Source organism: Echiichthys vipera, assembly GCF_963691815.1.
Source record: "Echiichthys vipera genome assembly, chromosome: 3".
NCBI lineage: Eukaryota > Metazoa > Chordata > Actinopteri > Perciformes > Trachinidae > Echiichthys > Echiichthys vipera.
Window position 1 is genome coordinate 21,162,580 of NC_139828.1, and position 65,342 is coordinate 21,227,921.

The 65,342-nt window shown below is 39.5% G+C and overlaps 3 protein-coding genes across 3 annotated transcripts; 1 reads left to right on the forward strand and 2 right to left on the reverse strand.

Moving 5' to 3' along the window:
* Positions 1-6,158: 6,158 nt before the first annotated feature.
* On the forward strand, positions 6,159-14,247 carry prg4b (proteoglycan 4b). Its single transcript, XM_083911322.1, has 14 exons — positions 6,159-6,233; positions 6,586-6,702; positions 6,905-7,027; positions 7,362-7,442; positions 7,557-7,613; positions 8,288-8,347; positions 8,463-8,756; positions 9,766-10,674; positions 11,182-11,268; positions 12,058-12,194; positions 12,347-12,503; positions 12,691-12,798; positions 13,217-13,348; positions 14,120-14,247. The coding sequence occupies exons 1-14, from the start codon at positions 6,167-6,169 to the stop codon at positions 14,233-14,235; spliced, it is 2,445 nt and encodes an 814-aa protein (XP_083767448.1). The 5' UTR covers positions 6,159-6,166; the 3' UTR covers positions 14,236-14,247.
* On the reverse strand, positions 14,236-39,882 carry tprb (translocated promoter region b, nuclear basket protein; the record flags this gene model as incomplete). The annotated part of the gene is made up of 51 exons (XM_083911321.1): positions 14,236-14,533; positions 15,253-15,357; positions 15,471-15,592; positions 15,864-16,014; positions 16,172-16,270; positions 16,397-16,506; positions 17,206-17,297; positions 17,426-17,494; positions 17,614-17,768; positions 18,737-18,830; positions 20,349-20,510; positions 20,621-20,809; positions 22,089-22,169; positions 22,278-22,432; positions 22,573-22,863; positions 23,045-23,238; positions 23,418-23,491; positions 23,898-24,091; positions 24,239-24,437; positions 24,671-24,817; positions 24,975-25,185; positions 25,322-25,452; positions 25,601-25,732; positions 25,988-26,125; positions 26,411-26,558; positions 26,759-26,946; positions 27,165-27,368; positions 28,634-28,750; positions 28,861-29,013; positions 29,579-29,745; positions 30,353-30,521; positions 30,778-30,918; positions 31,000-31,134; positions 31,316-31,478; positions 31,583-31,731; positions 32,350-32,492; positions 34,071-34,234; positions 34,512-34,738; positions 34,858-34,965; positions 35,567-35,764; positions 36,025-36,128; positions 36,315-36,455; positions 36,607-36,694; positions 37,001-37,081; positions 37,255-37,347; positions 37,650-37,814; positions 37,968-38,071; positions 38,178-38,274; positions 39,085-39,158; positions 39,267-39,371; positions 39,732-39,882. The coding sequence occupies 51 exons, from the start codon at positions 39,880-39,882 to the stop codon at positions 14,484-14,486; spliced, it is 7,122 nt and encodes a 2,373-aa protein (XP_083767447.1). The 3' UTR covers positions 14,236-14,483.
* A 6,532-nt stretch (positions 39,883-46,414) lies between these two features.
* pdcb (phosducin b) lies at positions 46,415-49,316 on the reverse strand (the record flags this gene model as incomplete). Its single annotated transcript, XM_083911372.1, has 4 exons — positions 49,217-49,316; positions 48,012-48,073; positions 47,114-47,262; positions 46,415-46,930 (listed from the first exon to the last, which is right to left on the reverse strand). The coding sequence occupies exons 2-4, from the start codon at positions 48,055-48,057 to the stop codon at positions 46,415-46,417; spliced, it is 711 nt and encodes a 236-aa protein (XP_083767498.1). The 5' UTR covers positions 48,058-48,073; positions 49,217-49,316.
* Between the last annotated feature and the right edge of the window lie 16,026 nt (positions 49,317-65,342).

Consider the following 65,342-nt stretch of genomic DNA (forward strand, 5'->3'; position numbering starts at 1 on the left):
ACATGGCTTATGTATCATGCTTTTCTGAAACAATATTAAACAAAGAAAGAGCAATATTTACTCATTTAATGACTAGTGTAACCGATATTTAACTTCACACTGTCTGACAGTATTATTTACTGTATACCATGTATCACAACAACAACAACACATACGCATATACACACAGACAGTCTGTTTTATCTGCGTTGTCGTTTTTATCCTGAAACTGTTTTACCAAGTTTTTTTTATCTGAATCCAAAATCCTAAGCAGGGAGAATTGATGGTTCAGTGAGGGTTTAGGGGTAAAAAGGCAGCTTTGTATCCTACTCAATAAATGCTCATCCATTGTACTGACTTCTGTATATCCATGCAGACAGGCCTCTTGAGACACGATATAGACCCTGTTATTTACCACCAATACAGAAACGCATGCACATACCTGTCCTTTTGCATATAGTCACTACAGGTGTAATTTGTAACCAAAACACAATCTCTTTGTTATTGTTTTGTGTCTTTGGGATATAATTGGCCTTTAGTCACTCTTAGCTTTAGGTATAACTAAGAAAGGTGCTATCACCTTGTTTCAAAGTTATAAAGGATACTGTAGCTGCAGTATTGTCTGTTTGTTTTTTATTATCATCAGTCTGAATAATCTTAGTTATAGTAGGCTCCTACAGCTAATGATTTGTGTGTGTAATGATTTTTAGGTCAAAAAGGAATAACATACCTTTTTTTTCTGACTCAGAAATAAGCATCTGCCTTGCTGGCTATAAGGAAATGCATGAATGACCAGCCATGCATTGTACAAACAGAAAGCAGAAAAAAGCCTGCCATTTACACACATCCCAGTGAGTTCATTTCTGTGTTTTGATTCTGCCAAGACTTATTAGGAACCACATATTGAAATCCACTTATTTGATTGTTGTTGAAAAATGGTTCTGACCTGCAAACCACCAAATGTCTGCATGTGGTAGAATTGCAGCTAGAAGGATGAGACAGCATGTCCATCATACTTGCACAGGATATTTTAGGGGGTGAGTGACAGGAAAATATGTACCTCCAAGTAAACCCCCTTATCAAAATCAGATAAGAAGGTAGGGATGCTGACTGTAGTCCTGGAGGAGGCTATGGCAGCAGAACTGCTAAGGCACATATTGATTGATAGTGAGGAGGTAATGAGTTTTCTCCATCAGTGCCTCAATAAGGCCTGTAACATATGGTGCAGTTATTATTTACTCTGTGAAACCCAGTAAAGTTACTCTGCTGTGAGAGATTGGAGGCAGACGTTCAGATCCTCTTGAGTGTTGGACGCATATTTTTGCAAAGAGGTGTGTTAATACCATGAGTCAGGACACAGAGCAATGTTCTCCTCATAACCCTACTGCAGATCTGATAGGGTGGATTTTAGAAACTCCCAGTGCTGTGACTATCGATTATGGGTCTGAATGAGAAAACTGGTCAGAAAAGTGGAAGCATCCGCTGATTAACAAGTGCTGTAAAAAGGCATCAAGATTGGATTAGGAATAATTGACAAATGCACTATTAAATAAAGGAAAGCCTCTGAACTTGTTCAGCTGTTTTTTTTTTTTTTTTGCTATTTTTTTTATTATTACAAAGACAAATAGCTCAATTTGTACAAAGGCATAGACATTTTCAACAGAATTCCATTGCTAGGCAACAGCCTAGTTCACTTCCTGTCAGTTGAAGTCATTCACATTTACCGCAACAGGAATCACACTTTTCGAATGTTTATGTTTACATCTTTGAAAAGGTCCAGGGACTGAATATTTGTGCAATCTCAGAATAAGTCTCTTCAGACTGAGGCTGCAGCTCATTTTATGAGTATTTTCTGATGATATTTGAAATGTATAAATGTGTCTATTTTCTATCTAAAGTAGACGCAACCGGTGTCTTTGTAGACACAGAGAGCCCTGCCGGTTGCACAGCTGTTATGACTCACTGCTTCAATTTCACAAGTCGTTTCAGGTGCTCTTTAACATCAAAGACGTGAGCAGGGGGAGGCCTCTGCTGGAGGTGTTGATGCTGGACGCTTATAGTGATGCAATATTAAAAACAAGACACAGTGCAGCAGATCATAATGTCAGACAGTGAGGTTTCAAAGCACAGGTTTATAGTTAGAATATATTTCCTGTGAGATGGTTAGATTAGATTATCATCACTTCCAGCTTCAGACTTGCATTAAGTTGCAGCCAGTAAGAAAGCAATTTCAAAGTCCCAGGGCAAGATATGTGTGAGGGTTTGTATCAACACAAGACAAATCAAATCAAAACAAGATCATGTAGGGTTACTCATCCATACGTTAAGTGTAAGATAACATACAGGAGGGGGAAATATAAGCTGTGTAGTTATGTATATGTACAAGCTCTGTTAACAGCCTGTTGGGCGCATTCCTCGCTTCCATCTGCTGCTTATACAAATGAGACAGCAGATAAGCCTTTAATCCATGGTAAAATCTTCCAAAGAAAATGAAATGAGCGGTCGAATTTAATTATTTAATTACGTATCATCAGTGCCTATCACCTGTTGGTGTTCCTATTCTTATCCTGCGTGAGTGTGGCGTCATACACCAGCTGATACACTCTCATTTGTCTCCCTCTAAAGGTCCTTTGTGATCACGTACAATTCATCATGTCAATACACTGTAAACAATCTCTTTTGACAAGCATTTTTCTTATTTCATCCAGATTTTGCAGATGCCAAATGAAGGGCTTTCAATGGCTAGGTCATTCCATAGCTGTGTGATCACTATTTTATATTCTTTTGACTGCCTAATTAAGCATAGAAATTCACATAAAATTGAATTGGCATCAGACTGAAGCCGATGAGAATTTGACAAGACTGAGTGCTGTGCTGGTCCTCTGTCGATAGCAAGCTAGGATTTCTGCGTTATTTCCTGTTTTGAACTTCAGTATGTTCATTTTTGCAGAAAGTTGCTCAACCTCGATTCAACTTGGAAGACGGCAAGAGCAAAATGTATCTGCTGAATGAGGCCCAATGTGCACACCCACATGCTCTGCATCACCTCTCCTGTGTGTCTCTGTGTTTCTGCCACTCATCGAGCTCTCTGAACAGGCTGGCTGATTAAAGCTGCCAAGACAAAAGATGGCCTCCACCGCTGACAAAGCACAGACACAGTTTTGGATCCAAAAGAAGCTGACTCCCCCCCGGGGCTCTTCTCATCTCCCCAGGAGATCCTGCATGTACGACATCCATCTGTGATAATAAGTGCTTTGTACCTTGTCTCAGGGATTACTGCATTTTGCTGGCTGTCCCTCTGTGTCAGGTGCCTCTGCCTCTCTGTGGGCTTATTGGCCGACAGGGAGCTGAACACGGACACATGGACCATCAAGACTTTTTAAGTAGGAACTCCATGAGGATCAAATTTAACCCATGCTCAATGATAATTTTGTATTTCTTGTATGATTGTCAAGAATATATAACCTTCCATATCTTACTTACAGTATGCATTACTTATGGTATGCCTTGTCTAGCATCCGTAAAAAAGCAGAACACTTGTTCTTTTTTCTTCATTAGATTGCTATCCTCCATGGCCTCAATGAAGTGCAAACCATCTATAACTGTCCAGTTCTGTTTTTATTAACTCAAAGCATAATGTAGACATTTCATTTTAGTTTACTTTAATTTGCACATATAAAACGGCAAAGTACAAGTACAAGAGATGTCATGATCAAGAAGACATGTTTCCCCCTAATTAAGAATAAAATAAAAAAACATGATGGGCATGAATTGGCAAATTGATAATAATAAAAATAATAATAATAATAATAATAATAATAATAATAATACAACTACAAAACATTTAAGCATGACTTCAGTTGAATGTTTTACACCAATTTTAGCAGTTTCACTACTCTGTTTAGGAAGAACACTGTTGTTCATTTGTTCACCCTATCACAAGTACCACAAGTGTGTTTCTCTTGTCTTCAGCCTGTCATGTCATCCTCTGGGATATATCACAGCAGGTGCAGTTTCTAGATTGTCTGAACTAGAGATTGTTTTGTGCACACTCAAGGGCCTAACAGGAGCAGGATGCCAAAGAGACAATAACCTAGAAAGAGAGGACAGCTTCCACACACAAAACTTTTAATGATCAAACTTTAATTAGAACGTTTGCAATGAGATCTTGTACAGACTCTATTCTCTTGAGCTGTAGGATCCAGAAATGAAACTCAGACAACCTTGTTAACACAGGGGGGCGCACTGAGTCCACTTTCTAAACTTTCAACATGACCTAGACAACTTCTCAGTGTGGCATTACTTATCTCTGGGTCAGTGTTTTTCAAAATAAAAAGTCAAGGGCTTGATACATCCTCTTTTCATAGTGCTGTAGTTAGTGTCTGTGTTTACCAGACTGTTTGGTAGGCCGAGTCATTTTAACCAGATCCTGTTATCATTATTGCCTTGACACAAGTGCACTAATGAGCACTGACATGATGGGAAAATACCACAGGCATGATATAGTCCATCAGCACTTCCAACCACAAAATACTCCCAGCGCAGCCCTAAATTATAAAAATACATCAATACAGTGTGCAGAATTGTGCAGTAAGTAATGGAAAATGCCCTACGATAGACAGATAGATCGATAGATCGATAGATCGATAGATCGATAGACAGATAGATAGACAGATCGATAGATCGATAGATCGATAGACAGATAGATAGACAGATCGATAGATCGATAGATCGATATATCGATAGATAGATATATAGATAGATCTTTATTTATTGTGTACATTAATGCTGTATGTTCATATACATAATAAAGGTCAGGACCCACCCAAGGGGTGGATAGAAAAATCTGAGGGGTTGTGAGATGGTAAAAAATGAGAGAAAAGCATGATGGACATATTTGCTTTGCTTTTAATATAAATGTAGAATTAAGTTGGTATCCACAGCAAACTCCTTATCCTTAAAACAGAATAAAAGAGGCCACTGTACTGAAGGGTTACTGCATTAAGCCAACAGTTATCAGGTAACTTAAGTGCATAGAAACTCATTGACTATACACCATAACAGAAAATATTTGTTCATCAATGACAGAAACCTCAAATATGGCAAAAAGCCCAAGTTTGTCCTTTATTACATAGAATGCACCTTTGGAACGTATATTTACTCAAGTCCTGTGTTTGAATACAATCTTGAATAGTTGTACTTTACTTGAGTATTTTCTTTTTATGCTACTCTAAACTTCTACCCCACTTCACATTTCAGGGGCTTTTTTCTACATTAATTTAACAACTATACTATTCAGATTAAGATATTAATATTTTACAAAAAAACATATTATCACAAATTATTATTGATAAAACTGCTCAAAAGAACATCAAATAGTAAAAATGAGTACTGCTTTCATGTTCATGGATCAATGATATTACAATATATTGACAGGGCTCACTGTGCCGAATGAAGTACATTTCCCTGATAAAAATAACAATGTATTTTTACTTGGGTAAAAGTTTGAATGTAAGACGCTCATAATTAAGTATATTTATAGTGTGGTATTGCTACTTTCACTTAAGAAAATCATTGGAATACTTCTTCCACCACTGATCCCTCAAAAAGGATTATTTTTGCACCTTTTTTTCTGTTTAAGACTGAACAATAAAACCCTGCTGACTGCTGAAGGTGAAAGAAATGACCCGACTGTCCATATGGTATTGATTTGACAAACCAAGTCTGTGAGGATGTGATGGTGTCCACTTCACCTATTTGTGACTGAAAAGCAAGTCACAACCACTTTTTTCCCCCTGTGGCTCAGAAGTGTGTGAAGTCAGCCGTCTGTCTGGCACAGCTGTGTGTTGATGTGCTTCCAGCTGTTTGCGGGGGAATCATGATGTCTGAACCTATGGTCTGGTCTGGTCTGGACTGGAGGATCCTCCCTACAGCCTGTGAGATCATCAAACTTTTAATTAGACCGGATCTGCCAATTAACGGGAAGTCAGCCGATCTCTCTCTGCCTCTTAAAAGCAGCCGAGTCAAACCTCCAAAAGAATTCTGACAGAGGCTCAACAAGGTAGGTCACCTTTTATTCCCTCTGTTATATCTCAGGATTTTCAGTCATGAATATAAATGCAATCCGGACACAAAGGAAATCTGATTTATTTATTCTTTGTGTGTCTCGTTTCAGATTAACAGAAGGATGTCTTCGACGGTACTTTGTTCTGTTATTTTGCTGGCGTGTGCCTTGACGTTTAGTGCTGCTCAGTGTGAGTATCATTTCTGTGACATTTCATTTCCATACAGAAACATTTAACTGTTACCTATTATTCAGCATTCTGACTGCCAGATTTATTTTTTAATGAAGGGCTTTCCTGGAATGTCTCATGTGTTGTCTGTTCTTGTACTCTTTCATGTTTACTCTGTTCATAATCATTAACCAGTGAGGGAATGTATGTCTATGTATTTGTCAGAACTTAATTGTTGTATTATATACACACTGTGTCCTCAGGTAGACAATGTTATTGGACATAAGATGGTGCCAATTTCAAAGGCACAAATGCCGTTATGTCCCTCTCTGACATTGTTTTTCTGTTTCCATGTGCCCTTTCGCATAAAAAGCAAGCTGTAAAGGTCGATGTGGCGCTGAGTACTACAGGGGCTACATGTGCCAGTGTGATTACACCTGCCTGGCTTATGGAGAGTGCTGCACAGACTATGAATCCCAGTGCACCACAAGTGGGTTTTTTTACAAATCAAATGTGGTTTTCATGTTATTAATTTTCTAAATTTGGACTGACATTTACTAAACCCTATCCCTGAAGAAAGACATTTCATATACCTATACCTTCCATATAAATAACAAAATAATTATATTAGTCTAGTATAATCAGTGCTGTGTAGTATTATCATACAAGTCTGTTGTGTCTGTGTGAATCAGCAAACTCCTGTAAAGGACGGTGTGGAGAAAACTTCAAAAGAGGCCGGCTGTGTAGCTGTGACCCTGATTGTGTTAAGTACAAACAGTGTTGTCCAGATCACAAGGTCCACTGTGATGCAGAAGGTAAGCTTTCTGTACGAGCTTGATATTGTGTGTGTGTGTGTTTTATATCTTCGGTGTCTTCTTTTGACGTTTGGTGGCCGTTTGGTACGTGATCAGTAAATACAGTGATGGTCGTGTGACAGCATGGCTGCATGTTCAAGTCAGACCTCGTCTTTCTCAGCTGCACTGTCATGCAACAGTTATCATTTCAGATTGGTATGCGTGCATGTTGTAAAGCAGCTGGGATTAATCTGATATGCGCATGTCCACCAGCATGTGGAGTAGCGATGCATGCAGTAATCTGCACCGATGCATTCAAATTGACGATATTTTCTGTGTTGGTTAATTACCACAGAAGAAATCAGTGGAGCAGCCAGTGCAACAGCACCAGTGAAGACTAATTCATGTGATAATGTAAATGATAACACACCCAAAGGTATATGTGACTTGACAAAAGGTTGATTTTTTTCTACATTTCCAGTCATTTAGGAGTTGAGGCAAATTGTTTTACAGGGTTAAGTCTCTAACCTACTCATGAATATTCCCACAGAGCCAACTCCGAATGAAGCAACAGAGCCTTCGTCATTCGGCGAGGGAAATGATGCAGGTCACTATGCTTTTTGAAATGTACTCAAGAAAGTTAGAAAAAACTTCATTTTACATCTGAAATAAGTGCTGCTCCAAATGACAGAAACCAATGATCATAAAGTCCGTTGTCTAAGATTACTTAAAAGATAATTATGAGCTGAACACAGTGGATTAAATAAGGCCGTCAGGAAGACGGCCGGAAGATGTTTACGGTCGACTGTCACACTGTGGCTTTAGTGCTGTGGTTTGCTTTGGGGCCCAAGTTTCACCAGAACAAGCCAAGAGCACAAGCCCCACTGGCCAAAAGAAACACAAGGAAGCAGTGTTGTCATGAGTGTGTAGGAGTGTCATGGGCATAGGCTCAATCACAAGAGGGGAAAGCACAAAATGAAGCCAAGAAAGGATGACAGAACATTTTCTTGGAGGTTTTAATTTGGTAGTTGGCTTTGAATAGTTTTGTGGGTGGAGATACTCTTGCACCCGTGTTACTTTCTTTCTCTCAAGAGGAAGACATGTTGTGACATTTCCGTCTGGAATGTCAAGACATTCAGAGTCAGCGATGTGCATGCTCAAGAAAAAAAAAGTGCAGAGATAGTTCATTCATTCATTCATCTTCAACTGCTTATAGTATTGATTCAAAATTGTGTTAACAATGGCAACATTAATATTTGATTTTGCCATATCTGCCCATAGATGACAATATGATCCCACCGGTCAGTCCAACATTATATCCACAAGATGATCTCACTGATGGTGAGCAATGATGTATATAGATAATAAATCTATCTAAATGTTTTTTTCCGCCAGTAAAGTTTCATGAGTGTGATATCCAGGTGTGCACTTTTTCTCACATGTCACATTCCTCTAGATGTGTACAGCCAGACTTTTCCCACTGATGAGTTTTCCAACAATGGAGTGCAGGACCCAGAAGCAAGTCCAGCCCCAGAGAGCACCAGCGGCTACGGTTCATCTACAGTTAACATGCTGGATCAAATTTCTACTGAACCCACCCAGGATCCAGATACTCTGGAGTTCAGTACAGAGACGTTAACAGTCTCCTCTCAGACTCAGACAACTCCCTCAGATAATAGAGCGACACAGGCTACAGACAGCCCCTCCACCCTTTACCCCCCAATTCGAGAAGCCCCAACTGAGAGCACAGGTATGTGATGTTCAGGGGTTACCTAACAGTAACACGTAAAATGTTGCTCCACTACCAGCTGCCAAAAAAGCTTCAAAGCTCTTTAGCATAAATTCTCCAAGTCTATTTACTCTACTGGAAGATGAACGCCATTCTTCCAAAAGATATTCCGTACTGTGGCACTTTAATGATGGCGGCAGAGAGCCTGTCTCTAATTTTGATACAAGGTTGTAACATTTGATTTACATCAGATTTTAGAAAAAGAAAAGGCCCAGAGTGCTCGGTAGTTCAAACAAGTGTAATGAAATTTCTCTTTGGAGTGGAACACAAAAGAGCAAAAAAGAAGAAATGCCCAAGACACTCTCCTGGCAAAAAGTTTAAAAGACTTTATTAAGATCGCAAATTATCCCAGGAATATTTTAACTTGTACAAGAATTGTCGATGCATTTAGAATTTCGACATGAAATATCCATCGAAAAAAAGCATTTTATACTTTTCACTAGATGAGACTTAGGACTTTCTTCTTTTTTGTACCTTAAGTTGTTATTGCAGTCATTGTTTTTGAAAATGTCTCTTTCCTTCCTCTTATTACTCTAACATAGAAACATTAAAGTAATTAAAATGGAATGCTTCAGCAAAAAGAAGAAAAGAAGAGCAAGCCTCCATAAAGTAGTCTACATTTAAGAAGGTCAATTATTTCAGTTTCTAGTGGCTAATGTTTTATACTACTGATATGTTTCCTTCCACTGCACAATGCTGTTTTATGACAGGTTTCAATCATTTTTTAAAGGTATTTGCCAAAAATAGATATTTTACATCATTTACATGCTTATCGAACCATTGAGTGTGTAAATTAAAGCCTGTCCATTTGTTACATGTATGTTTTTGTACTCATTTAGTTTTTTCTTTACTCTACCATCCATATGTATAGCTGTCACTAATTTGATCATTTATAAACGTGCATCTTACTACCGTTTAAGTACATTTGACTTAAATGTAAGAGATCAAAATTGTGTTTGTCCTCCTCCAGATGCCAGTGATCCTACCAGCTCATCCAACACAGGAACAACTCTCCCTCAGCTCACAACAGCAGCTGACCAAGTCTCCAGCCATCCTCCTCCAACCTCAGTGCCCCAAACTCCTATAGCCAACACCCCAGAGACAAAAGAGGTACAGCCAGAGGATGACATTCTTCCTGAGGATCCAACTGTAGCCTCCTCTATTGAGCCAGAGGTTACAACCCGACCCAACACGGCCTCCTACACACCTGTGGCCCCAGTGACCGCAGTACCCACACAGGGCTCCTCCACAGTCCTGGAAAACTCCCAGGTCACAATCATCCCTGCCTCAATGCTGGACCAGACACCCATCCCAGAGGCTACCGCCTCAAACCCAGAGCCAGATGATACTGAGAGCAACACAGAGAGTGTCCCAACAGGCCCTCAATCTGAAGATCCTTCCACCAGCGTTTCTGCAGCGGGGTCTGGGGACCTGCCAGAGCTTGACGCCCTGACGACCATCATCCCCTCATCCACAGATGCAATGCAGGATGATGTTACACCAGGAGCAACCACTGCTGATCCAGTAAATGTCACCCCAGACCTAACCAAACCCACACCATCTGTAGTCACCCCAAAACTCCAGGCCATACCTGACCCAGACAAGCCATCGCCAGCTAAACCGACTCCGGCTAAACCGACTCCGGCTAAACCGACTCTGGCTAAACCGACTCCGGCTAAACCAACTCCAGCTAAACCGACCCCGGCTAAACCGACTCCAGCTAAACCGACTCCAGCTAAAGCAACTCCAGCTAAACCGACCCCGGCTAAACCGACTCCGGCTAAACCGACTCCGGCGAAACCCAGCTCCAAACCTGAGACTAAGCCTCTGGACACTGCACAAACTCTGAACACAGACAATCCTAGAGACTACCAAGCAGGTAAGAAAATATTCTTTTCAATGGTCCTCAACACAACATCCACAGAAAACAAATTAAATCAAAGATGAATTCTATGACTTTTAAAGTGGAAATTTACAGTGATAGTCTCAAAATGATATTCCTATGGGCTCTGTTGATATCTAATCTATTTTACATACGTCTAACACTTCTGCAGAAATGGAGGCCTCTGGTGTCTGGTACACATTTATTACTGCCCTCAGCCTGCTTTTATGAGCCTGGTTGTTTTGTCATCATGCGTTTGAGTGAACAGAGCTTCCTTCAAAGCGTAGCTATATTAAGTGAGAGATGTGGCTGTTTTCCCAAACTGTAAATTAATCCAAAACTCTTTTGAAATTGGAAATAAAACTCAGATACTTTAAAAAGTTGGAACATTACATTTAACACCCAGTAACCGACTCTGTGATTTTATGGTTTCTTTGTCTTACTGCTTGTTTATCCAAACAACAGATGATTTTTTTCCCTCACAAATTGTGTCCTTTTTCTCAGATGATAGCAACGATACAAATCTGTGTAGTGGGCGGCCGGTCAGTGCAGTCACCACGCTGAGGAACGGCACAATGGTGGTTTTCAGAGGTTAGTGCCAGGCAGAGGATCATTAGAGCCAAGAACGGAATCATGCATTAAACTAAATACCAGATAATTAGCATACAAGGTAACAGTGGTGGAAAGTAACTTAATATATTTAATCAAGAACTCTTCATAAGAACAGTGAGGTACATGGCTTTTGTTGCTACTTCATAAATCTACTACACAACTTTTTAAAAAGGGAAATCTTCACCTTTTTACTTTACTACATTTAATAGAGAGTACAATATAGATACGTTTAGTTACTATTTACTTTGGAAATTAAGATTTTACATCGAAATTCAATATATTGTGTATGAGTTGTTAGCAGTTCCATCAAAGAATAATTTACTTTTAAAGGCTTGAAGAGCTGATATTATACATTTTTCCTTTTATATCTCATTACTCATGACCCCTCAGATTTATCTTGTGATCCTATAAATATATATAAAGTATATAAAAAGAAGGTAAAATTAGCTGCTCCTGGACCAGCTTAAAAAGTACAGTATAAGTGTCAATCACGGGGATCTTTTTAAGGCATGAGTACTTTTACCTTGATGATACTACTTAGTACTGCTGTACTTTTACAATTTTATATCAGTAATTTTGCTGAAGCAAAGCATCTGAATACTTCATATCAGGTACAGGCAGTACAGGCCTTTAGTGTCCAAGGAGCAGAAATCAAATATGTGTATAACTGTCAGTAAAATACACAAGTTCAAGTCAAGTTCAAGTTAAAATGGAATAGTTACTCTGATGCTGTATATTGGACCACACTTATTATGTCATTGTTTTCAGGGCACTACTTCTGGTCTCTGGACAGATACATGGTACCTGGTCCGGCCCGTGGCATCACTGCAGTGTGGGGCGTCCCTTCCCCCATCGACACTGCGTTCACCCGCTGCAACTGCCACGGCAAAACATACATTTTCAAGGTTAATTTACTCATCTGATCTGAAACCAATAGTGCTAATAACACAATATTGCTTTTTGATTTCCTCTTGGCCCATTCTCCACCTCCATAAACTGCTGTATTGGTTTATCTTAGTTGTCTGAGGGTAAATGCTTTGGGTTGTAATCTTTGCAGGGATCCCAGTACTGGAGATATGAAAATGACGTGTTGGATCCCAACTATCCAAAGGCCATTGAAACAGGCTTTGACGGGCTCAGGGGCCACATCACAGCTGCTCTGTCTGTGCCTCAGTACCAGAGGAGGAGAGAGTCAGTTTACTTCTTCAAGAGAGGTGATTAAGTGCTGTTACAGGGTCCAGATACTAAATATCTTATTTGTTTCTTCATTGCTTTTGCGTTATTGTATTTTTTTCCACAGTTAAACTAAATTTAGATTAAAAAAAAACACCTTTGTACATCGTAAAAAAATGTTCTGACTGAAAACATAGTTTGAAATTAATTCTCGACTGGTTCTTACAGGGGGAACTGTGCAGAAATATTCATACCAGTTTGGCACCAGTCCTACATGTGGCAGAAAAGTCCATTACGTCGTTCACACAGTCCGCAACCGAATGGCTCGACAAGCAGGTACTCCAAGAATACAAAATTCAATTCATTCATTCATTCAATTTAACTAATTTAACTTGCGCTGAATTAATCTCAATAACAGAGACTGTTTATTTCCCCTTATTTGTGTGGTCCTGTATAAATATTTCTGCGTGGAGTCTACTGGGTGTCTGCTGAGCCTTTTAACACATAAACATGTTTTATTTGGGTTACAACACGTGCAGTTGTAAGAAAAAGTGAGTCATGCTTTTGTGGAGGTGATGGGCAGCGAGGTCCATCTTGTAAATAATTGCCAATTGGAAATAAGTGGATTGTGTAACATTTATGGCACTGCAATTGTTGAAGGGATATTAAACAGAAAAATTTCAAAGATAAAAAAACAACATACATACACATTAACTATTATAGAAATTGACTCATTTTAAACACTTGTTTCCAGTGTCTGTCTCTCTAGGGCCAGCCATCAACATCCGGACATCTTGGAGAGGTTTCCCCTCCACCATCACAGCTGCTGTGTCTGTCCCGAGCAACAGAGAGCCAGAGGGATACAAATACTACGTCTTCTCAAGATGTAAGTCACACCTGTGCTGTATTCATACCTGCCCGTTTTTAGCGAGTGGATTTGAATACAATTAGTTGAAAAACAAAATATAGTTCCACAATAAGGCCAAATTTAGTCAAAAAAAGAAAGAAACTCCTTACCTTATTTGGATTAGCACACCCAGGTTACTGAAATAAAACTCTAGTTTAAGTAGTGTATTGTGGTTTATTGGTTAAATATATCTTCCTTCACAATAATATTTAATTGTTAATCTTCAAAAGAACAAAACGTCCTTCACTTGTCTGTCTGCACTAAGACTTTTGTTAGCCTCATTCACATCATGTCTGACATGCCTAATGAGGACCATGTGTGTCTGGGTGTGTGCGTGGGTGGGGTGGTGTATTAGGCAGATGTGAAGGTCATTGAGGGTGGTGACCATTCACCTACAGCTCAAATGGAGCAACCACAGTAACAGACACAATTTTAATGAGTATACCTACAGTTTAAAAAATACTGTCTGAGTAAAACATTTCACTTTAATCATCAGAAGGGGTTTAGTGTCTAATTGCTTGTCATTTAAGAAACAGCCAAGCTTTTAAAATTCATGTTCTGCTGTAACCAAAAGCTGCCCAAGTCAAAATCCTGAAAACTCTTGCACAGTAAGAAAAAAATGCACAGTATTCTGTTTATGCCAATTTATGTTCACTAAAATGGAAACTGGCATGTGGATTAAAACTACACCCTGAATACCAGGCATTATTGGTCTAGAAAGCTTAAAGAACCATTTTGTTTCTTTTGCAGCTAAATCCTACAACGTGAGGATGGATAGTGAACGTCCCGTCGTTCAGCCACCCCCTCCCGCAGCCAACCCGTCACCTCAGAGCAACAACTTCTTCAAATGCCCAAAGAAAGTCTGATGAAAGAAAGTTTTAAAGTTTATTGCAGTCTTCATCAAACACATCGCTTCAGCATAGACTGATTACAAAAAGGTACTTAACAAGTACATTAAAAAAATAAAAGCAAAACTGAAAACAACAGACGCACAAGGGGACATTAAAGAGGCCGAAAACAGAATCTGAACACGCCAATTGGAAAATATGTAATTTGTTTCTGGCAAGAATGACAAGTTCTTCAGTCATTGTCGTCAAGATTTCTGACGAGTGCTTCATCTTGCAAATCGTCTCCCAGGTACACCGCGAGAAGGGAATCCCGGACCTGTTGAGATATAAAATATTTTTGTTTAAGTCAAAGCCTGCTTTACTGATGTAAAAACGATTTACAGTGGCTGTATAAAGTGTGTATGAAATGTAAAAGAATGATAGTGTTTCCTCTGTTATTCTCGTCAACATTAAACTGAATTCTAACTCACCAAAATGGTTTGACTGGTAACTCAAATGAAACAAATGCTTTGAGAACTCTGTGAATTTATTATGTATAGCTGCCAAAACAACATGTTGCACTGCAAAATTTACACTGGAGATCAAATTTAGAGAACAAAATATAAATAACTGATTTATTCTAAAATACTGTTATTTTTTAGTGTTTATAATTTGGCTATACCACTGCTGTACTAGCATGTTTTTTTTTTAATAACCAAGGCAATTCAGCAAAAACTTTAATTCTGTGGAAAAATAAACAGTGAGCAAAATTAGAGAACAGTAACCACTGACTGTGTCAGAAGAGAAGACAACACTGTTTTCTCAGGACTAGTGTAGAGGCCCTTGCTTTGAATGACTTCAGCACATCTGCGCCCACAGGACATCACTAGTTTCTCACACTGCTCTGGTTTGATCTTGGTCCATTCTTCTTGCAGTTTCTTTCACAGTAACTGTAGTGGGTTTCTTAGCCATTCAAAGTATTGGGCCTCATTTTGTTCAACTATGAGAAATATTATAACTCCATCACAACCCAATTTGTGTGCTTTCATATTTTACCTCCCCTCTTCATGCGGCCGCCGCGACCGCCGCGGTGTTCTGGCCAACGCTGCAGCTGTCTGCTGGGTCCAGGTCGAGAGGGTTTAAGTGGAGCACTGCTCGTATCTAGAAAACAAAACAAAAACACAGAAGTCAGAACTGAACACTAATTTAAATACATAAGGAGATAAATTGCCATTACAGTCAGGTATCTGCACAGACTATTGGCTCCACTTTACCTGCAGAGCTGGAGGAAGGCTCCTGGCTGGTGGAGGGGAGGTTGGCTTTGTCAGATTGCTGGCCTGGCTCCTCTATATCTCCCTGGGAGATTACTGGATCTACAGACACTTCTCCACTGGGCCTGGAATAAACAGACCAACACAAAACATGCAGGGGATTTTATAAAATGATACAGTCATGCAGTCTTTAAATCACCGGTGAAAACATGGATACAAGAATCTACTATCGATAACAACAGTAGCAAAAGATTTTCAGTGAATAAAGAAAAGGGCTCATATTTTGACATGAAAACAAATAATGAATGTTGCAGTTAAAGGGCAGGGGGAAGCTCGCTGACTGCCAGACAATTCACATGAAAAGATTGACACACAGCTGCAGGGAGTGAGCCTCACCTATCAGTGTCAGGCTCCAGGAAGACGTCGTCTCTGTCCTCCCCTGTGCCGGCTGCTCCTGCCAGCCCTGGTGTGGACGTGCTCACCATTGAAACCGACTGGGAGGCGTGCTCAGTGGTATCAGACTGGGCCACTTCTGAGAAGATAGTAACTGGAAGAGAAGAACATAACAACAAGATACAGTGACTGATTTAGTTGTAGCTTAGGATCAAACTCCCAAAACTGTGTGTAAACTGAGTATGTTGATGAAAAGGGTTGGTCTACAGATAAAAAGAAGAGATCCGACAGAGACAAACAGAGGCAGAGACCTGGTGATGCAACTTGTGACGGTGCGGTGGGAACGCTTTGTCCACTAGACTGCTCTTCATGAGTTGCAAGGAACAAGGGGCTTTCATACATCCCAAGACCTGAAGACAAGTCAAAAATATTACACCTTCTTTGGAAAAGAAAATTCTTTCTGTTGCAGTTTGCTGGTGGGGTTTTTAACGCTGCTTTACATTAACTGGAATACTGCACATGTGGTGTTGGAGTACCTCCTTGTGACGCAAGTTGTCCCAGGTCAGAATGTGAGGAGGAGCTGGTCTGTGGCATGTCGTCTGAAGGGCCAAACCTGAAGCGAGGTACACCAGCAACTTGGGGAGAACTGACAAACAACAGTCATTCAGTGCCATAAGCCTCAGAGCCACCACAGAGCGGTGGTCGTTTCAGTGTTTGGCTGCATAGGTTTCTTTAAGTTTGTCTCTTAGTGCAAAGGTTCATTTAGTAGCATTATATAATGTCTATTAGGTTGTCTAAGGTAACCCAAGTGTTTAGACAGAGGCTTTCAGAGTAGTTACTGTTATAATACAGCACAAATACACTTCAGTCACCATGGTTACGCTTCACTCATAGTACACAACAGCATTGTCGTTGTGAGCTTCAGCGATTGGACAAATATGTATCTGTGATTGCAGTGTGTTTTTTTTGGGGCCAATCTTTGTCATTTTATTTTGACAAATTATATTTTAAGGATTTATTTTGACCAAACCAGAGTGGCTTATTGTTGGAACAGTGAAAAGACTAACGCTAAACAAGACGGGTTTGGTGAGTTTTATTTTGCTTCTGTCCAGTTTGAGTAAAGTGTGTTTTACGATGACTCAATGAGGCAATTAAGCTAGGGTTAGTAGGTGAAATAGACATCTCCCACAACAGACTGGAAAGTACAAATAAAAAAACCTCAAGGCAAAAAAACTTGCAGGACCACTGGCAATGCCCAGTAATTTTGTTACTGATCAAAAGGAAAGTTCAAATGTTTCCCGGGCATTCTGACTTCTTGTTCTGTGCACATGTGCGTGAGACTTACTGGATGGCCTGGTCAAAACCATCGGAGCGGTGAGGCACCACCAGAGTGGGAGTACTGGGAACCATCCTGTCATCATCATCAAAGAAGTGCTGCTGCAGAGTGAGAGATGGCAGGAAGTGTTGGATACAAACATGCACAACAACAGAAAGACAGTTTCACACTAACATTTGCATAAATAATGTAATGACTGTAAATTCTCTGATGTTATAAAAGGACTTACAGAACTGCCCTGCACCCCAGGAGTGAGCTGAGGCACTCTGCCCACTGACTGACGACGAACAGGCATACGCTATGAAGTAGCATTACACAAAATTGATTAGCAAGGTGATCTACACATAAAAACAATGCTCTATTTAAATTTAGGTCTTATCTTTTCCTTACTAAGGACAGATTACCCTTTCTTCATACCTGAACCTGAGCAGGTGGTCCCAGTTCTGACGTCGGGGCAATGTTCAGGCGAGAGGGCAGCTGATGCGTTGGTCTCCGTGGAGACTGGGGCATCCTTGTACCAGAGCTTGTGATAGGTTGTTCTGTAGAGAAGGCCTCCATTGAACCGCCCTCGACTGAAACAGTAGAAAACACAAGTTATCAAAAGCCAACTAACTTACTCTATATGAAATTATTTATAGGCTCTAAAATTCAGAAACTGATTTCCAAAGAGAACAGAAATTAAAACAGATATAATTAATGGCTTTTGTAGAAGAATTACATTCTTATTTTAGTAAAGTAAGTTACCTATTATGTAAAATGAAAATAGAGAGACAACTGAGTGTGCTCCTACACCTCTGATAGTGTGAGACTTTAAATAATGACCAATGGCAAACATTTTATTTATGTATTATACTGTATGTTATCTATTAAAGCTTCAAGGATGCCAATACATTGGTATTTAAATAAAAAGCACAAATTAAATTAGAAACTGTAAACAGTTCTACAAGTTTGTTAGGAACATATTGATAGACAAAGTACTGAAAAACTGGAATGATTGACTAAAGCACCTGTGAGATACGAGGAACGAATATGCCTGGGGTCGGTGGGTAGCTCAGTTGACAAGATGAGGGTTAAAGTGAATGAATGGTGAATTTATGTACCAGTTGTAGAGAGCAACTGAAAATGTGTGGCACCTTTTATTCAAGTTTTAAAACTCTAACAACATTTGAGAATGTGGCTGGTTCCCTAATGGAACCAGTATTGTATGTTATTGTTATCATGGGCCCCTCACTGGTCTAGTGTACTCAAGTTTTACATCGACCTCCAGTGATACAGAAACACAAAATAACTTGAATCATTAGATTCATTGTCAAAGTGAAGCAATCTTCATGTGCTCTTGTTGGAAGTTACATTTATTTTGGCTAGCGCATGCACTACTCTTCCCTTCAGACAGACAACAACATATTACATACTTCCTCAGTCATCGTCAAGAGTCAGATAACTAATTGGATGGCGGGAAATTTTGTGAGCACATGTGGAGAGTCTGAGGTGGCTGTACGTGTACGTGTGTGTGCGTTTGACAGGGTTTCCTGGATCTTACAGCTGGGTGTCTGGGAATCTGCGGGCCTCTGGGTGGAGTCAGACGCCCCCAAACTCTCCTCTGTCTCCGTGCCCGGGTCTGTTATATCAGCTCCCTGAGAAAGGAAAAGACAAAAGGATATATATATAAAAAAAGAGCAGATAGAAAGGTGGTAAGAGAAAAATAATTTTAAAAAGTTACACAGGAGCAAAATAAAAAATGAAAGTGAGAAGAAAAAGAGGAAACGTGAAGATGAGTAGAAAAGAAATACACGAGTCGGGTCGAATTGGAGGAAGCAGGTTATGGGACATTCCACACACTATAGATGCCAGGATATACTGGCAGAGCTCCACATACACTGTGTGATTCATTTTCTCCCTATAAGATGCCCTTTAGAAAAGGGTAAAAACACTCATACTTCCATATGCATTCGTTTAAAATTGTTGAGGACCCGTTAAGAAACAGACAAACCTATATATGCTATTTTAAATCAGACAAAGCCCTTACTTACTATCTATTCTTATGTTTGTTTGACTCCGTTTGTATTAAACACTGGGCTCAGTATGACTTGTAGTTTTTCTTGTTTACAGTTTTAGTGACCTGGGCTACTGTTTCTAAAAAGAAATTAACCTTTTAAAGCTACCGGACAGACCCAATATAGGGAATCATTAACTGTAAACCACAAAGATAAGATATTAAAAATGTATTTAAAATGCTCTTCTACTTTATTTCTTAGGATTGGAAATGCATTTTCCAACCTGACTGTATACATGAGAAAAACAAGTAAAGCAGAAAACCATTTATTCTTAAAACCAACATGCAGGTAGATATGTTAACATGATCACGATGACACTCATGTCACACATGTTCTAATAAAGGCTTCATGCAACAAATCGAGTGTTGAATATAAATAAAATTAATCAGAAAAAGATCAACACATTAGGTGATTCTGAAGCCAAATAATGTACATTTAATTAAGTCAGCATACTGTATGTGCTAATTGCTTGATTTCATTCTAATAAATGTTTTATTAAAAATATACAAAAGTTGTATGTCATTTTATTATTAGTGATCATATCTGATGTAAATTGTTAAAACTTTTTTTAGTATAAACAACTTAAACTGTCTCTTAATGATACCTACTGCTTATATTTGAATTGTTTTGTAATAAACTTGGATCATTGTGACAGCTGGTCTTGTTTTTCAGACAAATGCCTTCAAAAGTAATCACTTCATAATTAATGTCCCGCCCACCCAACCACTGAAAAAGTTATTAACCGACTCCCCACATGGAGATTACAAGTGAAAAAATGTTAACTGTCCCTTTGCAGACACTGACTCATCCTGCTGTACATGCACAACCAAGTCCAGAGCAAAAAGGTAAACAACTAAAGTCAACACACGCAGAGCTTTCACGCAGACAGAACGTTATGACACAGGGGCAAAATGCAAGTCACAGTGAAATGAGACTGTGGAAAAGCTGAGTGTGTGAGCTGGAAACGGTACCTAAGTCCCCTACTGGAAGCATGGGAAGGGTTAACGTGTTGTTCTGGATGTAAAAAGTATGTGTGCAGATTTATGAAAAGATCAAAGTTGTATCTGTTAGTATATTATGTGTCAGAGGACATCGAACCTCTGTGTCGTCTCCTTCATATGCGTCGTTGCCGTCTCCACTCCCATCGTTACTGTCCTCTCCTTCCTCCCCCATCTCTCCGTCGTCTTCCTCATCATCTTCTTCATCTTCCTCCTCCTCCTCTTCTTCTTCCTCTTCCTCTTCTTCCTCCTCATCGTAGTCCTACAGTGAGCAGTGGTCAAATCATTAGTGGTAGGAACTTAAGTATTTTATATATATATATATTTTTTTAAGAGAAATTCTTTGAATTATATAATGCTTGAACTCCATACCTGCTCTTCTTCTTCTTCATCCTCCTCTTCCTGGTCATCCTCACTCTCTGTGTCTGTTACTATGACGATTACTTCCTGCTGCAGCTGTTCAGGGGTGTCACTTTGGGTCAGGCTAACCTCTTGGTCCATCATGACAGACTGGGAGGCTGCACCATCGTCTCCTTCCTCCAGTACTGGAAACTCCTCTGTCTGCAGGGTGGAACAATGGACACTTAGAACAACATGCAGTCTGGACTAGTCGCCAGTCCCACATTAACCCACTTCTTGCCTCCCTTCATTGGCTTCCTATAAAATACAGAATTGATTTTAAAATTTAACTAATTACATACAAGGTCTTGAATAGCCTGGCTCCGCATATATAGCAGAGTTTTTGAGCCCCTACTCTAGCAGCCTACATCATATGTGTTTGTTTATTTATATGTAAATTCTACCCTTCTGCTGCTTAAACGGCCTAGGCCTGTGTGACCGCCTGTGAGTGTGAGTGATCGTGACGGGGTGAGAAGCTCCGCAGCTGCCGCTGCTTGTTGGGGAAAGAAACCGCAGAGTGACAGAACAGAGTTGCCATACACAACACTAGTCGTTTTTTAACAAAGACAAAGTCGCTGGGGATCAGTAAAGCAAAAACCAAGATCAGTTGGAAAATGCTCTGTTGGAGGTTTATTCTTCAAGATCGCTGATTCGCTCATTTAGCTGTCAATCAAAAAAGGATTCTGCCTCAGACAGCTCATCCAATCATCATGCAGAAGCCGAGCGTCCGGGGCAGCCCACTGTCCCGGAGACCCCCAGAGATGCGGAGCGTCCGATGGGTGGGACAAAGCCCAGCATTTATCCAATGACCTTCTAGTTTTGCTGCAGTGGAACAACCCGCTCTACGCTTCCCCATTGAAGTCCGTAGAAGCTGAGCGTCCGACTCTCTAAAGCGCTGTGTGGAAGAATGAGAGGGAAGTTGTGCCTGTTACCTGTGATAAGTAGCTGATTCTGAACAAAAGATGAAGGCTTTCTAGCGCTTTCTAGCGCTTTCTAGCGCATATTTGCATGCATGGATGGATGTCCTATACGTATAGGCTACTTGTATTTGTATGCATTGTATCATATATGTCAGGCACTTTGTAACTGTGTATAAAATAATTGCTATATAAATAAAATTATTATTATATTATCATTTACACTCTAAAAAAAATATCTCATTTAAAAATGTTTGATACATGTAGTTACCAGCAAGTTATTACTACATCCTTTTAGTCTGAACTACTCCTGCTGTTGCACTGTATTAACCAGCACATAATTTCCCATGAGACGTTTTTTTTTTTTGGCAAAGCAGGAGATTTAAAACCCTTGCAGCATATTTTTCCTCACCGACAATGTGGTCTACCGCAAAAATAAACAATATGTCGAGAAATGCCAACAGTATTGTTACTGTAATGAGGTCTTTGGAATTTATTATTATTTATATTTGGAGACGGCCTACCTGGCTTGCTTCTGCACCATCTTGACTGTCTGTTGGCACCACCCCCTCAGCCTCAGCACTGTCCTCCAGCACCACCTCCTCCTGAGCAGAACATATAACACGAACATGACAGCCATGACATAACTGTTCCAGTTTTCGGATCATTAAAAACAATGAAAATTCCTAATAAGATTTCTATATAACCCTCACCTCTGGACCCACTCTTTGAATGATGCGCAGCTTCTTAGGTATGGGAGCCCTGGAGGTATCCTCCTGGGTGGACTCTGTGTCAGTGACCATGGTGGAGCTCTCCTCCTCCTCACGAGGCCTCTTGGACATGGAGGAGGTGCCTGGCGTGGCTGAAACTAAAGATAAGGCATGGGTATTGTTGAAACTTCTCCCTACTGAGGGTAACACGATACTTTGAAACCCGCACCATGTGTTGCTCACACAGGAAGTTTGTACCAGCAAGTAGTCTCAATTTTAAAAAAGTTCAAATTCTCACCAGTCCCAAACACAGAGGAGGTGGAGGACGTTGAAGGCCATTCCACCTGCGAGCTAGGTGTTGCCTCAATGACGACGGATGGCGGCTCCTGATTGGCTGGCTCTGCATGGGTCATGCTTTGTTGCTGAGTTGGTTGGACAAATGCTGTGGCCTGTGTCTGGGTCTGCTGCACAGTCAGCATGGGGCTAGCTAACGTGGTCTGGACATTGGGGCTGGCGGAGCGCACCGAGCCGCTGGCACTGCCGTACACGGTCACATGCTCCACTGGTGGACCTTCAGTAGACTGCATGGCTGTAGAGGGGGTCAAGTTAGTGGAAAAAAAACTATTTTTGCATTGTATCATGACTGTGGCTGCATTAATTAGACTTAATTACTCCTTTGTAAAGGCATCCTGTTACTAGATTAACTTCGGACAGCATACTCATGTGGCTGGTTTCCTATATTGGAGGCTCATTTCGGAAGCTATACTTACCTTCCTGGGTCTCCACCTGTGTGGTGGGCATGACAGTAGCTGTGGGTGTCGGGGTGGGTACAGTGGCTGGGGTAATCATGGGCCTGATGCTTGCTCTCGGTGTGGGTTTGTTCCCTGGATTGACAGGCTGCTTGCTGGTTGAAGCCACAGGTGTGGGCTTAATGTTGGCAGTTGGAGGCTCGGATGTGCTGGCACTGACAGAGACAAAGATCAAGACATGAATGATGACCCTGCTCAAGTACATCAAATATCAGAAGGAAATAAATGACTCAAATCAAGTGTGAAGAGCATCCCAGAATTGCAGGAAATAATAATATGTTGCATTGCAGTGGGAACTCAAACAATAAGCAGTTTTGGTGGTTGTGTATCATACCTGCCCCTGTCTGCAGCAGGGGTTGTCTTCAGACTGATCTGCCTCTGTTCTGTGCTCCTCTGCTGCTCCTGGGTCTGAAAATCAGGACAGAAAGACAAAAGCTGTCATTAAAATGTTTCACCAAACTTTCAACAATGTCACGTAATGTGTTTTTCAGAGATAAGATTTTCCATTCTCTGAGTCTATCTAATTTACTTCAATCAATGATCTGTTCAAGGCATTGCCCATGATGGAAAAGTTGTCCCATACGATAATGTAGAAGTAGCAAACTCTTCACAATTTATCTCTGACTCCAAAAGTTACATTTAATTTTATAGTGAATAAGGAGGATCCCAACAAAACTAACATCTACAGATGATTTCACGTGTCAACAATAACACTGCTGATATGACCCGATATTCACCTCTGATCTTGACACTTTTTTTTTTCTTACAAAATGTTGAATATCTGGCTTGTGAAAACTTTACAGCAGACTCTCACCTTGCTGGGGCCTGCCTCAGGTGGCTCGTCTCTCTGCTCTTGTCTCTCCTGTTGGCCTCGCAGGTCTCTCAATTCTCTCTCCTGTCGACTCAGGCGGCCCTCGAATTGAGACTTGAGTGCGCTCACTCGCACCTCCAGCTCCTCACGCTGTTGCTTTAGCTCATCGTTTTCCTTTTGCAGCTGGTCTTTGGAGTCTGGACAAAAATAATTTAAAGTCAGAAATCAAAATAAAAACAGAAAAAAAACAAGCAACACTGCAATGGGGCAAATAGAAGAGGAATGTATAAAATGAGGAATTCGTCATAGGTCCATTGGTTGTAAAATGAAGGACATGCTCTTACTCGTGAGCTGGTTGATCTTCTGCTTGGCATAAACAATGGCCTTCCTGGTCTTCTCCTCCTTGTCAGTCATCTGTTGTCTCAGTGTGTCCTCCTGAGAAGCTTTATCCTGCAGCTCCTGCCTCAGCCTGGTCAGCTCCGTCTGCAGCCTGGACGACTGTTCCTGGGCATTACGCCCTTCAGTCTCACGCTCTGTAACCACCTGTCGCAGGCCAGGAAGAAATTATATTAATAAATTAATGAATATAAAAGACGAAGGTAACTGTGGCAGCATTTCGTTTTTACTGCCTGTAAACTGTTAACTACGCAAGCTATATGATCTTGCAAACTGTTTACAGTTTAAGACAAGCATGGCCTTCTTGCCTGATAGAAGAATACTAGTTTATCTGCAAAGTGGACAGTTCAAAGGTTTCTGGCTGAAACTTGTGGTTTAACCTTGTTGATGTTCTCCAGCTGTCCTTCCAGCTCTCTGGCCTTTTCTTCGGCCTGCTTCAAAGAATCTCTGAGGCTCTGCAGCTCCTGAACCGAGGCTTGACGAGCCTCCTCTTCTTGGGATGGACCTGCTGCAGCCTCTGCTACCAACTAGAAGAAATGTAGTATGAAAGATTAATTATGCTCAAACAAGCACAACAGGGTGGCTTTAGGCAGCTGTCCAAAATGGATTGAAACCAACAATACAACCATGAACTTTCTGTTTCAAGCTTTGGATTAAACACTAAGGCAGCTACTGAGCTCTCACCTTGTCATGTTCCACCTTGAGTTCATCATACTGAGTCTTGTAGCGGCGTCCAATCTTCTTGACCTGGGTGATAGTTCGCAACTTCTCCTGGAGTTCCTGGTTCTGGGTCTCCTTTTCAATCTTCAGTTTATTCCTCTCATCAGTTATCTTACTCAAATTGTCACGCAAGTTCTGTATCTGACTTTGCAGAGTTGTCGTTAGATTATTGGTCCTAAAGAGGGGGATTAAGATATTGTGAAATGTATGCTTAAGTGACAGAAAAAGAAGCGGTAGGATTGAATAAGGGAGAAAAGTAAACACTTAATTTCCTGGTCAATTCAATAGTTACACCATTCCTAATTAATCACCTGGAAACCTCTGCTTTAAGTCTGGTGTTTTCCTCATTGAGCTGTAGGATGCGTTTGAGATGTGCCTCCTTCTCAGAGTGCAGACGCTTGTACTCTTCCGGATCTGAATCTTTTTGCTGGCTCACCAAATGCTAAAAGAACACGAGAAAAGGCTGTGCATTAGTGGTGTGAAATGATAAAACATTAGGAATAAAATAGTAAAAAAAGGCAACATATGTACTCTCCCCTTCTTACATGCAACATTATTAATTTGTTTCCCTTTCTACTCTTTTCACTGACCTGGGTCCGAGCTTTCCACCGTTTGATCTCTTCTTCCAGTAACTTTTTCTCCGCCTGCAGCATGCCGCTCTTCTCACTCAGCTCAGAGTTGGCCTGCTGCAGTGGCATGATGTCTGACTCCAGCTTCTGTACCTGAAACACACAGAAGATGAGCTGAAAACATCTGGATTTGGAGGCTCTTGCAGGAACACTTCTTGAAAATGTAACAGCTTGACATACCAAGATAATGGAGTGTAGTGGTTAAGAGTGTACATTAACCAGCGATATATCATTTCACTGAATTTGGCAACATAGTGTTGAGTATATTATCAGAGTATAGCATATTAGAAGAGGGAAGATCACATTCACATACAACCACTACATTTTCCTATAAAACGCAACTGATACCTTAGCTTGAGTTTGCTGGAGTTCTTGCTCCATCTTGTCCTTCTCCTCTCTCAGCATCTTGTTGGTCTCCATCAGGATGCTCATAGTTTGCGTCTTCTTCATCAGCTCATCATGTTGCTCCAGGGTCCTCGCTGTCACCTGAAGATTGGGGCATTGGGGGATTTTTTTTTTACATATAGTATCTCTAGGTTCTAGATCTTGTGTACTTTATGAAGTTAAGTGTCCTTGACCTCACTTTGACCTCACTTTGACCTCATTAAGGAAAGTGAGCAAATAGAGATTTTCTTTACACAGATAAATGAAAAGTCCAGGAAAACGATATTTAATTTTCTGAATAACAATCAACTCAATTTACTGATAAAGAAACATGCATAGAGTTTATTAGAAAACAGAAGTTAAATAATTGTGCATATTAAAACATACCTGCATCCTCTCCTTTGCAGCACTCAAGCTATCCTGCAACTCCTTCAGCTCCCGTTCCAGGTGCTCCACCCTGACACGGTAACGCAAACTCTCCCCTTGAGCAACCTCAAAACGAGACTCAGCAATCTCCTTCTCCCGACGCACAAACCTGTGATGGAGAACGGAGAAGTATCAATATTAAAAAATGAACATGGAAGGACTTAAACAAGAACATTGGTAGGCAGACTCAGAGATTGTGACAGTGGACATTTTTGCTAAATTTTTTTCCAAATGACGAACATACATTTTATTTGCAAGGCTCCTCAAGTACACTTAAGAATGATGTAATTTGAGATATACATGCATTACCTTAGAATCTCAAGGACTTGGTCTTGAGATTTGCCCTCCTCAGTCAGGGAGATGTTCATGGGCCTCTCACTAGCAGCACGTTGCAACTTTTCGGCCATCTTGCTGCTCATCGTCTGGATCTGCTCATGCAGGAGGGTATTCTGCCTCTGCAACTCCTCATGTCGGCTCTCCATCTTTGACATCTCCTCCTGTAATATGAGCAAAGAAATTTAGATTGAAAATGTATTTGCCCATTTCTATCAACAATAAAGTTGGTGGACAAAATAATATTAGAATATAACATGTGATCAAATTATAAGCACCTGAAATAAATGTCTTTGTTGGGCTTACAGTCACCTTGTGACTTAAACCCCATGTTATTACATCTAATCCTGGCTAGTCACCACCTATACATCTATCAAATCACCTTAAGGATCTTTTCCTGCTCTCCCCAGGAGACCCTGGCCTCTAGAAGCTCAGCGCTGACCCTCTGGACTCTCTCATCCAGCTGGTGTCTGAGCCCGACGGCCTGCAGGGCCTGAGCCTTTGCAGCCTGCAGGGCTTCCACGTCTGCTGCATGCAGTAACATCTCCCGCTCATACTTATCTTGTGCTTCAGCTGCCAGCTTAGCCTAGGAAATGGGAAAGACGATTTGACATAATCATTTCACGATAAAGTAATATCTAAGGGCGCACTCACACTATCCTTCCGCACCGGGCCAACCGGTTTTTCAGCTAAAGCCTAGTGCGTTTGAGCAGTGTGAGTGCACCCGCTCCGCGCATAACTGCGGACACCTGAGAGAGGTGGGCTTTTGTAGAGCCCGTTTGCACATGCACGAGCACGAGCGTGCGCACGTGTGCGAGCACGAGGCCTACGGCGGTTCTGACGTCCTTTATGTGCGCCTGTTCGGACACAGAAAATACGGACCATGCGTGGACATTTAACAACAACAACAACATCAACAATGGCGGCCAAAGGTTCGCGTTGGTGTGATGCGGAGGTGGAGTGTTTACTGCAGATTTTGGTCGGATGAAAATATTAAAAAACAGTCGACAAGACGCAAAAAAACTCTAAGGTCTATGGAAAGATTTGTAAACAAAGCGACGCGTCGCGATGACGTCAATCAATGCGTGTGACGTATTACGGCTTGATGACGTATGGACAGGCAAGAAGCATTTGCGCGAGGCCCAGGCAGTGTGAGTACAAACGGGCCTGGGGCGCGGGGGGAGAGGGAGGGGGAACAAGTACCCTAAAGCCCAGGGCGCGGTGCGGAAGGACAGTGTGAGTGCGCCCTAATTGCAGTTGCCATTATTGTTGAATGCCATATTCATTACTCGTGATGCATCCCATTCATTGGAATAAGCTGATGGGAAAAACCTGATAAATAATTTGTCAATAAAAATAAATCTTTTCACTGACTGATCCATCATGACGTCTGATTGGCAGTTTTTTGACATGTGTAAGAGATTTACAAATGGTAGTTTTTCCTTGATCGTTCAAGTGGTATGTAGAGAAGGGAGACCTATACAGACTTCAGACAGGTTAACAGATTATATAAGATATAATGGATCTCTGCTCCCGATAAAATAGCCGATTATTTTTTAAATAATTATATATAACTAGTTGTACAGAGAGACATTTTATGACATCCATGTCATGTAAGATATAATGGATAAAACCTGGACATGAGTAACTGTGGTGGCTTTTGAACAGGCTCTTCTTTGGGAGCTTTCTCTAAAGATATGTGAGAAAAGGAACCCCATGGTGATCAGCATCAGATCAATTGATTTTAATTACAATAACTGGTGTATCAGCCTTAACTGGAAAATTTCCCAATAAATAAGAACTGGTCATAATAATATTCCTCTATATTAAATCTCATATTAGCCAGCTTACCTGCTCCTGGCTGTCTTGCAGAGCTTGCTGCTGCTGGGCTTCAGCTACTGACACACGCTGCAGCACCGCCTGGTGATCTGCCTGGGAACTGCTGAGACTTCTCCTTAGACTGTTCATCTAACAGAAAACAAAAAAATTAACAGTTTTCTTAATACTTGTACAATGTTGAATAGAACTGAATACCATACACTGGTCAGAAGCTGAGGAAAATCAGCATTGTGATATACCTGCTCCTCCAGAGAGGCGAGGGCTCTCCTCTGTTGCTCCTTTGAATTGCATTTCTCTTTTTCCGCTTCCTCAAGTTTCTCCTCGAGCCTGCGGTGCTGCTTCTCTGCCTCCTTCATACGTGCTTCAATGGATGAGCGTGCCTGCTCTGTTACCTAGTCATTAGGGATTTATACAACAATCTTCTTCAGCAAACATTGAAAAAAAAGATCCAATGTTTGATTTGCATGTTTTAAATAAAAAATACAAATGCATGTACTTGGGGAAATCAGGATTCAAGCAGTGCTATTATAATTAATCACTTCAATTTCACTTCCATCAACAGACAATAAAATGTGAACATTAATAAATCCAAATAATAATTTTTAAATCAATAAGGAGAAAAGAGAAAAGTAATTATCAGTTCTTCAAAAAGATATGGTTGTTATATTTATTTCAAATTTTAATTATTTGTACATTGTGTCCAACAAAAACATAGTTCACATGGATGGAATTTGAATGTATTAAAAAAAGAGTTCATATCTAATGGTAGGCAGGTACATAGGAAAATTAAACTATGCAATCAAGATTAATGTAATTTAGCACTGCACTGGGGTGTATAAATAGGTTTATGGTTTACGACTATATTTTTTCTTCTTCAAATGTTCAACGTTTTGTGGTTGTAGTCAATGATTTTATGAGAGGAAAAACACTGACATGCAGTTTGGGCTTATTTTGTACCTGTTTCTCTTTATTGAGGGACTCCTCAAGGCTTTGAGCCATGACTCTGTACTGCTCCATGCTAGAGGTGACTGCCCTGAGGCTCTCTGCCAGCTCCTCTGCCCGGGTTTCAGCCAGCCGCAGGCGACTCTGTAGGTCCTCTCTGTCTTGATCTGAACCTGGCAGGCCTGGCAGGAAATCCAAGCGATGAAATTTGACAACAGTACAATTGCTTTGTGCCATTAGGAAGGGAGGATGTATTTGGGACGAATTAACATTGTTAGGAGTCTGTGATTAAAACCCACAAACGTTTGAAAGAGTGTGGCTCAGACATTTCATAATGTCTTTAAAAAAGTGGCTCTTTTACAGCTTCAGCTCTTATACAAACTCTAGAACAACATGAGCTAGTGAGACCAACATTTTTTTTGTTTGCTGTCGACTACAAAAATCAACAGAATGCAAAATGTGTTTAGATCCTTAGTTACTTACTAAAAATGAAAACTAGCATGTAAATGGTGCAATGACGTTAACCTAGAAATGATTTAGCTTACATTTTTGGGCATGGTCTTGAAAGTCTCGCATTGCCAGACCATACTCCCTGTTGCAGTGTGGTCTAGCTGCACAAGATAACGTTCTGGTGTAGGCTGTAGTTTGTATTTCTTTAAACCAATCACAATAATCTTGGGCGGCAATGAGCCAGTGAAAATGCTATACATTTAGGTGTGTAATGTATTCCTCTGTGTACTGTGCTGTTGTCATGTGCACATCTGCATGTATGTGTGTGCTTGTGCCAACCTCTGAGAATGGGCGTGGTTGGGGAGCTCAGGGTGTGGCGTGCTTCGCTGCTGCCTAGCTGCAGCCTGAGGGTGTTGAGCTCCAACTCAGCAGCATTTAGCAGCTCCTTGGTCTTCTGGTGTAATGGTATCTGTAGCTCCAGCTGCCTCTTTGCCTCCATCAACTGGATCTGTGCATGAAGAAAGAGTGACAGTGAGAAGTAAGCAAACTATTAAATACACTATAATTTCTGTGTCGGGCTTTGAATTCCAAGTCTTTTTTTAGATTAAACCAGGTTTTAACTTGTTCTTGAAACACAGTAAACAGTACTGCTTTATTCGTATACCACAACACATTCTATCGTAACTAAGCGAACATAATTGAGGTAGAACAATCTTGTACACAAGTGAAAAAAAATATGGCCAATCATCTAATATTATACTTACTTCCTGGTTTCTGCTGAGCAGGTGGCGCTGTTCCACCTCATGCTCCAGCCTCTTCTGTAGCTGGGAGATCTCTCGTTCCTGCTTCTCCAACTGGCCATTTAGAAGCTGACGAGTATCAGTCTCTGAACGCTCAAGAGTGGCCTAAAGGAACACAGCAGTTATAATTATGAACTGTGTGTAAGTGTGAGAAAATGGGTGACAAATTTCACATTAATAGTTTACCTGAATTGTCTGGAGGTTGGTGAGCAGCAGGTTCTGGCTCTGTTGTTGGCTCACAATTGACTCTTTCTCCTGATTCAGCCTGGACTCCACCAGCTTCAGCATGTCTCTCTCTTTACGGATGCTCTCAGCACGGCTCTAAGAGACAGGAGGAAATGGGTCTAAATGACTCTGCCGTCCCTCAATCAATCGAATATACAAATCAAGTCCTGCACCCCCCCCCCCCCCCAAACATGATGATAAAAAGTCAAAGAAAACAATGTTTAGAAAAAAAAACATCACCATGAAAAGGGAAAACGTTGCTGGAATGAAGACAAACCTCAGCCATGGTGAGTTTCTCTTTGGCAGCTTTCAGATCCTCATTCAAAGTGTGGATGGTCTGCTCATGCTTCTGTGTGGCAGCGGCCATCTTCTGTCCTTTCTCTCTGAGGGAAGCAATCTCTTTCCTGTAACGCTCAACATTATCCTGCAGCATCTCATACCTGAGTTTGTTGAGACAGACATTCTGTTAGTGGCATACGTGCTCTCGTCTGTTTTCTTTAAAGACATTAGGTGCTGTGTAAACTAGAAGGTTTTTCAAAGTCACCTCTTGGAGGCAAACTCAAGCTGGGTGGATATCTTTGCATTCTGGGAATGGAGGTCAGAGATCTGCTCCTGGAGCTTCTCGTTCTGCTCCGTCATTGCCTTGTCACTTGCCATACGGTCCTTCTTATAGGTGGAGAACACCTCCTGCAACTGTAGATGTAACCACACTTTTTTATTTTATAATCAACAGAGTTTTTGTTTAGGGTCAACCAGCTTTTGACCCATTCATATGAGACTGCTGTGAAATATTAATCCCTGGTCTTAAGTGAAAGCTGGGTCTGCAACTGTGGTTTCAAACAGATCACTGTACCACTGAATAACATTTTCTGACATTTTTTCAATAAAATAAAAACCTAATGATCCTAATCCATTTCAGTTAAGTTGCCTTCTTGTTTACCCCTTTGAAATTGTTGCATGTTTTCTTCACTTCAATTAATTCTCTAACATTATTAGCATATACCACATTAATCTTTGGGGCACAGCATTTAAGGAATTGAACAGTATATCTGTCAATAAAGACACATTGCCATCTAGTGGAAGACATGGGAAACAAGTGAGGCAAACTCATCAATGCAGTGGATGACAATGCCCAGAACTACAAATCCACAGATAGCCTTGCAATGTTCAGTGATAAAAAGAAATATTAACATGCCTGGAACAAAAAGAGAAGTCATTCCCATTGGATATGTGTTGGGCACTGTCTGACATGCACAGACTGTCTAGTCGCTGAGAATAATACACTTGAAGGTGCCATCACTGTTTGCTCACCTGTCGCAAAGCTGCCTTGGCCTCCAAGGCTTCAGTAGACTCTGTTGCTATGGAGACAAGTGCAGTTGGAGTTCCTGGGGTGGGAATGGCTGCAGGTGAGCGTCGGGGGGTGGAGGTCAGGGAGAATTCCTCGGGTTGTGTACCTTATAGAAAACATCCAGAAGCTCAGCCACTTAGGAAAAATCATCACAACACAGTAGATTGGTGAGGAAAATGCTAGGTAGTTATAGACGATGAGGTGTTAACTTTAGCCTAGCCCTTAGCCCTCCTCTCTTCCCTGTTTGTTTACAGTCTCAACCCGGAAACTAGGGATGGGCCATTTAAGTAATTTCAATATACGAATACTCGCATTACCTGACGAACGGGTATTCAGTCAGTTTTTCTTTACTCGCATGGTTCACAAAAATGTCAGGATTACGTCACTTTCTGAATAAAATGGCGTCATGGAAATGATATATCTATATTCTTGATATCAAAAAACAAACAAAATTCTCTAAAGCAAGTCATTTGATGCATTTAATGTCCAGATAAACATTTAAGACAGGTTTGTGTTAATGTGAGTCACCTGCAGACAGAAGCACCTCACACTCTTTCTCTTTTCCTTCTCCTCCGTTGAGCGGTTATTATAACAACTCTCATCTACCCGCTGAACTTTTAGATTGGCTCGGTGTTTCCAGTTATGCATCAATTCAGTTTTGTGCTTTTAAAGTGATTTAAAGAGTGTTGCGGGGAGCGAGCAGAGGGGAGCAACACAGTCTCTCAGCGCGGAGATGACAGAGGACACCGTCTGCCTCTACAGCCACAAATTAACCTCCTGTTTTTGCTGCTGTTAAGTTTTGTGGAAGGCGAAGGCGAGCGGATTACTTTTATCGAGCCCGAGTACAAGCCACTGTCACGGCAAACAACGGCAACAAGGGAGGAGAAAATGTATTATGACAGATCGGCAACACTGAGAGCTGATTTGGAACATGTCGGAAAAAAGGCAACAGCAGGTCCTCACCGCTGTGTAGGGAATGATTTCAAACAATTGAAAGGTTTTCCTGCGTATCATGTCAAATATGTAAACATAAACATTCCAAAACAGTCCTAGTTTATTTCCTGGTGCAGTGTATGTAGATGACATAAGCTGACATGAAGTTACCAAGGACTAAGGCTGCCTAGAAATGGAATATCGTTGAAAGGGGGCCTCCCTCTATTATAGCCTACGCAGCGCGAATAGTGAACCATTACCCGAATAGTGAACCATTACCCGCATAGCGACTTAACTGTGCTCACCGCTACTGTTAATACCTCCAGTGGCTGGTGTTGTCTTGGCGAGAAATAATCGATAATGTTCAAAGGATTACAAAATCTAATGTCTAAAAGTTTTTGTCAGTTGTATAGTGTATAATGACTAAATAAATATATAAATGTATGCAAGACTTTTCTGAGTGACAACACTTGAAACAAATAAGCACATATACACATTTTCAAAGATTGTTAAAATCCTATTTATGTGCAGCCTGGTTTGAATAAATACTATTTTGTTAATTTTAAACTTGGCTGTTATTTACCCCTTTTTGCATGCAAGTTTAGAATGGTTCCAATAGAAAACACTAATAAATAAAAACAAGAATGTTTTAATGCAGACATATGTTGCAGGGGCTACTAGAATCATCACGCTGGTGTGATTGCTTGCATAAAAGGTTTAAACTGAGCATTCATTTGTCTGTTACATGTACCTTGCTGAGGAAAGCTGACACCTGTTGCCTGAGCCAGCAGCATGCGGTACATGTCCCTCTGCCTCACAATGGACTCGGCCATCTTAACTTGTTGGCTGCGTTGCTCTTTCAGGGACTCCAGCTCAGTCTGGGCTTTCTCCAAACTCTGCTCCAGTTCACCTCGCCTGTAACAAATCATGTTTCTTAGCCTCAGCCCAGTTTGACATCTTTGGTTACTTTTAATAATGGATTTATGAATATAAAATGTAGGTTAAGATGATGTTTTACTGTTCTTTTATGCACGTTCTTCAGCATTCTTTACACATTTTTTTTACCAATTACTGAATTTGGAAAGTGCGACATCACAAAAAAGCAAGTTAACTGACTTACAGTTGTTTGTTAAATGCAAAAAAAACAACAACAAAGAAGAAACAAAAGGAATGAGCACACATTCTAACGTACCTTGTGCCAGTGGCCTCAAACTCCTCTTGCTCCTGGGCATCACTGAGCTCCCTGAGGGCCACCAAAAGACGCTGGTTCTGCTTGTGTAGCTCTTCTACACTGCGGAAGGTCACCAAGTGTTGGCTGATCACCTCTGATGTGCTGCTGATGTTTGCTGAGCTCACCTCTTCCTCATTGACCACATGGTTTCCACGGGCCTCTTCCAGCTCGATCAGCAACACACGCACCTGGCAGGAAAAACCAAGAATGTCACGGTAAATAGGAATAACGAGAAAACTGATTATTTATACTTTCTAAAGATAACCAGAATTATCTTTTAAACTAAAATAAGTGAGTGAGCCTCAACCTGCTGAGCCATGTCTCCCAGCTGCAGTTCACACCTCTGGCTTTCCCTTTCCAGAACAGAGGAGCGCTTGTTAGCTTCATCAGCCTCCTTCTGCAGACGGTGCACCTCCTGAAGTAAAAAACAACAAAACAAAACAGTAGTTGCAGATTAAGTTTGTAAGCAAAAATACCATTCAATATTCACTGGGAACTATTCCAACTCTCTCTGTCTCCAAGTATCAGCTCCTCCCCTCAGTCCCTCTGTCCATTAAACCCCTGAATGCCACCTAGGCTGAAAGGTATATTTGTGCGTTTGTATATGCCATAGCTATCCGTCTTTTTGTTGATCACCATTATAAATTGCACTGTGTGTGTTTTTTCTGATGTATATAGACATGGGAAATTGATCGATGAATGTATTTGTTGTCTGTTTCTTTTACTGTGATGTTATACTGCAGACACTGTGAAGGTTAAAGCAAATTTCCCAATGGGACAATAAAGAAATTACATTTTTTTTAATATCATGCAATGACTTCTGCAACATTGAAAAATCGTTACTCATCCCTAATCATTTTACCCATTCTCTCCACTGGGAAGTCTTTTTATTTGTTGTACAAAACATAGTATTTCATACATGCTATGTCCAACATAATACAAACAAATAATGAAATTTAATCCAATGGAAAAGTCCAATCAACTGAACATACATACACTATGTCTGCATTACTAACCTTAACAGCTTGCTCTAGCTTGGCAGAAAGACTGGCCACTGATTTCTGCATGCGCTCATGTTCGTCCCTCTGCCGTTTGAGGATAGGGGCTTTTGCTTCCACTTCCTGCACAATGTCATCCAGATACTTGTTGACGCGCTTGTTCTCCAATCGCTCCAACTGCAGCTGCTCTTGGCTCTCCACATATGCTGAATACAACTGGACATACAGACAAAATCATTTATCAAAAGATGATAGTCCAAAAGGGAGACACGAGCAGTGTGGTGTAGTGTTTTCATTATTATTATAATAATGTTTACTTAGCACAAGTAAGTCAAATACAGCCATCCAACACAGAAGTATTTCGAAGATAAGACCAAGCGTGAGATTCCCCTTAAAATGGTCTCTAGACTGCATTATAATATCATTCTGAATTCTACTTATGAAGTGATTTGAGTGTTGAAATCCCATGCACATACCGCTGTAAGCTTCATGCCGGGCTTTATCTTGGATACAGCAGCTGCCGTTGGAGACATTGTTGTCATTTGCTCTTCAGTGAGCACAGATGTTGAGCCAATAGGACCTGAACATTCAGAAAGTAGAGGAGGTGATCACGGGTCATAGTTTGTCATTTCAAGAAAACACAAGGCATGGCGTTGGCTTATTTTAAATTCAAGAAAGATTTGGCATGAGTTTACTCTAAAATGTCCACACCATGTAAACCCTTGCAGTGAAGACAAAAAAAAGTGACAGAAACAGACCAACAGACCTCTAAGTTTAGAACTTGAGAGCAGCTCATTGGCATTGTCCAGCTCTTTCTCCAGACCCTGGATCCTCTCCTTCAGCTCAGCAACACTTTTGTCTGTGGCACCATTCATCTCCTGCAACTTCTCCTCGAGGGCCTTATTGGCTGTGACGGAAAGAGTAAACCGAGAAAACGTCAGGGAATACCAACAACTGGAAATTGAAATAAGCATATGTAAATGTTCTCCCTCCAAGAAGAAGTCAAAGTACTAAGTAATGCAAAAGAAAGTTGTGGCCATTCTTTTAAAGCCTCGCACCTTCTCCAGCATCCTTCAGCAGCTTATGCAGCTCCTCCACTGCCTGACTCAGCTCCTCACTTTTTGTCTCAGAATCCGCAGCTGCTCCCTGCCACCATCACAACAACAACAACAACAACAACAACAACAACAACAACACCAGAGTTAGAGTTGGCAAAATAATGGCATGGCATATTATGATATAACACAGAGTGAATCATTTCAATCATGATAAATATAAAGCCTACTAATAAAACCACAGATGAAAGAAGTATGCAGCATATATTTTGTCTTCAAGACTTTATAAAAGGAAAAAGAAAATCTCATTTAAACAAATGATATGAGGATGGATGGATGTAAACTGAAATGACTCCCTGGGAGTAAATGCTTGGCTTTCAGTCATTCATATACATACCTTGTACAGGTTGGAAAGCTTAATGTTGGCATTCAGCTCGTTTCTGAACTTTTCCTCCATGACGACTTGTTGTTCCTTGGCCTAGAAAGAGTTAAAGATCCAGTCATACACTTCAATGATCAAACATCACACTGAGCCCTACAATACTGATCAGTGTCTTGCAGAACAGTACGTGACAGAAATGGATTGTTGTTTCTGTGTAAAGAGAAAAAAAAAAGAGAGACTTGGGATAGGCTATAAGAATTACCACTTACTTCTTTCAGTTTGGTGATCATGTCTTCATTCTGTTTATGAAGGTTCTCATTTGAAGTCTTCAAACTGGCCACTTGGTCTTGGAGTCTGTTCAACTGAAAGTCACAAGAAAAGAACAAATTCAGTAACGCCCATAGGAGATTATGGTTATCATTCATAACTGAAAAGTTGCATAAATTAACTCAATACATTGAGAAACTGTTGACAGCCATGGTAAGAGCAGAGCATGGAATCATGATATCCACCGTGTGCCATGTCTATTTACTGAAGATACACAACTACTGGTCTATGGTTGGTCACACGCAGATGTGTCTTGCTATGATTATTACATTATTGCTTTTTTCTACATGTCATTCAGCTTTACAAACATCGTTATGTAAATAAAAAAGAGACATGCCTCATCTTCCTTGTTCTCCAGGTTGCACTTCAGTTCCAGGATCTCGTTTCCCTTCTGTCGGGACAGGGACAGCAGTTCCTCACTCTTAGCATTCAACTCCTCATTCAGCCAAGATGTTTGGTTACTCAGCAGCTCCTTCTCTTGCTCCATACGCTTCTCCTTGTACTGTAACGGCAAATCAACACAACTTTATCCAGCTACTTGTTTATAAGGGAACATGTGCAGCATAGTAAAAAATGGTAAAAGAGGTTTAAAAGGGCATTTCCTCTACAGACAGATAAAATATTCAATCAATGAAAAAATACCAATAACACTCACTTTTATGTTGACTTCAGCTGATTCCAGTTCATCCAGCTTCATCTGCAGGGACATCTTAGAGGTGTTGACCTCCACCAACTTATCATTGAGTTGCCTGAAATCATCTGGAACAGAAATAACACAAGTGCCATGACCGAGTGATGGTTAGTATCTACGAAGAGTGACAAAATGTTTTGACAAATGTCTCGTGACTAATTCATCTGTCCATACCATTTAAATGCTCCACTTCTAAGGATCTCCTCTCCAGTGTTCGCACAAGTTCTCGCTTTTCAGCCTCCAGTTCTTCTTTGGCTTTTGACAGCAAAGTCTAAAAGAGAAAAAAAAAATCACATTATTATAACCATACGAAATGCTGGTATCACAAACACATTAAGCACTACTTGAAGACCCCATAGAGAATATCTGGAAAATCCTTAGCAACAAAGTAATGGCTAAGAAACCCACTACAGTTACTAAGCTGTGAAAGAGACTGAAGAAGAATGGACCAAGACCAAACCAGAGCAGTGTGAGAAACTAGTGATGTCCTGTTGGCGCAAGGGCCTCTACACTTTCTGTTCATTTTTTAATCCTATAACCCTAAGAAATAATTGTTGAAATGTCTTCTGACACAGTGGTTACTGTTCTCTAATTTTGTTCGCTGCTTTTAAATTTTTTTTTTAAAACAAAATAAAGGTTGTTGTTGAATCGCCTTGGTTATTTAAAAACAAACATTCTAGACAGCAGTGGTACAGCCACGGCGGATATTCTACAAAATTCTGATCAGTAAAAAAATGACAGTTTTTAAGAATAAATCAAGTATTAATTATTTGTTCTCCAATGTAATATGTAATAATAATTACATATTCTCTTGCAAACTACTGACATGGTATCACACTTTCATGTTGAAAAAAACAACAATACATGGTTTCTATAGACTATAGGTTATAGTTTGAGTCAAGTGCAGACATCTCCCATTACTTTGACTTTTACAACAGCAATATTGACAAGTGGGTTTGTGTTAATTATCACAAAATCCATACAACGTAGAGAACACAGACTCTTACTGAGAATGGCCAAACCGAAATATGCTTGAAACACGCTGTTTTATTATGAACCTGGCTGGTTTTGTTTGCCTCACCTGCTCGGATGACAGCCTGTCTTGTGCGGATTCATATTCCCTGCTCTTCTCACGCACACTTACAAGTTCCGTCTCTAAAGGGGGAGATTTGAAGAGAGGTCGTGAAATATTACAAGCCAGAGGACGTACTAGTTAAATCCGTACATAATATTGCATTAAACACCCGTATGGCTCACTCTTACCTTGCTTGGCAAACTCCTCTTTGAGTTTCAGATGTTCTTGAGTCTGGGACAGAAACTCTTCCTGACACTGAGCAAGTTGTTTCACTTTCTCAAAGAAGTGTTGCTCTGTAAGGACAGCAACAACAAAACAACAAACCTGTGACTAGTGTTCAAATACTTCATGCCGTTGAACGTTTACTGTTCAGTTTCATTTTGTTGACGTTAATGCTAACGTGAGCTCTGTGAGTTAGCACAAGCGTCAAATTGTGGCCAGTGATGAACCACAGATATTACAACCGGCAGTTCTCGCGTTAACTTAAGTATGAACTCCCAAAGTCGTTGTAAGAATTATAAGACAATTGACGGTGTGAGGTTAATATACTATTTTAAGGCAGACATATTAACTTTGAGGTTAACGTGCGTGCATGACGAGCAAAGCACATCACTTAGCACACTAGCTAACACAATACCAGGCGCATATCTTACCGTTGTCAACCCGGAATTGTTCTTGTTGTGCTTTCAAAGAATCGATTTCATACTGCTGATCCGAAAGAATCTTCTCCAGTTTGTTTTGAATGTTTTTTGGTAGTTTAGATATCTCGGGACCCTCCAACTCCTGCAGCAGCAGTGCCGCCATTTTTCCGACAACCGTAGGAGCTTGCGCAGTTTGCGATTTGAGTTTGCCAAGGCTACCGGTGCAATGTGGGGGTTGTAGTTCTTTACTTCGTCTTCTTTCCCCTTCTTTGATTATTCCGGCGGATTGCAATACTAACTTTTAAAAGATGCGTACCGCCACCCACTGACCCGGAGTATGTATGCCAAGCTCTCATTTTACATTAAGTGTTGAATATGAAGAATTTTCATCAACAGCTATATTTAAAAAACAACAGCCACCGGGCGTTTTGAGGGGTACCGGGTGAAAGTACAAAAATATGATTTTCCATAAAAAATATATTTAGTCTTAACTCATATTTTTAGAATCACTTGTAGCTTGGCTTTTTATTTCATTTTTTATTCTAACATAACTTAGGCTATTAGCCTAGATGAATAACATATTGGATTGAAACCATTAATTTATTAATATTATTAAAATTGAGAATAAGATAGAATAATTATAAATGGTAGAATAAAGATGGTCAGCAGATGGCGTCAACACACACAGGCCAAGTAAAAGACAGCTGTGTGTGCGTGTGTGTGTGTGTGTGTGTGTGTGTGTGTGTGTGTGTGTGCGTGTGTGTGCGTGTGTGTGCGTGTGTGCGTTTGTGTGTGTCACTTTGAAGGAATATGTATTTCAGAAAAGGATATGTTTTGGAGAACCTTAAGTGGTGCATTCCTGGGAAGTCCAGAGATGACCAAGCAGATTGACCTCTGACAGATTCCAGATGTCTTCACCAGCAGCACCGTTGATATTGAATACATAAGATTCAACAATTTCTCCATTATTGCAGCATTACGATGGAATACCTCACAGCAAGAGTGTTGCTGGTTCGAATCCCAGCTGGGGCTCCTCTGAGGGGAGTTTGCATGTTCTCCCTGTGTCTGCGTGGGTTTTCTCCGGGTTCTTCCTCCCACAGTCCAAAGACATGCAGGTGTTGATTGATGACTCTAAATTGCCGGTAGGTGTGAATGAGAGTGTGAGTGGTTGCCTGTGATAGACGGGCGTCCTGTCCAGGGTGTACCCCGCCTCACGCCTGGGATGGGCTCCAGCAGCTAAAGATAATGGATGAAGGATGATGATGATGATATTAGATGACACAAAGAAGATTTCACATTCTACAATTACACGCACTACACATAGGGGCACTGTTTACTATTTAACATTTAAATTAATAAATAAAAGGTAAATATTTATCATCTTGGAGGCTTAAGGGATTTGGACTCTTGACCTTAGTATTTCTAAAATCTTGGCTCTGAAAACAAATATACTTTCACACCAACAGTGATTATTTTGTCATTGAAGGGTTTCAAAATGATTGACCTTGTTTTCATACCCTTCAAAGCTTCATACTCAAAGTTAATAACTGGTTAATAAAATAACAGGAATTATAAAAGCCACATAATTGACGTTGATGAGAAGTGCACTTTAGTGTAATTTAAGGCTATTAACAGCCGACCGTGTAACAATGTTTTATCAAAGAATGCTTCGTAAGAAGTGAAGAGTGAATATCTAGAATAACATTGTTTTATTTTCCCGCAAACGGCAACTTTTTACAATTTTAGTTATATTGAAATGTGTTAAGTTTTTGTTAGTACTCTATATGTGCTGTCATTTACCAGATGTGTCCCTGGTGACATATATATGCCTGATTGGTATTTAGACCCTGTCTGGGCCAGTTTTGACAAATACCTCAGTGGTTTATTGGTTCATAACCAAGATGATATTTCTATGAAACAAAAGACTGATGGCACGAACATGTGAAGTGTAAAAGGAGACACTCGCTCCAGGCAGCAGAACTATTTTCATTACACTCGGCTGTCACACCTGGATACCAAGATGTACAGTAACCTATAGCAACATTGCTGTGCCGTAAACCTCTTAACCTGCGTCAGCCATGGTTGTTGTCAGCACTTGTCATAAGAGTGAAACCCAGAAGCATGGACACAAACAGCCTACAATCAACGGTGTTTTAGAGAGTTGAGCTGTGATTCACGCTGACAAGTTCCTTGCACCATTGACAAACAAACGCAGAGGTGACCTGTCACCTCAAGTGTGACAGATACTCAAAAGAACTTATGTGCAATGATTTCAACAGTTTTATCCGTCCACCCATCCCTTCCTCCATCCCTGTATTTGTCAACGTAACCATGTGTCCATTCATTAAAACAGTTAGTAAAGTCAGCCTACAGCGTGAGAAACATCAGTAAGAGCAAAGGTGGACTTTAATGTGGGGGTGGTATGTGCAGTCATTTATTTTCTGCAGCGGTTACAGCTTTATCTCTCATCCTCATACCCCTGATTCATATCTCTTCAAACCTCCTTCATGTTATCTTTAACTGTTTGCTCACTCTGCCTTAGTTTTCGTAATAACACTCTAGCATCCTGTTGATTTAGCGGTTTAATTTGATCTTTCAATACATGCTTAATTTTACAAGGAGTAAATGAGTCAAAAGATAACATTTTCATCATCACTTCCAAATAATGAGTCATAAGGAACTCATAAATATCTAAACAAAGTTATTTAACATAGGTTTACATTCATGGAGACAGCCAATGAGCACAGTTTGTGGTTATGTCATCTCACTCTCATCCGCTGTCCATATTTGGTCACAGGGGCCATGCACGCCTCAAACCAGGTCTGCGCTGCCGTGTCATGACGGTCATGACATCACCTCAGTGAAATTGTTTTTTTATGTGGGTGAACTAGAGCGTAGCAGCTGGGCTTTCGAAGAGTCCAAACACAAAAAATCACAAAAGTTCTCCAATTAGCGAAGCAGTATAAACAAAGGGGGAATCAAAACGTCAGAAATGGGGGTGGGATCAGGTGATCATTACCGGGGTAAACACTGAGGTAAACATTCGTTTGAGGGGAGGGATGAGTCAAGTCATGCTCTGTGGTCTGTTCCAAGAAAAACAAGTAAACAGAGGTAACTGGGTAAAACCTGAAACACCCTCAAATGTGGAACAAAAGCAAAGTTATAACTCAGTAAACCTGCTTCGTAAAAGAGGCCCAGATACTTTGGTTATATATATGTCCGATATAATATTGAGGTAAAATACACCTTCTCACTTCTTAATGGTTTATTGTTTATTCTGAATTACAGATGAGTCATCTTGTGAAGTGAATCCTCTCTCCGCCCTTCCTTGGACTCAGTGGCTTCTGTTTCACTTGTTGAACCCTATTTCTGTGAAGCTCGGAGGCATATTCAAAGTGTTCTCGTCAACAAGTTCTTATGATATTTTATGAAATATGACATTCTGTGAGCAAGTGGTGGCACACATGCACTGTCTGAAGAGTGTGGTGTTTTTTTCTAGTTGGCTGCCACTCTTACATATAGTGCTGTAGTCTCGGTCAGCAGCAACCAGTCTGGCTGACATGTTTAGGCACCACAGGAAAACCTCTCATTCCTCAGAAAGCTCCTGTGGGAGGTTTTGATAAATCTTAGACACGCTACGGTGAGAAAATTAGGTATTACCAGCTAGAGGCAATGCTAGCAATGCCAGATGCGGTGCTGTAGAAACACAGACACATGAATATCCAAAGAAAAGTATGTGTTAGCGTGTCACAGTTCACTAGCTCTTGCATGAGTAATTAGAAATCAAGAGCTCCTTTGCAGGCAATGCTAGATTATTGGAATTTTTGAAACCACATAAAAGTGCTCATCTCAGAATGTGCTTTGAGGTTGTTTTGCAAGCCTCAAATTATCCAATTTAACAGTAACATTGAGATGGTTCTAACCTTTTCGTTTTGTCTTTGGACCTTAACAGGTGTGAATGCACTAAGTATACAGCACCACCACTAGCAAAACTGCCACCTTAATCCTGTAAAAGGATTGACCTGATTACCTCAGCAGAGATCTTTGCACTATACATCATCAAATTACACTCTTGATGAAGCATTGCATGCTGCTCTCTGATGATATGACTATGATAATATCATTGTGAAAGTGAGGCGTAGCACTGTGTTGATTGTTAATTAGCTTGAAGAGAAAAGGATGCACAACATACACAATAAAATATCTATTTCCTGGACTATAAGTGAAGAGATATGACACATCAAGCTGAACCAACTCTGTATTAATAATATAAAAACTTACGCTCTATAAGAATTAAAACTGGTCTACCTTTATTACAAACGTCTGTTTCCTACAGTAGCATTGGATGTGTTTGGGTGGTAATGTGTTTGGCAGTACAGATATGAGACGCCTTAATTTAATTCACGACACATCAGATTGTGGGTTAGTACTGCAAGTCTCTACTTAAAAAATCCTAAAAGGTTTTTATGTTGTGGTTTTGGCATGTCTTCAGCTCATTGGGGTCACAGTGGAGTCAAGTCTATCCAACAAGACTAACAAATGAGGTTACCCAGCATGTGACAGCCTGCTTCAGAAGAAGAGGAGAGTAATCTTCTGCAGTGGTATGTACTGTAACTCTGCATGTGTGCATTTTGCAGGTTTCATCCCTCAGTGCTTCTGTTTTAAATACACTGATGTAAGATTCTTGTTTAAATTGTTGTAGTAGAGATGCAAGTAAAGTCTTCTCAGTTTTATTAGGAAGTCTTATTGCGATTATTTCAAAAGAAAATAAGAGTTATGTAAGGACCCCCTTATGGAGATTAGACAGCAGTTGCATGATGGAGCCTCCTTCTTGGCTAAATCTCATAGGACAATCTTAAGATAATGGTGGTGATTAAGGAGGAGGTAAGTTTTGCTATGCTCTGGCTGTAAGAAGGATCCCATTTAAAGCAATAGTTCAACATTTTGGGAAATATTCACTTACTTGCCAAGAGAGGGGTGAGAAGATTGATGACGCTCTCATATTTGTAAGATGAATATAAAGGTACAGCTTAGCTTAGCACAAAGTCAGGAAACAGTTAGCCTATCCAAAGTCCACCTACCAGCACCTTTAAATCTCTAGTTAACCTGATATGTCTTGTTTGTTTAATCAATACAAAAAACAATGTTTAAAAATAACATATTTTGGTTACTCTTATTACATCTTGCAGCCGCTGCGAGGTTGCCAGTATCATGTCATACATCAATAAAATGCAAGGCAAAACTTTTCTATTTGATGTTGTTTAATTATTTTTATTTATTCTTGACAATATGTATAGCTACAGTTTGTTTCAACGTCCGTTCCAGTATACGTACAGTTTTTAGTAACCAAACCCTTAACAGATCAAATCATACCATGATACACTAAGAAAAACCAAGAGTCACAATTTCCATGACTTTCCCCCACTTTCACAATATAAAATACACAGACATTAACAATCTCAACGCTGATGATGTTTTACTGATGATGGTAAAATACCAGACACTCATGACCGTTTTTTCCAGACACAATATGTGCGTCCCACCACGCTGGCTCAAGAAGCAAGCGTAGGTAATGGTTACTGGATAGATGGAAGATACAGTATGTTTACACAAAAATGTTTCCACATCCAGAGTGCTTTGGCCTTTTAAGTATTAAGAGTCCCTGTCCTATTTAGCCCTTTAAAGCTGTTTTCTTTAATCTTGGCAAAAACACCAATCATGACCTGAAGTATGCATGAATTTAAATATTGTATCACATTTGAAGATGTCACTTTGTACAAATCCTAGATTTATAAATAACTTGTGTACAGATCCACCCAAACAAATTCTACAAAAAAGTATTTGATTTAATACACATTTACAAGTAAATCCAGCATACAATGTTGCCTATTATTACAAAAGAATAAATTGCAATTGTTTAAAAGTTACAATCTCAATGATCTCCACTTTGTTGTCTTTGGCAGTACCTATGGCAATAAGTGGTAATTGCGTGTGTGCTTTTGGATCTCACCTCCCAGAGATCTTAACGCTGTGCCTATGTGACATCAGTCAGTCGGCAGTCTTCACTCTTATATTGTTTCTTTTGGCCATAATAACCATTTACTTGCAACGCTAGCAGAGACCGGAAAAGAGTGAGTCTATTTTTTCTATTATGCAAAAAAACGAGTCTATTGCATTAGCTCTGCCTATCTTCTCTGCTGGACAATACACTGCTTGATGATGACCAACTTTCACTAACTTGTGATTTTTCCTGGGAATGTCGTCACAGACACCCAGTTCATAATACTGAAAATGTAAGTGTTTTCACTGGTCCGCCTTGGGCTCAATCACCATTGTGTGACGTCGTTCGGGAAAGATAGTGAGTTAACAGATATTTATTTAAATTAAAATCTTCAAGAGTATTACTTTGAATTACAGGTTGCTGAACTTGTCTTCTGTTTGGGTGGTGGTGAGGGGATTTGGGCTATATTTTCATAAATAAATGCTGTGTCTCCTCACCTTATTGTAACCCACACTCTGTTCTGAGGAGAACAATCCTCAAACACTAGTTAGGAAGTAGAGATGTTGTGGTTTTCTTCTTGCCATAGACCAAAAGAATATCTTGTCTAGTTGTCATGTCATAAATTGTCTTAAATCGCTCTCTATCCAGCCCTCAGAGGCTGCTTCCTTTCTTCCTCTGCAGCCAAACTTTTTGTTTACTCTACATCGTTTTCTTCTTCAACCTCTAATCCAGCCAGCTCTTTCTCTGGCAGCAGGCCATAGCTGTTGAGGAAGGCCTCCACATCAGTAGCAAAGAACTCCTCGTTTAGGTGCTGTGTGCATGCCAGGAAGTTCCCTAGCAATTCTCCAGCTTTATACACTAGCAGCGTAGGCAAAACCTCATCAGAGAACCGCTCAGCAGCACCAGATGCGACGGCATCAATCCTGCAGAACTTTACAGTGGGGTACTCAGTGGCCAGGCAGTCAAGGCAGTTGTTGAGCTCCTCACAACCTTTGACCCCAACCTTGTAGATGTGGACAACCACCACTGTGCTGTAATGCTCCTTCTCGATGACTTCTAGGAAGGCTTCACCACTGTCCAGGTCATGCACACCTCCAAACCTCGGCCCAAAGCTAAGTTTGTCGTGCATCTCCTGCATGCATCGCTTTCTGTATTTTTTTAGACATCCTTCGTCCTCCTCCTTAAGCAGCTCATATTCTTGGACACTCATCTGAAAAAATAACATTAAAACAATAGTTACAATTTATATTGGCTATGAATAAAAAATTTTGCAATGTCTAATGGCTACTAGATGCATCTACTAACGCTACACTGAAGATCCACTTCACAAAGATGAAGCTGTTTCATGGACAATGAACCAAGGATCACAGTGCTGTGGTCCAGTTGGTTGTACCTTGCGGTTCAGGTTTGATCTGCCGTCATCTTTTGGCCCGCTCGGGGATGACATTTGTCTCATCAGTTCTCGTTTTGCAGGGGGCAAGCTTTCCTGGTCCATGCTTTCCAACTTAAACCTCCTCCAGTCGTTGATGACTCCTTTTGGACCTTTGAAGAAGGCAAATAGCATTTTGTTTCCAGTTATTAAAGGGTTGTGACAAGTGTATCTCAGGCGAGCTACACTTTTATCTTAAAGCCTTTTTTCAAATGTTTGTTTTGTTTGGTATTTTAAATAATTTATTCTCTATTCAGTTTTACTGTAAAGAACGTTGTTTGGATATCTATAACTATTAGTTAGACTTTATAAAGGCTGATGAAAGCAAGAAATAAATAGAAAGCATTTATGGTTTCAGCCACAATTCAATCTTAGTCCAGCAGGAGTAACTTGTAGTTACATAAAGCAGTATTATCCATTTTAATCTCAAGGCACACATAATCAATGACGTTGGATTTCAAGCTGAATGGTTTCTTCCTTTGTAAAAATGACAACGTACAGCTTAGAATCATTGGTGTGCATTGTTTCCTGTCTGGGGATTAAAGCCATGAATTGCACTAATTACACCACTGTTGCGTAACAAAAAGAAGATTAAAATGCCAGTTAAACTGTCGAAGCTCTACAGATCTGTACTCGGCTTTGGTCGTCCTGTTATGCGTTTAGAGTCAATTGCGCTAATCAAGACTTTTGTTTTACTGTTTTTTGAGTAATTTTGGAGGCTTCTTAATGACTTATAAAGGAAGTGTATATTTGTAAAGACAAGTTGACTAGACCCACTGCCAAAGGTAAAAGGACAAAGAAAGGTCTCCAAGCTGCAAAAATATTGAGTGACTGTGTTATGTTTGAAAACACTTCTACTCACCTGTTTGGGTTGCAGTTTCTTCCAAATCCATCATTTTGTCAGACATGTTTCTGGTTAGCCACCTGTAAGATAAAAAAAGGGTGAGAGAGTTAAAGGAGGTAATTCATATGATGTGATTATAGTATACATGATGTGGGCTTCGATGTTTGTTTGTTCTCATTGTTCTCAAAGGGATAATTGTATCGCAACATATTAAAAATCTTTGCACTGTGACAGAGCAACTGGATACCAAGTGAGTCCCATGATATCTAATTAAATTAATGCAGTCTAAGAGGATTACTGAGCTACAACAGATCTCTCTCTTGTTTGCTGCTCGCCCTTAGGGCTACTGTTGTAAGAACGGAAGAGATGCAATTGGCAACTAAAAACATGAACTCAACACAAAAGAAAATCAAACAGCAACAACATTAACAACAAATATTAAATCATTTGATGATGATAACAAATATGTGTGTTTATAACACAACTGATGCATTCATTTTCTCATTAAATTTAGGAAAACAGAAATAAAAAATATAATATATAATATGTATTCATCATTTCAGGTTCCTTACTATGATGTGTAATCTGGCATTTATATATGTGTGTGTGTGTGTGTGTGTGTCTTACATCACTCTGCTTTGTAATGCCTTCGGTGTCAATGTTCGGACCAACAGATGACATATGGAGAACCAATAACTCATTGGATAAAATAGCCTTTCCCCAGTGTTTTATTTAGTGTCATCCTTTCTGCGTGCAGTGGCTGATTATCTTTGTGGCCAACTTTTTAACCTCCAAATCAAGCGTAATCAAGAGAAGATCTGCTGTGATTAGTTCTCCTGTAACATGAGCAAATTAAGTGCTTCGACTCTGTATGTGTGTGAGAAAGAGATAGACAATAAACTCTTGTAAACAGCTGACTGTCCACAGACCCGTGACTAAACTCAGTACCGAAAGAAAGACTATTTTGTTCTCATTCTGTGCAGAAGCCTTTACTTTAAAACAAGAAAGTAACTAAAACATACTTGGTATTTGTATGATACCTAATGTTGTAACATGGTGTAAATGACAAATGCCCCCTAAATATGTCTCAAATGTATGTAAAAGCATACAGAACAAATAACTTCTCGCCTATTACATCCATCTGAAACTAAACGTCCCATTTCTACACATTGTTTTAACTTACTCCACTCGGTTATCTTCCAAAAATAAGATTTTTTTCTTACCTCCCACAGTCACAGTAAAGTCCTTCGCGTCAGTAGCTAACCTTGCACTGGTCTACACTTGATCACTTCACTGAGCTGTCTGTTGCTGGATGGTGTGTGTTTTTGTGTGCATGCGTGTGTCTTTTCCAGCCAATGAGCTTGGTCTAACGGAGATTTCAAAAAAGACCCTGTAGAACAAACAGAAATAGAGCATAGATCCTAAGAGGATTCCACTTCAGGAATTAGAAAGCCTCTACTTGATAAAGGCCCGATTACACACAATGAAGAGAGAGAAAGATAGAAAGAGAGAGAGAGAGAGAGAGAGAGAGAGCAGAAGACTTCCTCGAATGTCTCTTTTTTATGAGGAAAGTCTAATAAATCACTTGATTAAGCAGCCGATTATCTTGTGTATTATTTCTTTGAAGAGCAGTACACAACAGCTATTGTGTTACATTTCTCTATAAACAACACAATAAGAGTTTATTAACTCTTGAATAAAGTGATCTTGTCTTGAATTTAAACTTCTTCAAGGCATAGAGCTTCACATGAAAATGAACACATGATGGGAATCTTGAAAGAACAAAATACTGCGAGCTATGAGTGGGGGATTTCTCGTGATGCTTTACCATGTGCTTCTTGATTATTTTTAACACTGAAACACTGTAGTCTCTTCTTCCTTCTTAAACTATGATGTGATACTTTGTCAAAAGTAGCTTTAAATTTAGGAGAAGATTTCTTTTTTTTAATATATATATATATGATATGATTTGATTTGTTTGAAATGTTTTACAAGTTAAAGTTTTGCATTCAAAATCTTACTTAAAGAGGCTCTCCAGACATATATTAAGACATGAACAAACGGTCTGCTTGGAACAACTTATGTCTGAAATTTAATTTCTACATTAAAATCCCTAAAATTTGCATCTACTTCTTCTACCTCATTAAAACTTTCTTTAAGATTTCCTTAAGATTTCATACATGTCTGACTGTATAATGGAAAGATGATGAAGCCTTGTTCTGAAATCTTGCGGCACGTTGCCAGAAGACACTGGAGTTTCTCAAAAAGACCCAGCAGAGGTTGCACTTTTTATGACAGCTGAGGAAACACGGCCTGCCACAGGCGCTTATGACCATCTTCTATAGTGCGGCCGTTGAGTCCATCCTCTGTACATATATTACAGTCTGGTTTGGTACGGCCACAAAAAAAAGACATTCATAGACTTCAGCGCACTATCAGGTCCGCTGAGAGAATCATTGGCATCCTGCTCTCCTTCCAGGATTTGTATCTTGCAAGAACCAAAACGCAGACCGGGAAAATTACTGAAGACCCCACTCACCCTGGCCACAACCTCTTTGAACTCCTCCCCTCTGGCAGACGTTACAGATCTCTGTGCGCCAGCAAAACCAGACACAAAAACAGCTTCTTTCCCTCTGCTAACACTCTACTGAATAGCTGATCTGTTGTACTTCCTCTTAAATCTACCTCCTGCATTTAGTATATTAATTCTGTACATTGGTTTTATATATGTTTAATTTTATATAAGACCCTACTTCATATTACATATATGTATATTGTATATAGCCATAACTTTATTATTTATTTTCCTGTAATTACGTGTCATAGTTTCTATATTGTATATGTCTACCTGTCTGAGAGAGTTAAAAACCTACTGAAGTCAAATTCCATGTACACACTGTATGTGTGCATACTTGAGCCATTAAAGCTCATTCTTATTCTGAGTGGAAACTCAGAGTGGGAGAGTATTGTGAAGTGTAGGTTTGTGTTATCTAAATGATTTTTAATTAAAAAACAATGGTTAGTTTTTGCACATTTCTGAATTGTGCCAACAATATGCGGAGCTAAACTTCATGCAGCTTTCATAGACTAACATTAGCTTTGGATGTAGACAGGCAGAAGTTGTGCTACAAATGGATCCTAATAACTCAGGATACACTGCACCTTGCAGACCATAGGGTGCGGTTTGACTGGGACACTACTGCCATCCAAAGAGGAGAAGACATCCTACCAAAGCCACAAGAAACCAGATTTCCCTGAACAAAAATGTTTTTTCAAGAGTAGAGACAAGGCTAATGCTAATGCTATAAGCTAAAGTGATAGTTATGTTGTTTAAGAGGATGTATATTGTCTGCCCAGTTCACAGTGGGCAAGCTGCAGCACTTGTGTTTAACACTCGACCAAATTAAATAAAATTGTTGCCATTCGTCTCATCTCATCTCATCTCATCTTCATCCGCTTATCCGGGGTCGGGTCGCAGGGGCAGCAGCTTTAGCAGAGGACCCCAAACTTCCCTTTCCCGGGCCACATTAACCAGCTCTAACTGGGGGATGCCGAGGCGTTCCCAGGCCAGTGTGGAGATATAATCTCTCCACCTAGTCCTGGGTCTTCCCCGAGGCCTCCTCCCATTCGTAACTTACAAAGAAATACATGACAAAATAAGTTTGAATAAATATATAAGTCCCCTTTAAGTATATACAAATTGTAACAGTATTAAAGTAAATATTTACATTCCAACTCTGCAGCTTTAATAGCGGAAAGGAAGTGACCCATTAGTCTAACACCCACACAGGTGTGTACTCTTTTATTCTTATATAAGGGTTTCTGTTATATCTTCATTGATTGTTTTATTGTCCTGATGGATGACTGTCTGTAAGGTAGACAACCAGCACAGCTCTATATTCTCTGTTAGTTATTCATAGTGCATATTCTTAGGTTTCACCTTAGAATAACACATTCAGTCAATACATTTCAGGCTATACGTATGAAAAGAAATACCTCAGTCGCTCTTAATTCTTTGTCTTTTCCTACATGCCCCATTGTGAGCTTTCCTTTAGCTTAGTGCTGAATCACTGCAGTGCAAACAGGAATAGTAAATGCTCTCCACACCCACATGATATTTTCTGGGACAGCTAATGCAACCGTGTTTGACTTCTGTCCTTCATCTCTGTGGCTGTGTCCTGTATTTATTGGCTTAAAGGATTACTAGACCTTTTTATTCAGGCACACAGAGCAAGCATGTCAGTTAGGGTTTCATTATTCCCAGTGCCTCTGTAAACTTAGGTCGCTTAAAATGGAATCCAGCAGATTATTTGGCACCTTCTGTTCTAAAAGTGTCCGTCAGCAACTTCTTAGAGTCCAGTATTAGCCTTGATACGTATCCAGCACATTCAAAAAGTAAAGAACTGATGTATTTGTTAAGTCATAAGTAACACACTACTGTGTGCAGGCTCATATCAACAACATAGCATGGCCCAGAGCAATTTCTCTAAGAAGGAAATGAAGCCTTTCATGGGAGATGCATTTCGGTGTCTCTGTGTTCAGAGGGCTGTGTATCTGTGTCTGTGTTACATGATCACGGATCATTGGATCACTCCTCTTGGTTGAACAGGATGAAACTAGATCAGCTCTCTTACTCCTCTTTTTAAAAGCTAGAGGTCAGCCTTGTGCCTTTGTGATTTAGGCCTAATACAGTATAATGATGCTTTAATGAAAAGAGTTAAAAAATATATGATCATGATCTTTTATACCATGCAGGACACTGACTGGCTAGCAGCTCGTCCACTTCAGACTGTAATATATAATATAATATAATATAATATAATATAATATAATATAATATACACTCCTACACCTTTCACTTATGTACATATCTACTCCTGTGGATTTAATTATATTAAAGCAAATTATTATTATTATAATTCAAACATTTAACACATATTCTACATATTATATTAACTAATTTAACTACTTTATTTGTTTGTGTTGTGCGTTTAGATATAACATTTATTTGGGAAGACCCAGGACTAGGTGGAGAGTTTATATCTCCACACTGGCCTGGGAACGCCTCGAGATCCCCCAGTTAGAGCTGGTTAATGTGGCCCGGGAAAGGGAAGTTTGGGGTCCCCTGCTAAAGCTGCTGCCCCCGCGACCCGGCCCCGGATAAGCGGATGAAGATGAGATGAGATGAGATGTATTCGGCAATGGATACATTATAACAAACTGCACCTTATTTGTTTTCTTTTTGTCTTTTTTATTGAAGAGAAAAATATAGATTATTGTTTGACTTAAATTTTGATAAAACATTTTAAAAAGAAAAACATTAAGTTCACTAATGCAACACCATGCTGCAGACAATACCGGGCTGAGCAAGATGTCAAAAGCAAGATCACACACACACACACACACACACACACACACACACGCACACACACGCACACACACACACACACACGCACACACACGCGCACACACACACACACACACGCACACACACGCGCACACACACACACACACACACACGCACACAGGGCTGGAGAGTACAGACAGTTAATGAACTAAAAAAACAAAAACAAGGTACCTATCTAATTAGCAGTTGGGACAATTGCTAAAAAGATATACAGGACCAGGAGAGACTTACAGTAAAGTGTGAATAAGTGTGCGTCAGCTTCCCTTACGAGTACTTAGAAGGTCAGATTGGACTTATACCATATGCTCCACGACGTCTTTGTGGAACTCAGGGGTCTAGAGTTACCTAATTTCATAAAGCCTGAAATTACACCCCATCACTGCTTCCCATACATCCACGCTGAGGTTTGTGAAAGTTATGGTTTTCTTTAGTAATATGTGAGTCAAACAATGTAAATCTCCAGAGCTACTCTGTTGCATACACAAATGTTTTAATATATCTTCAGTGTCTCCCACGTGTTGTACTGCAGGTAGAATAGGCAAGTCTCTTTGACTCATATTTTACGGGTGACTCAGTTAAGTGTGCATACCATAGATGAGGTGATGGTGTTGGGAGCAGCTAAATTAGGCAATGGCTTTCCCTGCGGCTATTAATCATTGACAAAGTAAGAAATCACAGGGGGCCTTTTCATACCGATCTTATCAGGTGCCTCATTGTGTTCTTGACGTAGTAGTTTCACTCCACATCAGGTAATTTATTCTGATTAATATACAGTAGATGTAACAGGTTCTTTATTTTGACATCTGGCATGGATTGATTGCAACTGGCAAAGTGAAGAATGTTAAAACCGAAAGAGGAAACCGCTGTCATCTCTTCTAACATCAAATATCTTGGTGTTTATTCCTGACAAATAAGACAATCTCTCTGAATGCAACTGTCATACATCTATCCATAGTTGCCCTTTTGTTAACCCCTCTCTCTAATACACACACACACACACACACACACACACACACACACACACACACACACACACACACACACACACACACACACACACACACACACACACACACACACACACACACACACACACACACACACACACACACACATACACACACATGCCGCACCTTTACATATAACCAATGATGAACATGCCTGATGAGTTTATGCTTGTTCTTTTGGTCTGGCAAAAGGATCACTAGCAGCTCTGTATTTTTCCTCTGGCCAGGCTCAGACCTGTGGTTTTGCTTCTGACATTTTAATCACCAAGAACAGGAATTGAGAGTCTTCCTCTGTTATGACCACAATAGTAGGCTATTACAGTGTTTTGAGAGGTGGTCTGAAAGTCCAGCCTTGCTTTATTTGAGGCCCAAAGCCAACATATTTCTGCTGCTCTGACTCAGGAGATGTCACTTCCAGTTGAATTAGGCAGACATTATAAACTGGCAGTGAGAGATTTCACAACATGTCTGCAGACTGGTAAATGAATACTCGTAACTCCTGTCCAGGGTTGGGGAGTAGTGAACTTCATGTTATTAAACTAGTTTGACTGCATTTTGCAGTGGCTCTTTTTAAAAAAATTTTTTATCTTTAGTTACCTACCAAAACTACAAACATGCAAATAATTTGGGGGCCATAGAAGGAAATTAATGATTTTATTCATTTTTATTTGAGCTTTTTGCTGCAGTGGAATCTCTATTACAGTAACCTGACTGTCTGACTGATGGACATTATATATAAAACCAAATATTGACACTGCATGCACTTTCAGCAGCGGGGTGTTTTATTTTTTTGGTTTATGTATGACCTGTGAATAAATGGGCACTTTTTGGATTGCAGTAAAATAAATTGAGGGGCATTTTTTGCTGGCTTGTAACTTTTTTGTTTCATATCACTTGTACATTGTCAATTTGGTATTGATTTACTTGCCCAAGAAGTGAGCTTAAGGCCTATTGTAATTTCACCCCCACCTTCACCTTATTCTGTGAAGAAAGCAATGAATAGGCTACTAACCAATCAGAGGCAGAGAAGGGTGGGTCTTCAAATAATATAGATGGGGAGTCAATATAAATACAATAAATAACAGGCTGCGCACCTTCCAATGACTGTGAAAAAGGTCATTTGGCATGCCGATGAGAGGACACTTCCTCGTTTCCAATAATCTCTCTCTACACACTTATTGCTTTCGCGTACCAATGGTGGCCCCCGTGGCTAAGGTTGATGACCCCTGCTCCAGGGCTCGATTTTCCTGTCTGACTGCAAATTACAGAGCATCAAAAAAACGGCTTTTGGACCATATGCCTTCTTTTAAATTTCCCCAAACCATGCCCATTACCTGCAGCCAGCTGCAGCCATGTGCGGAAATTGATTGTCCAAGTTCTCTGTGTCCACAAATTATTTTCTCCACATTCTTCACATCACTGCTTTGGTATCCATTACATTCTGCCAGTGCCTTTTCCTTCATTTTCTCTTCCTCCCAGCAAGCTCTGGATAATGTGTAAACCTGGCATACCAGGTATCTTCATGCTTATTCTGACAGATTAAAACAATGGAAGAGAATGGAATTTGGTTCCTGGTGCCCATACCATTTAAAATGTAATTAGTATACTGTATGTACAAAATTAAACAGATCTCTTTTTGTTTTGTGATACAATTTTATTTATTTAAATGTAACTAGTTTGGTGGTGGTTCCAAGCTATAACACATCAGAGGCTCAATGCACTCATACAAGAAATTCACACTGAGATTAAAGACCTGCACAGTCTCAAAAAAGTGGAAGGGAAACATGCCAACATATCTGTCTTAGGCTTTTACAATATACATATATATATATATATATATATATATATATATATATATATATATATATATATATATATAAATAAAAACTTAAATTTCAAGATATTGACAATACAAATACAGACAGGCAATGTGAATAATAAATGATTAAGAAAATTACAATATAATAAAAATAATAACAGAAGTATTGTAAATGATTGCACTTAGAACATGTCAATTGTCATGCTATTATTATAATCCCCTGCTATTTCAAACATAATCCATAATAATAATAATAATTAATAATAATAATAAGAACCACGACTCATATTGAATTGGGACATTATTTGTGGCATGATTTTTTTTTCAATGTTATTTTCAACGTTTTGGGCATCACACACACCAATAGAAGCTCCTCCATTGTTGGTGGGAGTCATCCAAGACACAGGTATTTCAAAATTTGGACAAGTTAAACCAAAATTACCTGCATGGCTAGTTACTGCTAAAGGTAAGTGAAAAAAAATGTGAACCAACCCTTTAAACATGTGATGTAAAGTGAATGAATCCAGCACTTACACAAGCCTACTTTATTTTCTACCGCCTTCACTTACAGCAAAAGCATAGCATGACTGCATATTAACTCTGAAGCTCACAGATGGAAAGTGCGATGAAGTGTAGAAAATGGATGAACTGAAACAGACAATGGAGACAAGGATGAATCAATGGCATGATAGACCCATATGGTTTCACACAGAAAATTATGTTTTTTTTTCTACACGTAATGCCTGTATGCGTGTGTGTCTCTGCCTCAGTGTCTGATGTGAGCACTGGAAATGCACGGACACTCTTCTGATCTAACGGAGAAAATTAGAAAATAACCCATGTGTCTTCAGTGATTCATTGTGGGTAAAAGTTTTTCTTTCCTAAATGCTCTCCCTGCGTGTAAAATGGCACGAATGTCCTGCAAAACAAAATCGAGGCAAAATGGCAAAATATTTCAACAGGCAGACACGTCCTTTCAGAAATGAATCCATACTGTATTTGTTTTGTGAAGCCTTTTCTGTGCTCAAAGGGAAAACCTTTTAAGCATTTTGTGATTTACAATTGTTGATGCATAAATTATTACATTCCCAGTTAATCTATCACTCAAGTTACATAAAAAATGTTCAAAAAATAGAGCATAGTCTACAATTCATATGCATATATTTGGAAACTAGTCTAAATGCTGTCAGATTCTAGTTTGGGGTCTGATCTGATAGGTCTATCTGTTGTTATTTATATTCTATACACAGTCATTTACACTAACACCAATCATAAACCTGTTGAGCATATAGAGAAGTCTAAAGTAGTAAGGAAAAGGAGGGGAAAAAAACAACTAACATTGCTGAAATACTGAGTTCTTTAAGTTATGGTATTTAATGAATAATAAACAGTAGACTCATTTAAAAAGTAAATGTGCTGTATTTTCTTATTTTCCTGGATGTTTCTGGGTGTCAACCTTTATAAAAACCTAGCCATCGGGTGCCAGATTGTAAAAGGAAGCTGGAAAAATGGCAGATACAGGGCAGAAAAAAACAGGTTTCAAAATGAGAGCTAAATACAGTTGGCTTTTCTCTGCTGGGGAGGGGAAACTAATCGATTGATAATGAAATGAACCATTAACTCTAGCCTCAGGTGAATACAACGTGAGACAAAACTAAAGTCTTACTTCTTTTGTTTAAGTTATTCTAAACACTCACACTGACTACAGAATAGCATTTTTCTGATACTTTTTTGACACATCTCAAATTAAATGATTTATCATTTAAAATTTTACTTTATTGCCAGTAATGTTTTTTTATTTTGGTGCAAATTCCTGATCATTGGTGTGTGTATATGTGTGTGTGTGTGTGTGTGTGTGTGTGTGTGTGTGTGTGTGTGTGTGTGTGTGTGTGTGTGTGTGTGTGTGTGTGTGTGTGTGTGTTAGAGAGAGGAGTCAAAAGGGCAACTATGTCTGTCTTTGATGTGTTTTTCCGAAGACATTTGTCATGTAAATTTGTCTGTAAGGACTCTAACATGAAATACATACAACACGGATGGCTTAAGAATGAAAGATTATCGTACAACATGAATTAAGAGTTAAGTTTAATGGAAACACAGGTTGCTGGTCAGTAATTTCCCCTTGTCATTATCATCATCATCATCACAAGCATGATCATTCACGACAAAATTTCATTATTCAACAATATATGATTTAGAGGTCAATCATATCCCAAATGACTCCTGATTCACTATGTATGCAAATGACGGTTTGTTTGCGTGTGTGTTTGTGTCTATTGTGCAACACTAAGCTGGTTCAGCGAGTAGTGTGTAAGAGAGGAAGGGAGTGACGCGGCTGCAGTCATCCACCCCCTCTATCCAGCCACTGTTGCTACTATTACAACCCATTCATAAATATTAGTCATCCCCCAGCTATGTTGTGTTTCTGTTTTCAAACCCGAGAGGCCCATCTTGACTGTTTCAAGTGCAGAGGGAAAAAGTGACGCACACTTTAAACGCACACTTTGAAAACATTGTTCTGCGTAACTTGCTATCTAAGCTGCCACTGGGAGGAGCTGCAGGAACACCGAGCAAACACCAAGAAAAGCTGCAATCTCAGTCAGTCAGTGACTACATTTTCTTTCGCTGATGCTGGCATGTTTATTTAAGATTTTTTATTGTCAATAGTCATGAAATATGTGATTAAATGAAATGATAAATATCCTAATCTTATCTCAAGACACTGATACTCTGTCACTGATGGGAACATGGGGGAGATGTTATGAATCAGCAAGTAAGAGGATGTTGATAATGAAATCTATTTATACCTTAACATAAAACTCAAATTTTACAGTGAGCAAGTAAAGATAAAAACATTCAGAGATTAAAAAAAAAGATAATCAGAACAAATCAGTTGAGCTTGAATATAAAACAATGGAACAGATAAAATGAGGTCAAAGTGATAAGTGGCAAAACAAATGTTAATCTAACTAGTGATGCAGAAATAAAAGCAATTTTGAGTTTACCACACACACACACACACACACACACACACACACACACACACACACACACACACACACACACACACACACACACACACACACACACACATGTTTTTGATTAATTGATAAGTGTATGAAATGAAAAAAAATAAATAGAAAAAAAGCCGTCATTCTGTGTTTTTTTAAGGAACTGTCTGTCTGACGAATAAATACATTTTAAAATTATAAAGAACATCACCTAATATTTGAGAAGCTTGACCTAGAAAATATCTTCCTTTTTTGCAAAAAAATGATTAAAATGATTAATCACATATCAATTTTTTTGCAGATCCACTGTTAATTAATTGTGCAGTTATCAGGGTTTTGGCAAAATTGCACCTGTTTTGAAGGGTTATGTTTAAAATTGGAGGATAATACTGGGATAGAAAATTGACGAAAGTAATGCATGAGCTTCTTGTTATTATATGTAATACATACATACATATACACAATAGAAAATACTTAAGTGTACTGTATACTGAATCACAATCACAGCACACCTTTTTCCTTGTTGTTCCTCAAGGTCGTGGTGTCTGAATGCCGTATATTTGGGAGATTTTTGACCGTTTTTATTCCTATTTGAGTGGTCAAAATGGTTTCATTTTTGCACCGACCCAAAAATTTGCTGTAACAATGTATGAAAAAAAAATTGAGCATGGGAATGGCCAATATATACTTCTATCATAATGTTCTATGCCCTATGACGCTCTAAATATTCAACATTTGAATAGACTCCTAACACAATGATTATTACAGATTAAGGACAAGAACAATTTGACACAGTGCTGCATCTCAAATAAATCTTCAGGTTCTCAGCTTCAGATAATGTATTCACTTCTACGTGGCATCCACTGTTGATGTGCTATTTTCCCTTTAAGGTCCTCTTAAAATAAAGACAAAAATGTGTCCATGGTGGCTCTCTAAACATATTTGGTTTCCATAAAATCACATATGATTCCCAGCCTGTTCCCCTATTTGAAATGGTCGGGAACTACCACTGGAAATAGAGACAGCATTTGAGGTTACAGACCCGATCAAACCAGCAGCAAGTTCACCGACGGGTTCTCTGTCTCATGGTTTTCAGTGATCAACAGGAAGCTGTGACGGGGGTCCACACATCACTGGGTGCAATCTTGAAACGATACCAGATGAAACATCAATACCATCTCCTTCAGTGCTATGTGTGTTTTGACTGAACCTCGTTAATCTGGCAAAGTGTGATAGACCTTTAGCTTTAGGCGTCACACTTTACCACTGTAATAGTATGAGTGACACAATAAATCAGATCTGGAGACATGGAGCCACACACATCACATCTAAACAGAGCGGATGAGAGAGAGGAAGAGAAAAAAACCCTCTCAGAAACCTCTCTTCTCAGGTATAACTTCACTACCCACCACTCCCTTTCCGCTCCCACCTTCACTCCCTCTTCAGACTAATTGTGTTTACATGTTGTCTCTAGCCTTCAATGACTCATCCACTGTAGGCGAGCAAACAGCTGCCGAGGGTTTCCTATATGTTTTCTTAAGCATTATGTCATCCACTCATACGGAAATCATTTTGAAATCACTGTAGTTTTGCGCACCCACATGTCAGAAGACCTAAGAGAAGTTAAAGATTGTATGATGCTTAATTAGTTGTTACTTCATGTTTATTTACAGCGATAAAAAATAAGGTTAAACCTTGTCTTCCAATATTCTGCATTGTTCTTATTCATCATATTGCATAAAAAGACCAAAACCAGTAATGAATTGATCCAACTAACAAGCATTGTCTGTCCATCCAAAGCTTAATACAGTTTATACCTCTGTCCCATAAGAACACATCAATGAGCCACACTGTTCCACTGGAAGACATGTTTCTTCATTATGATGAACTGAAGGTTATTTTGAGTCGATCCCACAAACACCGTCCAGCTACCATAAATACTCTACACCAGTGTATTGTATGTGTGTATTGTTCCACAGCACAAATAGTCCCCACCAAATGCATTTACTACTGTTTAAGATTAATGTCTTGAGTTTGAACAAGCGGATTTGGAGCGGAGAGCCACAGTGTACAGAAGTCAGAAAACACTTGGAGCCGTACTAAAACATTGTTTTTTTTTTCAGGGGATTTTTTTTGAGAAAAAACAAAATATAGAATATCACCAACCTTATTATTTAACCCCATTCAAATGATGTTGTCTATGTATATTACAGGGTTTGTACAGTTTACAATGTTAAAGGTGTGTTTATGATCCTTTAGGCCATGACCTTGTTGAATACTCAATTCTGATTGGTCAGTCGCCATGGGTGCAATTCTGCTCATAGACTGTGGAAGACTATTTTTAAATCAATTAAGTAAATTGTATAATCAATATTCTGTGTAAAAAATATTGACTTCATTCGTAAGTTACCATGTAAATAAGCTGGATAATGTAGAGTGAACGAGTTATTATTGCAAATAAAACACCTTTAGGATGATTCAAGACCCCTCTGTGAGGCCTCACCCTCCGGGTTTCGCTGTGCATTATCCCTCGCATTTAAAATATTCACTAAATATAGAAATGCTAAATTTTAATGTCAAATTTGAGATATTCAAACTTTAAACTATTTTTTCCCCAGATATCTTTCGTTTGTTGTTATTCACAATATTGTGATGTGTTGCGACAATGTTGACCTATTATTTTTGGAAAGTCTTTTATTTTAATCCGAGGACACGTTGATTTTGAGAAAATGATGGGCTTCTGTGTGAGTTACATTCAAACACTTGTATGACAATAATCTTCCGTAAAATCAAAGGCAACACAAGGAAGTGCATTTTTGAGCAAATGACATGCTTTCAGGTCCCTTGTCCCTTGTCACTTGCCACTTGTCACCTGACGTGTTGTGACAACATGGTACAAATATTACACATATCATGGAAACTTTTCAAGCAGTGTCTGTTTTTAGAAGTTCACAGGTAGAGTTTTTCTGGCAGCCGATATCAGGATTTCTGGAGAAAGACACTGATCTAGTAGTTCCCTGTAGAGTGAGTCTAACTGCAAGCGGATGTCTCATCATGTTTGTCATAACAAGCCAACACTTTATCATCGAAACTTTCCATATCTCAAGCAGTAGATCAATGTTTTAAGACTACGCTTACATAAACAATAAGAACATTTTGCTGTAAGTTTATTGATTAGTATTTCAAGTTTATCTATGATGATAGACATCAACAAGATTGTGTTAGTGAGTTATTTTTCCTTGCTTCTAATTCTTAATTCAACAGGTTTTAATTCTGATCACAAGTGATGGCATAACACTGTATTTGGGGAAATTTCCACCAAAATACCAGTAGCTACACTATAAAAAACCCAATGATACCGGAATTACAGCTAATCAGTGCAAACAAGTAAAAGGTCATCAACACCACACCCATCAACTCTTCTATTTGTTTCATTTATGTATACTCTGGTTAGAGTGTGATAAAGAAACTAGAAGCTCACAACACAGAATTCCCCTCCACAACATCCGTCATTACAGCAACATCACAATTTAAAGCTGCAGTAGGTAAAAAAGAACTATGATGAAAGATTATAATGGATTATTTGTTCCACTCCGGCAAAAAAAAACTGCCCATCCCAGGTTTAACTGAACCACAGGAGACAATTATTATATATATATATATATATATATATATATATTTAAACTGCCTATATATATACTATGTTTACTTCTAAGCAAGAAGCAGCAACTCATCCATTGTATCATAAAAATGAAAAAAGTGTGTAAAAAATGTCACTAAGTACATTTACTCAAGTACTATACTTCAGCACAAATTAGAGGTAGGCGAATTCAATTTTCTTCTACTTTATACTTTTCAGAGGGAAATATAGTATGTAGAACACCATTGTGCATCAATTACAACTTTCTGTAACATTTGTCAGTCCTCTCCAAAACCGCTACAAATCAGTGTTGTAAAAATTGATCAGTTTTATGTAATGACAATGTATGGTTCAGGTTTGGTTAGGTCTAGGCTCAAAAACGTTTGATGCACTTGCTGAAAGTATTGATGCCTTACTCCTGGGAGGACAGTCTGGGTACCTGTATTTCACAACAACATTTCAGTAGTATTAAAGTTGTGATCCTTTTGATTGCGTCATAAGTTTGGCTTCTGATGGTCTGTTCTTAGAAACCACAATCATGCCTAAACAGAGCATTAACAGTCTTTGAAAATGATATCATCAGTAGTTGAAAGCTTTTCTCAGCTCCGCCCCCCCCCCCCCGATATGTCACGTACGTCAATTAACTGATGATATGCCCTGATAAGCAAGAAACACAACCTAAACAAACAAATAGAGGTGACTGTCGAGGGTCTGACAGCTAAAAAAAACTTGTGTAATCCAATGAATGACACAAACTACTAACAACCAAAACTGTTAATCATATCTCAATGCTTAATGCAGTTGTGTCTAGTGATGTCTAGAGATAAATGGTTCTTACAAGACAGCTATACCACAAACTAGATGATCTTATAGAAAATGCATTGCTGTAGATTAAACTTTCCGACAGAATATATAAGAGTTAGAATAAGCACAGCTGTACGAATCTACAGCAGCAAAAAACATAATTTATAGTTCACAGTAAAACACTGACAGGGAACATTTTACTGCACAAGTACTTTTTCTGATTATTCATCCTTTGCCTTAATAAGGTTTTGAATGGGGAACTTTTATTTGTAGTGGAGTATTTTCACAGTGTGGCATTTTACTTAAGGACCTGAAAACTTCTTCCAACAGCACTCACACTTAACCTGTGTTTAAAGACTTTGATTGTCCAAGAGAGCTTGAAGAGTCAGTCTGAATGTAAAGGAAAGGGCTGTAAATGTCCCCAAATCTAACACTCACATTCATCATGAAAGTTACGTGCTGATTCTGGACACCAATTAAGCATCGCTTTGCTGAATGTGCTCAGTCTCTGGGAGTCTAGCGGCTGTCCTGCCAAGTCCTGGATCCCTGATTCATTGAGCTCTCCAACAAACCGAAACACCTCATTTCATCTTGACGGCCTGGGATAAAGGAAGTGAGAAACATGTTTCATTCTCTGAAAGGGAAAAGTACTTGAAGACGTTCTTGCCAGGAGTACTTTTACTGAATTGGTACAAATGTGAGTCACGTGGCTGTCATTATAAATTGGAAATGTTGTCACTCTGTCATTGGTTGCGTTTTGTTTTTAGTAATTTACAATGTTAGTGTTTTTTATCATTTATAGCTGCTGCATTTGCACTTGCACCTGTATCATCTGTTTGTGTTAGCTGTCACAGAAACAGCTGTTTACCCATTTCATTCAAATCAATTAATGAACCATAACTAATTACTTTAAATACTTGTTTGTTATCAGACAAATGTTTCCAAAGTAACAAATTGTATGTGGAATGCAGAGGAGAAGAGACAGACATGCAAGGTGTGTCAAGGTAGGAGAGCTCGAGACACCCTATTACTAACATGGGAAAGTTTTCAAGACACCAGATGAAATAACTGACATTTTACAAGTCAACGGTAATGTGCTGTTAGTCACTAGAGTGATGTGTGGGAAAGGGACTGAGCAACACCGATACTGCAGTCTGTGTGTGACAAGAGGTAATTGTCACTTTTAGCATCTTGTCAATCAAATGGGTGGTATCATTTGTCTGTTTGTGTGTTTGTATGTGAATGCATAATTTCTGGAAGTCCTGACATGTTTTCAGACCAAATGTATTTCTTCATTAATCTTTGTTTGAAAAATAAATACATACTTTCAAATGAATGTCACAATATGATTATGGGAACACTGCTGAAATCCTTCAATCAACATTTCACTTCCACCATGTGGTATATCTTTGTTTCATATGCTTATGGTAGTGTGTCTGCAACACCACCATCATCATTGTCATCACCACCATCATCATTGTCATCACCATCATCATCATCATCACCATCATCATCATCATCGTCATCATCACCACTCTCACCATCATCATCATCATCATCATCATCATCATCATCATCATCATCATCATCATCATCATCATCATCATCACCATCATGATCTTCATCATCATCATCATCATCATCATCATCGTCATAATCATCAT

Coding starts and splice junctions, on each gene's coding strand:
- prg4b (XM_083911322.1), top strand. CDS start 6,167: ATGTCTTCGACGGTACTTTGTTCTGTTATTTTGCTGGCGTGTGCCTTG. Junction 7,443..7,556: donor AAATGATAACACACCCAAAG/GTATATGTGACT, acceptor ATATTCCCACAG/AGCCAACTCCGAATGAAGCA. Junction 7,614..8,287: donor CGGCGAGGGAAATGATGCAG/GTCACTATGCTT, acceptor ATCTGCCCATAG/ATGACAATATGATCCCACCG.